The sequence below is a fragment of the Saccostrea echinata genome, unplaced genomic scaffold (genome assembly GCF_033153115.1).
Source record: "Saccostrea echinata isolate AGI-Se365-2 ecotype Australia unplaced genomic scaffold, CSIRO_AGI_Sech_v1 ptg000003l, whole genome shotgun sequence".
In the NCBI taxonomy this organism is placed as follows: Eukaryota; Metazoa; Mollusca; class Bivalvia; order Ostreida; family Ostreidae; genus Saccostrea; species Saccostrea echinata.
The window spans coordinates 5501446-5573534 of record NW_026889752.1 but is presented as its reverse complement, the minus strand read 5'-3'; the positions used below and the strand labels follow the sequence as shown (position 1 = coordinate 5573534).

The 72089-nt window shown below is 31.1% G+C and overlaps 2 protein-coding genes across 2 annotated transcripts; both read left to right on the top strand.

Moving 5' to 3' along the window:
• Positions 1-12547: 12547 nt before the first annotated feature.
• Positions 12548-52333, top strand: LOC133178725 (uncharacterized). Its single transcript, XM_061313435.1, has 19 exons — positions 12548-12587; positions 13362-13457; positions 20682-20762; positions 22053-22148; positions 23209-23304; positions 36579-36674; positions 37754-37849; positions 39180-39275; positions 40355-40450; positions 41773-41868; positions 42948-43043; positions 44374-44469; positions 45549-45644; positions 46968-47063; positions 48141-48236; positions 49560-49655; positions 50729-50824; positions 52148-52243; positions 52329-52333. The coding sequence occupies exons 1-19, from the start codon at positions 12548-12550 to the stop codon at positions 52331-52333; spliced, it is 1662 nt and encodes a 553-aa protein (XP_061169419.1).
• A 6620-nt stretch (positions 52334-58953) lies between these two features.
• On the top strand, positions 58954-71235 carry LOC133178790 (uncharacterized). The gene is made up of 7 exons (XM_061313486.1): positions 58954-59955; positions 61408-61558; positions 65226-65257; positions 68571-68626; positions 68726-68812; positions 69251-69299; positions 69789-71235. Exons 1-7 carry the CDS (start codon positions 59877-59879, stop codon positions 70073-70075), a joined length of 741 nt encoding a protein of 246 aa, XP_061169470.1. The 5' UTR covers positions 58954-59876; the 3' UTR covers positions 70076-71235.
• Positions 71236-72089: the final 854 nt, after the last annotated feature.

The window sequence follows — 72089 nt, the reverse complement described above, 5'->3', positions numbered from 1 at the left end:
ATTAGTGATTTTGATTTGATTGCTAATCATTGGTTTATCACCCCATAAATGGAAGAGAATTCTCCTCAAATAACTTTTCTAATCATAAAACATAAATTCACGGTGTACATGTATAGGCATAATAGACCCTTTTCGTTGAATCGAACCATTTCAATTCAAAGCAACGAACAATTTCCAATCAAACTACTCTTTAACGAACACATGCTCGGTATTTCATAACCGCTGATACTTAAATCTTTGGCAAACATGTAAATTATAAATTTGTGGCTGACGTTAATCTTGATGTTGAAAGCCCGTTTTGTTTCCATTTTATTATAAGGATCTCAATATTACTTTTTTTTTAATCAAGCAAGTGGCATATTGGCACTAACAAATCTTTTAAAGTCAATGCAAATAATTTATTCTAAGTTTAAAAAAAAGTTTATGGGTGAATTAAAAGAAAAAATGACAAAACACATATTTATCAACCTGCAGTAAAACATACAATGTTAATAAATTTCTATCTCTCAGCATGTATCTTTACATAATGTCTAACTAACTGCCAAATATCTCACTGATATCTCAATTCATTAAAAAGTTATACCCAAAAATGATGCTAAAAATGTTAGAAGTGCAACATCTTTTTGTGACATTTTGAAAATTCAATATTTTTGGAAGATCTGTGGAAAATATATTTATAATGGTTTATGTTGGAAATAAAGACTTTCCTGATAATATTCAAAGTATCGAGCTTTAATTGTAGACTGTAGCAACTTTTGTTTGGCCAAGTTGTGGTCATTGATGATGTTGAAAAAAAATGTTATACCATGTCAGGAGTGCAACAGAAAAAAAAATGCAGTTACCCAAAAAAAAACCCATCGATTTGAAAAATCTGAAAAACAATTAAGTCCAAAAAAAAAAGTTAAAGTGTAAAGCAATAACTGATATACAATTTAAAACTTAAAATTGTTATATAAATCAAAAGCAGCATTAATGAGAGTCAATTATCTGTGTACACCCAGAGGTCAGGAGTGCAACATTTGATGTTTTGAACCCCAGCATGAAAAAAAAAACTTTTTATCAGTATATGATTCTCAGGTATTTATTTAAGAAAATAGGGATACAAAGAACAATTTTACCAAATAGATTTATTGATTAAAGGGTCTGTCTGTGTTTCAGATCTATATTTCTATGGTCAGGAGTGCAGCATATTTTTTTTAACACTTACTGACTTTTATTCATGCATATAAATACTCTTTAATTAATAATAATCTATTTGAATACTTTAGTACTAAATTATTGACAGTTTTATTATCAAAATCCTTTCTTTTTCAAATTTATCAATTCAGATGTGTTTTTATCTTTTCTTTGATTTTTTTATGAATGTAAAAAATAAACATACTGAAAATTGTTATATAATTCAAGTAATTCCACCTCAACTTCACTAAAACAACAGAACAAGTTCTGATGTAATTTTCGCTTCACAATTTTATTTGAAAGACTCCCATGGTCTTGGTCAGGAGTGCAACAAATATGTTTGAATTATTGCTGGTCAAATATGAATAAATATAAAGAAAAAATTAATGAGTAGAATGCTTCTGGTTGACCTCAGTTGCTTATAATGTTTGTCCTGTGAAGGAAAATATACTGTATATTTTATCTTCTAAATATACATTTTAGCTAGTTGTTTGACATAAATAGTGGATAATTCAAGATATAAAGCCAAGTTTAATTACTTTCATGTGTTTTAATTATGAAGTATTGGACTATAAATATTGCACAATTTCGATACCACTTGATGTTGTCAACGCTTTATGATTTTTTATGTTTTATGGTTTTAATTTCTAATTTTACTGCATTCAGGAGTGCAACAAAACTATTTTATAATTATCAATGATCTTCATCTATCATTACTAAGAATTAAATCGAAAAAAAATGTTTGATACTATTTGATGTTCAAAACATATTTCTTTTAACTAATTAAGGACATTTTACAGTCAATTCAGAGCAAAGTTTTCATCACTTAACACATATTTTGAAATACAATGAATATATATCACACATTGCAAATAATCATATTTTGATGTCTTGTAAGTATGAAAAACTTGCCGTAAATAATAAAAAAAAAATATCAAAACGACGAAGTGATTTACAAACTAAGAATGGGTTATTGTGTGTTATAATTTTTAAAACAATGTTAAATAAGATACATATCACATGTACGGAAGCGTAAAGGTCTCTACTCTTGTTGTGTTATATTTTTGTACATTGTCTTCCTTTTTATTGTCTTCTCAACATATAATCTGTTATGTCTTCTTATTTTCATTCATATGTTGTTTTGTATCTGGGTATTTGCACATACTTTTAAGCATCTTTTCTGTATAATGGAAGATATCTATGTAGTTAATTCGACACACACAATTAAAATATATGCATAAGATTTAAATTGATATAAATTGATTAGTATTTCTGATTGAAAATATCTATGTAGTCTTTAAAGAGCAGGTTTTCCAACAATCTTGGAAAATCTTCATACGTTCAACATGTGTCCCATAATTGTGTAATTGTTTATTGTTATTCTTAGGAAGCTGAACTTATTAAAAGAAAACTTTTACATGAAGAGAGGTCTTTTGCGGTGGCTTTCAATTCGACGTTTCGATATATCACCAATTAAATATATATTTTTTTCTTTAAATGTCCACTTCTCAAGATCCGTTCACCTACAAAGAGGCTTACGTTAACGATTAAATAAATTTTGATTTATTAAGATTCCTCTTGGACTAGATTGAAGGATTGATCGTATGTTGTTTAACATCCCGTTCAAGAATTTTTCACTTATATAGATACGTCATCATATTTCGGTGAAGTGCTTCAAATCTAGACCTTCACTCCGCAATCAGGCCATTGAGCTGTGAGGGTTCTTTATCGTGCCAACGCCTACCTTGACACAGGGCTCGATATTTAAGGTTTCATCCGAGAGAACTTTCACTTCAAAGTGTCAAACGCTTGACGAAGGAACAGTTGCTACATATTTTTGTCGACTTAGGTCAGTCGCGACCGTGATTCGAACACACTATCTTTCGATCACGGAGCGAGCCCTCTATCGACTGAGCTAGTGTGATGGTAATTCATGGACTAGAATGGGACTGTTAAAGGAGGGTCTGTGTTTGTTTGCTTGTTGTTTAACGTCCATCTCGATATTTATTCACTCAAATATATCATTTGCCGATGTAGAACTGCAAAATTATACCTATACTCGGCATTTATGGTCATTGAGCAGTGAGGGATCTTTTCCGTGCTAAAACCTACTGTGACACGGAACCTAAATTTGTACGGTCCCCTCCGGAGACACAGTCTCAACGTCCCGCAGTGGATTTGAACCTGCGGCGTAAGGATCAGCTTCTTACTCCGCAACTCTTGAGCGGACACTCTTACAACCCCACGCAGCCCACAGTAGGGGGAGAAAGATATTTAAAAAAGTATAGAAAATATCTCTAACTTTTCTTAAAATAAAAACAGAGGAGCAAAATCAATCGTACTAATATGCAGACACTATGCAGAAACTACAAGAAGTTTCTTGTAGAATCTATACCCGTGAATTTATATCATCCTTATGAAGTGCATATTCCAAGTAAATTCGTGCACCATCAACGAACGCAAAATGCAATGACAATGTGTTTGAAAAATTTGAAAAAAAAGCTTATTTATCGTATAAGAAAATGTGAAGTAATGAGATTATCGCTTTGAACCTTCACATTTTCTTCCATATACCCCGTCAAATTAAAACTGCTAATATCCTTATCATACATACACTACAACATTTAAGAAATGTTTATTATAGTATCATTTAAACAATATTTTTTTTTATCTACAGAATGTTTCTCTAGGAAAATGGATAATAATTCGACCTCTTAAATCTCTTAAGTTCGATTTCATTTTCTTTTATCCAGAATTCGATGTTCCCTATGTTGGGTACAAGAATCCAAAAGCGAGAAAATATGTAGCGATGAAAGATTCCACTTTCGAAAATAGTACTTTCAATGAAGGTAAGAATGTTTATCATCTATATATGAAACTTTGAATTTGACAGAGCGTAACATAAATATTTGATGTCATAGCTCACTTTCTCATAGGCGAAGGAGGGTTCCCTGATCAAAGTTTGTCCGGCATGAATCTTTCTGTTTCTCTTTCTATTGAATTTTGAAGGATATAGCTCACATTTTCAAAACAATTGTAACATTTGACATTGCATTTTGTAAAGTGGATTTCAGTTTCTTTAAATCTTTCCAAGTGGATTTATGCTCAATGAGCGAATGGAAACCAAAATGCATTGTAAAATTGGTTCATATGTGGAATATTTTCTAAGAACACGGCAGAGATTCAATATATATGTAAAGTTATGAAGAACACCTCTCTACGGACATGAAATGTAGAATAAGCCTTGTTTAAGAACGTGGCATTTAACAAGGATTAGGCAAAAGTAAGGTGTCATTATTTTCTTGCAAAAAAAAAATAAATAATAAAATTGATTAAAAGAGTTGGGTCATAGAAAAAAAAGAAGGGCTTTACCCCGTCGGATGAAGAAATATTTTCTTAAATTATGACTGTTAGGGCAAGGGTCTTTGCTTTAGATGAAAAGGACTACTACTGAAAAATTTAATGACAAAAGCAAAATGTCCTTAATTTGTTTCGTCGGGATTATTCATCATTCAAAGTATATTGTTAGAGTTGAAATAATAAGAACTTATAATATGAAAAAATCTAATTGATACTAGGAAAGTCATAATATGATCGTTTGGAACCTTTATATTTTTTGACCACGTAAAATGAAAATTGTTTACAACCTTGTCATACATTTACTGCAACCTTTAAGAATAGATTATTAAAAATCATTTAAGGTTGATAGAGTGTGAACATTATTTTTACACAGAGTGAAATGAAAGTTGTATTCAATGTAACGTCAGTTGAAGTGTATAAAACATTAAATGATTAATTATGCTGTACATTTAATTTTACTGTATAAAAATTTTCGATAAAAAATAAGAATTAAAATATCTGCATTGTCATCGAGACGTTTTGTTTTTATTACGACTACTGACCGTTTCCGATCTACAAAGTAACTGCAGCGCGCGATTTCCTGAACTGACAGACGAGAGAAATTGGGACGTGCCAAGGGCGACTTTGCCACCCGCAAACGGAAATTTTTGTACAAAAAGCAATCAGAAGCCCGGAGTCAGAGGTGGATGCGGTGTCATAGTGACGATATATATTCAAAAATCGGTAAGAAAGGCCATTTGACAATATCGGCAAGTCATTATATAGTCCGTCAAACGACGGTCACGTAGACATCCCAAAATCAATATCAGACCATGTGTAAATGTATCTAGCCATAATAAAAATGTTGTTGGAATTCATATTATTAACAAGGAATCAGCTGTATCAAGATATGTTAAGCGATTTAGTGATTCATGTTATTTTGTTTAATGAAAATCCTTTAAGAAGTCCTTTCTTTCGATTAGAGTTGTTCCCCGTTGTGAAATAGAAAAGTACATAACCCGGCATTTATGTCAACAAACTGCTCAGAGATTGCATGGAAACTAATCTGTAATGTCTGTTGAAGCAATTTTTGAGAGATTTTTATTGAATTAATCAATATTTATGCAAGTTGATCAACACCAGATGATAAAATCAGCAACCAAGGTGAATAATGATAGACTTTTGTCTTCGTTGAACTTTCTGCCCCCCCCCCCCCTTAAATGTGGGTGAAACTAGCGGTCAACCCATACACTTGTAAGTTCAGACCCAGGTATGTTTAGGAGAGATTTTCTGTTGGAAAATATGTCTTTAAAATTAAATAAACTTATTCCTAATTAATACTAATTCTTAAAAATGTTAAAATACTAAAACTTCAAACAAAAACTATCAAAACGGCATGGGTCACCACCATGGGCATGCAGTGCAGTGCAAAACTAGTAGACAAGTCAAATGTTCAACTTTAATTGACCATCAAAGTTAAACTTTTTTATTAGTAGATTTTTATTAGTAATTTTATTTCAGATGAATTCCCTTATCTTTATCTATACACACTGTGAGAATTGATAAGGGATACAAATGTTTCTATTAAAAAAAGTAATGTTAGGGTTGTGGTGTGAAAAAAATTGTTGGTCTGCATAAAGTTAACACTTTTTTTTTAAATAAGGGGTCTTATTTCATGATCATTTGACAACACAATTTCTTGTCATTTATTAATGACTTCTATGAAAATTCAAGAAAATTCAAAGTCAATTCATAGTGAGAGTCAGGATAACACTTGAGGTCATATCAGTTTACTTGGAGTTAAACAGCAAGAAACCAAGTTTTTTTTTTTTTTTTTTTTTATATTTTTATAAAATTTTTATATGTTGAATTAATTACTGATAATTGTACATACAGGTATGAAAAAAGATAACCAGTTATGAACTCATATCAGTTAAGTATAAAATCTTACTGCATGTTCTAACACTTGATATATGTTGGCCTTGAGTTTTGATTCAATTGGATTTTATGGTATGCAGTAAGGGGGTATAAGATTTTTTAAAAATGCCTAAAATAAATTAAAACTATATCCATCTTTCCATTTATGAATTTAAAAATCAGCCATTTTTTTTACGCGGGTATCTTAAGGCTACACCCAGAGATATCCTACTTGCCTTTACAATATAATGACGTCATAGTAAGTTGTATGACGTGATCTTTACAGGTAATGATTTCTTAATATCTATATTTAAAGTTTAATTTCATGTCCAAGAAATGAATGGAATCATTCAAAAACATAATATAAACTAAATCTTGACGTTTTTGGACGGTATAAATAGCTAAGTATTTATCACGGGGGTTAAATACAAAACCCATGACGTCATAACTATTGATCAAATATTTGCTGAGTGAAATTGAAACGTGACGAGAATTCATTTAACAAATATATGAATTGGGAGTTTTAAAGCATATACCGTGGATGTTATGTGTGATTCATAAGGAACTAAAGATTATGAATCAGGTAGGCTTATATATTCTTATCATATTTCTTGTAATGAACATAGGCAGTGCTTTGAAATCCCGATCAACCTTTCCTCTGTCGCTCTATGACAACAAAGATTCAAAAGTTCAACACTACACTGCATACTGTGAAACATAATTTTTGATTGTATCGAAAGCTTGTATTCTATAGTACATGGAAAGTGCTGCTAGAATCGTGTGGTTAACATAAATTGATGACAATTTCTTGATCGTATGTATAAAATGTAAAAATTTTGGTAAGATTTCAAGCGAAACTTTGGAATATTTTTTTTCTGTGTTTGGAGAGATGGATTCTAGCAGCACTTTTCATGGTCCAGTGATGTTTTTACATAATCATTTTAACAAAGAGAAATGAATTATCCCTGTGTTGACTTTTCACTTTTTTATTAAGGTGCAATTTTTCTATTTATAGACGTCACGTGATGACGTCGTAGTGGAGTGCTTCTTTTAGCCTAAGACTCAATGACGTCTATACAATGGATAATAATAGTAAATGTTTTATCTATGGCTTTTCCGATTTATCAATGTTAAATTTTACGAAAAAAGTCTAAATTCGCCGAAATATGATCTGTGTACTGCCTTAACGTACCCGCGTACATTCATTCATTTGCAGGAATTATATAAAAAAAAAAAAAATAGTAAGTATTAGGGATAAAAAGTAACCCCGACAAACATGTCTTGTGCATTTGCCCACTAAATACATTAAGTATTGGGAATGATTATTTTTTTTGTATAAAAATACATTGCTGATGTATTCATATAAAAATATCATGACCACAATTAGCAGTTAACATCATTTATATCAGAGAAAAAATCTTTAAACATCTTAAATATGCTTTATCTTTGAAAGTTACGCTATTTTAAGAGAATACAATACTGTGCAACTTACTACATTGCTTATTTACTACCGATAATTAGTTCGTTCAATTATGTAAATCGCGCTTCATATTTTCCTTTTATTTCAGTTTAAAAAACAAAAACAAAAAACCTTAATCAAGTTTTACATTATTTTTATTTTAAAGATAAATCAAAATAATGCCAGAGTAGTTTACGATTGGACATACATGTACATTTATGCTGAATATGTTTTTTTTTTTTTTTTTTTTTTTTTTTTTTTTTTTGATTTTTAATTAAGAAGATCAATAATTTTGATGTTGATCTGGATTTAAACAAAAATTTAAATTCGAATTATAAAAATAAAATAATTGAATGAAAGCGCATACATATACATAACCTTGCACAGTATCTTGAGATGATGAAATGCTATAATCTGTCAAAAAGCATTTTCCTCCCTTTTTTTTAGTAACAATTGTAATACCCATTATTATCTTTTTTCTCTTTTATACATTAATACGTCTTGTCTGGTAAATTTACGCAATGTATATTAATTAATTTTAAAAATATTTAATAAAGAAAATTAATGTATAAATATAAAATGCTACCTGGATAATTAAAATATATATATATATATATATATATATATATATATATATATATATATATATATATATATATATATATATATATATATATATTAAATCATGCTTATTATAGTTTCATACTGTACATTAACACACTTTGCTTGTGCAACGTTTTATTTACATCGAATGACAAACTGGCATGCTGGTTGGTCGACGCGCTGATTGGATAACACGTCTTATTGCTAATACTGATTGACAGCTCTGTTACGCAACACCGAACGCGCGTTCGCTTTCTGTGTTCGCTATTGAATTTGGGGTTATCTTTCGGCTTTCGCTCTGGGTCCGCTGCGGGTTTGCTCGTGGTACGCTCCGGGTTCGCTCCGGGTCAGCTATAGCGAACTTCAAGTGAACCCGAAACGAACCCAGAAAGCGAACCTGGGGTGCGCTTTGGGTTTGTTTTCAGTTAGCTTTTGTCTGGTCGGTAATATATATATATATATATATATATATATATATATATATATATATATATATATATATATATATATATATATATATATATATATATATATATATATATATATATATATATATATATATAGATAGATAGATAGATAGATAGATAGATAGGTAGATAGATAGATAGATAGATAGATAGTATTTCCATCATTTATTGAACTCTTGTAGTGTAATATTGAGTGTAATTTTGTTCAATTGCAGATACCTTGCAGTAATACAACCTGCAAGCTAGTAAACAAGCTAGTTAACAAAGTACCAACCGGGAAGAGGCATGACAGAATTTGGTATGCAAAACTTGGCTTCTGGTGTGTAATAATTAATTCAGTGACATCTCCATAAAAGCGAAATATTCTCTGAATTCTTCTTTGAGCCAGGCAATGCTGTGACACATGACTTATTCTTATAATCTAGATGTTTGAGAATAATGGTCTCATCTAAACAACCCCACAACTTTCTTTTCAAATGCCGAAGGTCTGCAGAAGAAACAGTCGCTTCCTAATACATGCCTTATGTATGTCACGGTCCAGGAATCGAACCCAGGTCTCTCGCTTACCGAGCGGACATTCTACCAACTACCAACTGTTTCACTTTTCATTAGAATGTGATCTTTGAAATATGTTAGATAATTGGCCCATTTGCTAAATTGTTATGCTCTTTAACCCAATTTTGACTGTTGCTTGGGGTATGTATCATATGTGATATTGCTTTTATTAGTTATTTTTAACGTTTCCACTACTCTGTTGTCAAACTTGGTTTAGACTCTTATTTGTTTCATTACGTATCATATGTGATATTGCTTTTATTAGTTATTTTTAACGTTTCCACTACTCTGTTGTCAAACTTGGTTTAGACTCTTATTTGTTTTATTACGTATCATATGTGATATTGCTTTTATTGGTTATTTTTAATGTTTCCACTACTCTGTTGTCAAACTTGGTTTAGACTCTTATTTGTTTTATTACGTATCATATGTGATATTGCTTTTATTAGTTATTTTTAATGTTTCCACTACTCTGTTGTCAAACTTGGTTTAGACTCTTATTTGTTTTATTACGTATTATATGTGATATTGCTTTTATTAGTTATTTTTAACGTTTCCACTACTCTGTTGTCAAACTTGGTTGTGACTCACATTTGTTATATTTTGCTGTGAAATATTGGAAAAAAAATAATGCTCCCTAAGTTCATCATTTATCATGAAATAATTGTTACCCAGGTAGATTGCTTGAAATGAAAGTTTAGGTATAATATATTTCATACGATTTGTACCATGTTCATTTTCAATAGATATATGTATAATTTGGAAATGTAATTGTAATTGGAATCATTTTTCTGTAAATCCTAAACATGAAAATTTTAAAGAGTAAAGTTGTTTAGAAGAATTTTTAGCTGAATATTTTCAAAATGGCTTCACTCTTTTTTTTGAAATTTGGCAACATTGATTGATTGTTGTCATATTTTATGGAAATTATATGCTTTTTTTTTTTCAATTACTCTTTATATTGTAAAATATGAAATAAGGTTTCAGATTTCTCATATTTCATTGTGAGTCAATGGCCGATATAGGTGGCGTTGTGAGGACATAATGAAACGTTAAGAAACTTTTTTTAATGTTACAAATGAAAGTTGTTCAGGTAATATATAGCTTATGAAATATTGTACCATGTTTATTTTCCATTTAATTTTTTTTTTATTGAATTGTAATTGAAGACAAATTTAGAGCAGTCGTAAACCTGAAAATCTTGCAGGGAAAAGCTGTTCAGAAGAAATTCAGGCTGAATATTTTCAAAATGGCCCAAACCTTCTGATGAAATTTGGACAAATTGATTGATTGTTATTATCATTTATGAAAAAAATGCTTTTTCTGTTTCCATTATTCTGTTTGTGCTTTACAATTTGATTAAGATCCACATTTTATGTATTTTACTGTGAAAAATTTCAACATCATTTTCTTTATTGTTTTAAATTTTAGAACAGATGTTACTTGTTTAAAGATATATATATTTTAAAATTTTACGCTATCTTTCACTTATTTATTTAGATTGATGTAAGGACAATATTTTTAAGGAAAAAATTACACACAGTTACCACCCTTACTTCGATAGCCACCAGAGGGCAAACGGCTATACTCTATTTATTATATAATCAAGCATCCTTTATACATATGTGTATCCATTGAAACCAACATAATTTGTTTTCCATTACTTTGATCTCACACTCGTAATACCTTAAAGACTAATTTTTATCTACGGAACATTTCTCTAGGAAAAGGGGTGATAATTCGACCTCTAATATCTCTTTAAATTCCACTTCATTTTCTTTTATCCAGAGTTAGATGTTCCCTTCGATGGGTACAAGAATGCAAAAGCGAGAAAATGTGAAGCGATGAAAGATTCCACTTTAAGAAATACAACATTTAACGAAGGTAAGAATGTTTATCATCTATATAAAACTTTTAATTTGACAAAGTATAACATAAATATTTGATGTTTTCGCAAACCTTCTCATACGCTAAAGAGGTTTCTCTGATCAAAGTCTGTCCGGCATGAATCTTTCTGTTTGTCTTTTGGTTGACTTTTGTTGGAAAATAGCTCTTATTTCCAAACCATAATAACGTTTGACATTCCATTATGTAGATAGAGAAAAATATGTTCTTGAGATAAACAGACAAACAATAATAATCATTTCCGTGCAAAAAGAGTTTTGCAAAAAAGATTTCAGTTACTTTTATTCTTTTGCAAAAAGTGCAGATTCCAAGTGGGATTCTTGCCCAATCAGGGAATGGAAATCAAAATATAATGCAATTGAAAATCAGTTCATGTGTAGGACATTTTTATTCCTAAAAAGACAATGGTTCAATTATTTACAATTATGATGAACACCTATCTACGTACATAAAAAGTAGAATAAGACTTGCTGGAAAATATGCCATTGAACTAGATCGGGCAAAAGAAGATGTCAATATTTTCTTCCTTAATATACACACGATACAAAAACAAAACTATTTAAAGTTGATTAAAACATTTGAGTCCTAGAAAAAGATGTGAGCATTTACTGTCGGATGAAAAAAAAAAATCTCAAATTATGACTTTAGGGGCAAGGTTCTTGTCATTAGATGAAAAAATTTTATACACAAATAGTAAATGACAAAAACGAAGTGTCAGTAATTTTTTTCGTTGGTATAAAACATCATTACACAGCATATTGTCAGAAATAGGTAATTTTAAGTTAAATTTTTTGAGAAGAAAAAGTGTTTGAAATATGAAAAAGAGTCTTATTGATCGAATGAAAATCATGATATGATAGTTTTGACCCTTTCTTTATATTTTTTTGACCCCGTCAAATTAAACTTGTTAACAACCCTTATCATACATTTACTACAACATTTAATTATAGTTTATTAAAATATCATTTATATAAAGACTAATTTTTATCCACGGAACTTTTCTCTACTAAAAGGGATGATAATTCAACCGCTAATATCTCTCAAATACTACTTCATTTTCTTTTATCCAGAATTAGATGCTCCCTTTCAAGGGTACAAGATTCCAAAAGCGAGAAATTATAAAACGATGAAAGATTCCACTTTAAGAAATGCTACTTTTAATGAAGGTAAGAATGTTTATCATCTATATGAAACTTTGAAATTGAAAAAAAAAATTGAATATTTGAATTTTAGATCTCCTTCTCATAGGCTAGTGAGGTTTTTCGGATGAAAGACTGTCTGGCATGAACTTTCCTTTTTGTCTTATTGTTTGGGCAAGGTTCTTGTCATTAGACAAAAAAGTCTTCTACAGGAAAATTTAATGACACTAAGGTAGGATTGGGCGAAAGTAAGTTGTCAGTATTTTTTGGGAAAAAAAAAACCCAATCAAAAATTAAAAAATTAGTAAAGTTGATTAATAAAAAAATGATTTGGGTCATAGAAAAAAAAAGAGGAGCATCCTACTATCCGATGAAGAAAATTTTTCTTTAATTATAACTGTTGGGGCAAGGTTCTTGGCGTTAGATGATAAAGACTAGTACAGAAAAATTCAATGACAGAAGCAAAATATCCATAATTTTTTCATCGGGTTGAACATCTTTACACAACTTATTGTCAGAATTGAGGAAAGATCAAAATTTTTGGAGAAGAAAAAGTGTTTGAGATATGAAAAAAAAGTTTTATTGGTCGATGGAAAATCATGATATGATCGTTTTAACCTTTACATTTTTCACCCGTCAAATTACAATTGCTAACAACTTTATCATACATAAACTATGACGTATTTATTATAGTATAATTGAAAGACTAATTCTTTTTAGCTATGTATCGTTTCCCTTGGAAAAGGGATGATATAGGACCTCTAACATCTCTTAAATTCCACTTCATTTTCTTTCATCCAGAATTTGATGTTCCATTTGATATGTACGAGAATCGAAAAGCGAGAAAACGTAAAGCGGTTAAAGATTCCACTTTAAAACATACAACTTTTAATGAAGGTAAGAATGTTCCCTATATGAAACTTGGAATTTGACAAAGCGTAACATAAATATTTGATGTTTTAGTTCACCTTCTCCTAGGCTAAGGAGGTTTCTCTGATCAAAGACTGTCCGACATAAATCTTTCTGTTTCTCTTTCTGTTGAGTTTTGTTGGAAAATAGCCCACATTTTCAAAATAATTGTAACGTTTAATATTGTATTAATTCGAAAACATAGTGAAAATATGTTCATGAGACAAACAATAGTAAACGATTCCAATCAAAAAGAGTTTTGTAAAGATTTCAGCTACTTTAAATTTTTCGCACAAAATGCAGATTTCAAGTGGATTCTTGCCCAATCAGCGAATGGAAACAACAATTCATTGTAAAATTGGTTCATATGTATGATTTTTTTTAATTCCTAAAAACCGACTGTGGTACAATTAACAGTTATGACGAACACTTTTCTACGGACATAATGTATAGAATAACCTTTGTTAAAAAAATTTGCTTAATTAGCAAATGGAAACCACAGCACAGTGTTAAAAAGTTTCATATTTTATTCCAAAAAACGACAGTGGTTCAATTATTATGTTCCCCAAACGGAGTTTGGGAACATATTGTTTTTACTCGGTTTCTTCTTCTTCTTCTTATTATTAAGGTCTTCCGTTTCAGTCGGAAGACCTTATAGTGATTGTACTGTTTATTAAGGTCTTCCGTCTTCACGGAAGACCTTATAGTGATTCTACTGTTTCTTATTATTATTCTTTTTTTGACCAAAATTTTGTGCACGCGATTTCTCGAAAACTATTTAGCAGTTTTCAATGAAACTTTCACAAAAAATGAGTCATTATATGAACTTTGTTCATCACAAAGAAAATTTGGAAAATTCGCTTCCGGTTCCAAATTATGGTCAAATTCCTGATTTTTAAATAGAATTTTGTCCGCGGCATATCTAGAGAACGACTAAAAGTATGAACTAAAGACTTATTAGAGATTATAGAACATGTCTTCTAGATTACCAGAATTGCCTTTTCGTGCGTCGTCACTACTTCCGGTCGCTACCGGAAGCGAATTTAAAAAGTCGAATTTTTCAACTTTTTTGTTTTTCAATATATTTCAATGATATTAGTAGGGTTAATAGATACTCTTTTCAGAATGCATAATATATAATTTGTTTGAAAATTGATAATAAATATTATAATTTTATTAATATTTTTTTAGACAAATATTATGCACGCGATATCTCGAGAACTATTCAGTCGTTTTTCGTCAAACTTTCAGGGATAATCCTCTTTAAAAAGCCATTATTACATTTGTAAGAAATTTTGAAAATTCCCTTCTGGTTCCAAGTTATGCGCAATTTCCTGATATTAAAATGAAATGTTGTCCGCAAATTTTCTCAAGAGTGGCTAAAGAGAGGAACTGGACACTTGTCAAAGATAAAAGAGCATGAGTTATAGATTTGTGAAACGATTTTTTTATGAGTCGTCAGTACTTCCGGTCGTCACCGGAAGTGATCAAAGAAATCGAAAATTTCAACTTTACTTTTTTAAATCAAATCTTGCATCACATTATTGAAACTCTTTCGCAGTTTCGAAATATGTTGGTCCCACCGGAAACAAAAACGACAACTTCCGGTTATAAGAGAAAAACTACATAATTTGGGTATTTTACTTTCCCTTAAATATTCTTTTATAGAGAAAGTACTTGAAATGATTTTTAGATATGTTATTCAGACTGCCAATGTCTAGAGCAACGTCAAATATCTTTGGAAAATTCACTTCCGGTTGCGTGTTTTTTTTTTGTCCTCAAAATGAGAAAATATCTGAGCGAGATCTTAGAAACGGTAAGAGATTAACACACCAAACTTATAGGAGTAATATAGCTTGAAGAGTAGGCAAAGCCATTTGGGTTAAACTGTCAGTCGTCACTTCCGGTTGTCACAGGAAGTGATAAAAGAAATCAAAAATTTTAACTTTTCTTTTATAAATTAAAACTTGCATAACCTTATTGCACCTCTTTTGCTGTTTTGAAATATGTTAGACTCCACTGGAAACAAAAATGTCAACTTCCGGTTTTGGGAGATAAAATACGTTATTTCGATATTTAACTTTCTCATAAATATCGCTTATAGAAAAAGTATTGAAATGTTTTAATACATGTTGTAGATACTGCAAATGTCTAGAGACACGTCAGAGTTTTTTTTTTTTTTTTTTTTTTTTTTTTTTTTTTTACAAAATTCACTTCCGGTCGCGTGTTTTCCTGTCCTCAAAATTAGAATTTGTTTTCAAAATTGCTCGGCAACAATAAACGATTGAAGTCTGAAACTTTCAGGACGGATAGTCCGTCATCAGTTTATTTGCATCGTTTGAAAATTGTGTGTCGCCGTTACCACCGGACGTGACAGGAAGTGATGCAAAAAAGGGAATGGTTAATGGTTAGCACGTTGGATTTTCACGCTGACGACCAGGGTTGAATCTACAGAGTGTCTGAATTTCTTTTATCACTTTTTTCAGCTTGAATTTTCGTTTTTATTTTCAGAATTGGACGGAAGACCTCTCATTGCTCGCAATGAGTTTCTAGTCATTATTATTATTTTTTTCCCGTTTTTTGTCCAAGCGATTTCTCAGAGATGGCTCAATGGATTTTCTTGAAACTTTCAGAGATTATGACAAATAAAATAAACTAAAAAAGTTTTTAAGGATTTTGCAAAATTCACTTCCGGTTGTCAGATATGTCCGATTTCCGTTTTTTCAAAAGAGTTCATGTCCGGACGTTTTCTCAGAAACGGTAAAAGATTAAGACACTAAACATTCAGGGATTATAGATCATGACAAGTAGGTTTGCAGAATGTGTTTAAATCTGTCAGCCGTCACTTCCGGTTGTCACAGGAAGTGATCAAAGAAATCGAACCCTTTCAACTTTTCTGTTTTTGATTAAATCTTGCATGACATTATTGCATCTGTTTTGCAGTTTCGAAATATGTTGGTCCCACCGGAAACAAAAACGTCAACTTCCGGTTATAAGCGAAAAACTACATAATTTGAGTATTTTACTTTCCCATAAATGTCGCTTATAGATTAAGTATTTGAAATGGTTTTTTAATATGTGATTTAGACTGCAAATGTCTAGAGTAACGTCAAATATCTTGGTAAAATTCACTTCCGGTCGCGGGTTTTACTGTCCGCAAAATAAGAATTTGTGCAAGTGAGATCTCAGAAACGGTAAGAGATTTAGACACCAAACTTATATGAGTAATAGAACTTAAAGAGTAGGCAAAACCATTTGGGTTAATAGCGTCAGCCGTCACTTCCGGTCGTCACAGGAAGTGATCAAAGTAATAAAAAAATTTCAACTTTTCTCTTTTGAAATAAAACTTGCATCAAATAATTGAATCTCTTTCACAGTTTCTATATGTGTTGGTATCACTGAACCCCCCCCCCCCCAAAAAAAAAAAAAAAAAAAAAAAAACCGATTACTTCCGGTTATAAGAAAAAACTATGTAATTGGGATTTTTAACTTTCCCAAAAATATCGCTTATAAATAAAGTTTTTGAAATGATTTTTATATATGTTATTGAGACTGCAATTGTCTAGTGTGACATTAACCATCTTAGGAAAATGCACTTCCAGTCGCGTGTTTTTCTGTCCTCAAATTGAGATTTTATTCACCAAATTGTTCAGAAACAGTACATTGCTGAAGTCTACTTTCAGAACTGATAGTCAGTCCTCAGTTTATCTGCATCAAGTAAAAATCATACGTTTCCGTCACTTCCGGTCGTGACAGGAAGCGATGAAAAAAAGTGAATTTTAAAAGTTTTTTTTTTCTTTTTACAGAAATGTTAGGCTAATGCGGATGTTAGATAGACTATAACCATGCAATTTATTTTCACCGGAAGTGCCAATCGAAAAACCGGAAGTTGTCTCAAACATGAGTAGTTTTTCATGGAAACTTTTAGGGAGGAGCAGTTGTGAAAAATTTAGGTGTAGAATGTACATCTTATTCGTTTGGAGTACTTTCGTTCATGATGAAGTATATAAAGAAAACAGAAAAGTAATTCTATTTGTTTTTATTTGTATTTACATATCTTTGGAAGCCTTGAGATAACTTTTGTTAATTATTTAGAGTAATCTTATTGACAATATCGTGTTTTTTTTTTCGAAGAAGTCAAGAAAACGGAAGACCTGTTATTGCCTAAGCAATAAGTATCTAGTTATTATGTTCCCCAAACGAAGTTGGGGAACATATTGTTTTTACTCTGTTTTTCTTCTTCTTATTATTATTTTTCTTCTTCTTCTTCTTCTTCTTCCTGGGTACTTTTTTGTCCGCGAGTGATCTCGTCAACTACTCATCCGACTGAAGTGAAACCTTTTTAGGGTTAATAGGCATGTTATGTAGATTTGCGGAATCAAGGTCATTTTGCGCGCACGTGCATGCACGTGCGTGCGCGTGCAATGCGTTAAATGACCAATATACTTGATATAGCTGTAACTTTTATATTTTTTGATGAAATGCTTTGATACTCAAAATATAAGGATATATTAAAAGTGTAAACAAGATGACATGGTCAACATGCACTTACATGCACGTGTGCGCACGCGCAAAGCGTAAAATGACAATATATACTTGATATATTCGTAACTTTTATACTTTTTGATGAAATGCTTTGATACTCAAATTATTTATATATATTAAAAGTGTAGATAAGATGACATGGTCATCATGCACATGCATGCATGCATGCATGCATATGCTTGCACGTGCGCGCGTGCAATGTGTTAAATGACCAATATACTTAATATAGCCGTAATTTTTATATTTTTTTATAAAAAGTTTTGATATTAAGAATATACAGATATTTTAAAAGTGTAGACAATATGATGTGGACATCATGCTCATGAATGCACATGCGCGCGCGTGCAATGTGTTAAATGACCAATATACTTCATATAGCCATAACTTTTATATTTTTTTTATGAAAAGCTTTGATACTAAGAATAAACAGACAAATTATAAGTGTAGACAAAATGGCATGGTCATTAGGAACATGCATGCAGGTGCGCATGCATGCAATGCTAAGATGACCAATATACTTGATATAGCCGGAACTTATTTATTTTTTGATGAAATGTTTTGATACTGAGAATATAAAGATGCATTAATAGTATAGATGAGATGACATGGTCATTCTGCACATGCATGCACGTGCGCGCGCGTGAAATGCAAAAAACGATCAATATACTTCATTGCCTTATTTAATGAAGCTTACAGGAAATAAGACACCAAAAGGGTGTTGGGGAGCGTTTGGGGAACATCTGTAACGGTTCCCGTTACAATTATAACTAGTTATTATTATTCTTTTTTATCCTTATTTCTTCTCCGGTACTTTTTTGTCCGCGAGTGTTCTAGGAAACTGCTCATCCAATTGAGTTAAAACCTTTTTAGGGTTAACAGGTATGTTGTGTAGATGTGTGGAACGAAGGGTATTTTGCGCGCACATTCATGCACGTGCGGGCGCATGCAGTGAGTGAAATGACTGATATTCTTCATATAGCCGTAACTTTTACATTTTTTGATGAAATGCTTTGAAACTCATAATATAAGGATATATTAGTAGTGTAGACAAGACGATATGGTCAGAATAGCATGAACTCACGCGCATGCACGTGCGCTTTGCTCTGATTGGCTGGAACAAAAGTCTCAATATCTTTCTTCTGTTTTGACAAAATACTTTGAAATTTTAAACATAGTCATATATTAGGAGGTTCTACAGCGTGATATATAAGAAATCTCATGAAAGCACGCGCATGCACGTTTTCTGCAATCTGATTGGCTCAAACTTTGAATGCCTATAACTTTCTTGGTTCTCAATAAAACAGGACGAAATTTAGAATATGAATAGGTATAATGGATTACTACATTATGCTACTCTCAAAATTAAATGCAAGGACATGCATGTTTGTGCGCACGCGCACAATGCGTTAAATGACCAATATACTTGATGTAGCCGAAACTTTTAAACTGTTTGATGAATTGCTTTGAAACTCAAAATATAAGGATATATTAGTAGTGTAGACAAGATGACATGGTCAAATTAGCATGAACTCACGCGCATCCACGTGCGCTTCGCTCTGATTGGCTGAAACAAAAGTCTCAATATCGTTCTTGTTTTTTGACAAAATTCTTTGAAATTTAAAACATAGTCATACATTAGGAGGTTGTACAATATGATATATAAGAATCATTATGAAAACACACGCATGCACGTGTTCTGCAATCTGATTGGCTTAAACTTGAAATACGTATAACTTTCTTAGTTCTCAACAAAACAGGATGAAATTTAGAATATGAATAGGTATAACGGATTTCCACATTATGCTACTATCAAAATTGAATGCAAGGACATGCATGTACGTGCGCACGCTCACAATGTGTAAAATGACAAATATACTTGATATAGCCATAACTTTAAAACTTTTTGATGAAATGCTTTGAAACTCAAAAATACAAATATATTAAAAGTGTAGACAAGATGATATGGTCATCATGCCTATGCATGCACGTGCATGCGCGTGTAATGCGTAAAACGACTAATATACTTGATTGCCTTATTTAATGAATCTTACAGGAAATAAGACACCAAAAGGAAGTTGGGGAGCGTTTGGGGAACATCTGTAACGGTTCCCGTTACAATTATAACTAGTTTAAAATTATCATGCACACCTAGCTACGGATATTAAATATAGAATAAACCTTGATGAAGATGTGAGCACCCCCCCCCCCTCCCCTGTCGGATGAGGAAATTTATTCTTAAATTATGATTTTATGGGGCAAAGTTCTTGTCATGAAATGAAAAGGATTTATACAAAAATATTAAATGACAAAAACCAAATTGACCATTATTTGTTTCGTCGGTATTAAACATCCCTGCACAGCATATTATCAGAATTCAGGTAATATAAAATTAAATTTATGGAGAAGAAAAAGTCTTTGAAATATGAAAAAAAGTCATATTGATCGTAGAAAAATCATGATATGACAGTTTTGACCCTTTCTATATATGTTTGATCCCGTCAAATTAAAATTATTAACAACCTTATACATGTACTACAACATTAAAGAATAGTTTATTAAAAACTCATTTAAAGACTAATTTTTATCTACGGAGTGTTTCTCTAGGAAAAGGGGTGATAATTCGACCTCTAATATCTCTTAAAATCCACTTTATTCTCTTTTATCCAGAATTAGATGTTCCGTTGATTGGGTACAAGATTCCAAAAGCGAGAAAATATCAAGCGATTAAAAATACTACTTTTGATGAAGGTAAGAATGTTAATCATCTACATGAAACTTTGGATTTGGCAAAGCATAACATAAATATTTGGAGTTTTAGGTTAGGTTCTCATAGGCTACGGAGGTTTCTCTGTTCAAAGACTCTCCGGCATGAAACTTTTTGTTTCTTTTCTGTTGAATTTTGTAGGAGAATAGCACACATTTCAAAACATTTGTAACGTTTGACATTGCATTATGTAGAAAACATAGTAAAAATTTCCATGCAAGACGAGTTTTGTAAAGAAGATTTCACTGATTTTACATCTTTCGCACTTAGTGCAGATTCCAAACGGAATAGAACCAAATCAGCAAATGGAAACCACAATGCATTTTAAAATCGGTTCATATGTAAGATTTTTCTTTTTCATAAAAAACGGCAGTGGTTCAATTTCACAGTTATGATGAATATCTATCTACAGACATAAAATGTAGAATGAGCCTTGTTGAAGAATCTGCCATTAAGCTAGATAGGGTAAAAGTAAGATGTCAGAATTTTCTTGCTAAATATACAAAATCGATAAGATGGTTTTGAACCTTTTTTAATTGTTGACCCCGTCAAATAAAATTGTTGACAGCCTTATTATACATATACTACAACATTTAAGAATAGATTTTATAGTATCTTTTAAGACTTTTTTATGCACAGAACGTTTTTTAAGGAAAAGGGATGATAACTCGACCTGTAGTATGTCTTAAATTCCACTTCAATTACGTTTATTTATAATTCAATGTTACCTTCGATGGGTACAACAATCCAAAAGTGAGAAAATATTATTTATAATTGATTAAAACGTTTGGGTCACAGGAAAAAAAATCTATCACCCTGTCAGATGATGATTTCTTTTCTTGAATAATTACTGTTGGAGCAAGGCTCTTGTCATTAGACTGAAAAGTCTACTAAAGGAAAATTTAATGAAGAATGCAAAATGTCTGTAATTTGTTTTGTCCAGATTAAACATCATTGCACAGTATATTGTCAGAAGTGAGGTAATATTAATTTTAATGTTTTGAGAAGAAAAACGTGTTTGAAATATGAAGAAAACGTCTTATTGATTGAAAGCCATGATATGATCGTTTTGAAAAATTAATTTTTTTTTTTTACCCCGTCAAATAAAACTTGCTAACAACCTTATCATACATATACTACAACATTTAAGGTTAGTTTATTATAGTATCATTTAAAAACTATATTGTTTTAATTCGTAACGTTTCTATAGGAAAAGGGATAATAATTGGACCTCTGATACCTCTTCAATTTCCTATTAATTTTCCTTTATCCAGAATTAGATGTTTCCTGTGATTGGTACGAGAATCCAAAAGCAAGAAAAGATAACGCAATTAAAGATTCCACTTTAAAATTTACTACTTTTGATCAAGGTAAGAATGTTTATAATCTATGTGAAACTTTAAATTGGACAAAGCATATCATAAATATTTGATGCTCTAGTTCACCTTCTCATAGGCTAAGGAGGTTTCTCTGTTCAAAGACTGTCCGACATGAATCTTTCTGTTTCTTTTTCTCTTGAGTTTTGTTGGAAAATAGCCCAAATTTTCAAAACATTTGTAACGTTTGATGTTGCATTATGTAGAAAACAAAGTAAAAATATGTTCATAAGATGAACAGACAAAGAATGATAAACATTTCCATGCAAAAAGGGCTTTGTTAAGTAGATTCCAAGTGGATTCTTGCCCAATCAGGGAATAGAAATCAAAATATAATGCAATGGAAAATCAGTTCATGTGTAAGACTTTTTTATTCCTAAAAACGACAGTGGTTCAATAATTTAAAGTTATGATGAACACCTTTCTACGGACATGAAAAGTAGAATAAGCCTTGTTGAAGAATTTTCCATTTAAGTAGATCGGGCAAAAGTAAGATGTCAGTACTTTCTTGCAAAATATACACATGATACAAAATTAAAACTATTTAAAGTTGATTAAAATCATTTGGACCCTAGAAAAGATGTGAGCATCCCCCTGTCAGATGAAGAAATTCATTCCTAAATTCTGACTTTAGGGCAAGGTTCTTCTCATTAAATGAAAAGGATTTATACAAAACTATTAAATGACAAAAACAAAATGATTATTATTTTTTTCGTCGGTATTAAACATCATTACACAGCATATTGTCAGAATTCAGGTAATATAAAATTAAAATTTTTGAGAAGAAAAAGTGTTTGAAATATGAAAAAAGTCATATTGATCGTAGAAAAATCATGATATGATAGTTTTGACCCTTTCTATATATTTTTGATCCTGTCAAATTAAAATTGTTTACAACCTTATACATGTACTACAACATTAAAGAATAGTTTGTTTTTTTTAAAAAAAACTCATTTAAAGATTAATTTTTATCGACGGATTGTTTCTCTAGGAAAAGGGATGATAATTCGACCTCTAATATATCTTAAAATCCACTTTATTCTCTTTTATCCAGAATTAGATGTTCCGTTCAATGGGTACAAGATTCCAAGAGCGAGAAAATATCAAGCGATTAAAAATTCCACTTTAAAAAATACTACTTTTAATGAAGGTAAGAATGTTAATCATCTACATGAAACTTTGGATTTGGCAAAGCATAACATAAATATTTGGAGTTTTAGGTTAGGTTCTCATAGGCTACAGAGGTCTCTCTGATCAAAGACTCTCCGGCATGAAACTTTTTGTTTCTTTTCTGTTGAATTTTGTAGGAGAATAGCCCACATTTCAAAACATTTGTAACGTTTGACTTTGCATTATGTAGAAAACATAATGAAAATATGTTCATAAAATAAACAGACAAAGAATAATAAACATTTCCATGCAAGAAGAGTTTTGTAAAGAAGATTTCAGGTTTTTTTTTTTCATCTTTCGCACTAAGTGCAGATTCCAAACGGAATAGAACCAAATCAGCAAATGGAAACAACAATGCATTGTAAAATCGGTTCATATGTAAGATTTTTCTTTTTCATAAAAAACGGCAGTGGTTCAATTTTACATTGATGATGAATATCTATCTACGGACATAAAATGTAGAATAAGCCTTGTTAAAGAATCTGCCATTAAGCTAGACAGGGTAAAAGTAAGATGTCAGAATTTTCTTGCTAAATATACAAAATCGATAAGATGGTTTTGAACCTTTTTTTTATTGTTGAACCCGTCATATAAAATTGCTGACAGCCTTATTATACATATACTACAACATTTAAGAATAGATTTTATAGTACCTTTTAAGACTTTTTTTATGCATAGAACGTTTATTTTAGGAAAAGGGATGATAACTCGACCTGTAGTATGTCTTAAATTCCACTTCGATTACGTTTATCCATAATTCAATGTTACCTTCGATGGGTACAAGAATCCAATAGTGAGAAAATATTATTTAAAATTGATTATAGTCTGTCCCACGGTACCAAGGACCTCACTTTTCGCCTCATATCTCAAAATGTATAAATACCTTCTCCTTCAAACTAGGTTCGATCGATAGATCATTTCTTTTTCCATACTTCCTGCATTTATTCGAACCCTCGAGTTCAACCGGTGTATTGACACGGCGGCAAATTCAAAGTCTACGGGGATTTAACATTGCCAAAATGGCCGCAACTTCGGAAGGGGATCCATCATTATTCGTGATTTTCCGTACATCGCCGTCAGTGAATTAATGACGTAACACACGTTCTTGAATTCTCTGTGCTTACCGATGTACGGAACACAATACAGCCCGAGACTTTCCAAGTGCCCAACACACACATAAATATCAAAAAAGCGTCTTCGACGTACCCGGGAACAAGTGCTTAACACTGCTAAGAAAAGAGGTAAGATTTAACTCATATCTACTTCAGAAGTCATAACTGCACTGACAATGTAATGGAAAGAACGATCGAGGCTATAGTACAACAAAATTCAGCCAAGTGACATCATTGCTTGACCAAAACATAACATGATAGATCTATCTGTAAGCGAGTATTAGTATGTTCTAATAATTTAGATTTGTAATTAATTACAACTTTATCTTTGCCTCGCAAATAAATCCAACACACTAGGCAGTATACTATAGTTTGTTGTAAACACGGTTAAACAGTTTGTGAAGCATCACTTCTATCATGAATATTCACAACGCTTCCTGGCTTTGTTACATTTATAACTCTTAAGCACATACAAATCCACGTTTATACATTTTGAATCACTGTGCAAAACATGAAAACAAGATATACATGTTGTCTGCATCAAACTACGTCATCAATGGATTTGACCTTGCCCTTTGAAAACTTCCTGTATCGGCATTAGGTAAATGCAGGCCCTGGGATTTCAAACAATACTATGTATTTTTAATAGTTTTACCATATGTGTAGCAGTTCTGATGCCAAAAATAAAATACAGAGGTACATGTAGTAATCACACAAACCCCTAAACATGAATGGAAAACATTTTTTTTTAAATTTATTATGTTTATTTGTATACTTTATTTTTCTTTTAATGTAAAAACTTTTGTGACAGAAATTTCAATGATTTACAAATTAATAAAACTTTTAAGACCAGGAGTTGCATTTTAAATTTCAATGTGAAAAAATTCTACATTTGCAAGAAATGCAAGTCAAAGCCCTTTCATTATTTCTTTTTTTTTAAATTATAATAACAATGAAAAGTAATATAAAAAAATAGATAAAACTTAAGTAGATAAAACTAAATTAAGCATTTTTATTTTGAAACAAGAATTTGATTATTAGGAAAGAGAACATGAAGACATATCAGACAGACAAGAGCATGCAAACATGCACATTAAATTAATTCAACCTTAAGTAGGTGCAGAAACGTGCATGTAGTTTTCATTTTCTTTCTTTTTTTTTTAACTTGTCTACAGTCATCTGTGAAATCATTTTTAATTCAGGGGGTCAGGCCCATGGGAAGCAATTTAAGTGTGTGTGCGGGGGGGGGGGGGGCAACCAAACATTTTCAGTTCAATCTTGACAAGCCAAGAAAATATTTAAAAAAAAAAAGATCATCATTAAGTTTTATGTCTATATTTATCATATTAATTATTCAAACTATGTTGTCAAACCTCGTTATCCTACAATGGGACAATGGGACTGATAAAAACTTCTGAGATATCTGAGTATTCAAGATATCAAGGGTAAAATACTTCAAGAATTTTAAAGTGGTTGGGACTTCCAAATCACTTTGACATATCAATGGATATCAAAATTTACAACTTCTGCTTTGCAAATTAAATTCATACTGTGAAAATTGTTATAAAACTTAAATTACAAGTTGTAAAAATATCAAATCTCAAATTACTTAATTCTTAAATTAGTGAAATTACAGGGTAAAACCACTCAACATACTATGTTATTTGTAATTTTGTTTGAACTGTTTTCAGCATTTGAAGTAAAATTGAAAAATATTCCAAGAGGTAAATGAATTGTCTACCCTATATTTATTCAGATTATCTTTTAGATATTCAGACTGAAGAAGAAATGAAAGTAAAATGCTCAGTGCTACTGGTGTCCATGGTTTGAATGTCAATTGGTACAAAAGAAAAGTCATGACTCATATTGGACATAATAAACATGAAGCCGAGGAGAGAAACATCTATGAACGGATTAGAAAGTGAGTATTTTTCTCTCCGTTATATCACTAACACTTCAATTTGTGTCAAGCTCATCAAGTGATCACTAGGCAAACTCCCTGGTAATCTTTGGTTTAGACTATTTTTTGGGCCTGAAAAAGATATGCAATAATACACATATTAACTGGTGCATGAAAAAAAGAACAAAAAACAAAAAAAACTAAACTTTTAAGTCTCTGTAAAGTGAAATTAAGGAATAATGAAAATTCAAATTAATGATTTCATTTGTACATGTATCATGAATGCTTTCTGTACAGATGAAAAATACATGATGATTTTTTTAATTTCAGATACCAGGCCAAGTATACACTTCAGAAAGAAAAAAAGACATTTTTTAAATATTCATATAAATGTTTAAATGTACAGTCCCTGAAACGTTCTACTTTCCCATTTTTCCGTTCGCTCACCGTTCGTTCAGCGTGCGTTCACCGTGCGTTCACCGTTCGCTCTCCGTTCACAGTTTTGCGTTCACCGTTCACCGTGCGCTCGCGTTCACCGTTCACAAAGCGTTCAGCGTTCGCTCTTCGTTCCGTTCACTTTGAGTTCACCTTGCGTTCAGCGTTCACCTATCGTTCAGTTTTCATTGTTATTCGGAACTCCGAAGTGAAAGGACTTATCTTTTTGTAGGGAAGGAGTTACAGGTTTTTTAATTTAATAACTAACATATCGTGTTTGAAGAATCATTATTTTATGTTGAAAAATATCTACGATATATATTTTTATTATTCCATTTTAGTTGTTAGATTATTTATTAAATTACTCTGGAAAATAAATGCTGTTATAAGCACATTCTGTACCTATGTAGAATGATGCTGAAATGTTAAATTTAACTAAGGGCAATGTGCAAATACTTCAAGCACTGCAACATTTTTTTGTTTTGTTAAAGACGACAAATCGTTAATGGTGATATAATTATCCAAGTCAAATAATCACGCAGCAAAATTACGAAAATATTTATTTCTAACACTTTTTTCCCCAATTACTACAGAAAATATGATAGAACTAGTTCTGAGAGTTATACATAGTACTGAGCATATCCTGTTAATTTATTATCTTTGGAGCGAATTAAATTGATAGTATGGTTAAAGGAAATATTTATTTGAAATGTACTGCACTGCAGAATTTTCTCTACTATAATATGTAAAGTCTATAGTTATAGATAAAAAATTCTTCCTTCACCGTGACTTTATAGGTTTGCCATTCGATATGATTAATACCCCCCCCCCCCCCCCATTTTCCCCTAGATTGTTTACTTAGTCAGTACTGTATTTCCAGAATATTTTAATTAACATTTAAAAAAAAATGTAAGGTCTTTTTAGAACAAAAATTTCAGTTTCAAAACAAACATGCATCTAAAAAAGTCACAAAACAGTAGTAGTTCAAAATGTACACGTGTCGGCGGTGGTATTTGAAATTGGCGGAGAGTATGTTTCAAATTCAAGTGTTAATGCCCAATGTATTTTATTCATTTATTATTCAAATGTTGGGATCAAATCTAGAAATGATAAAAATAAATGTTATAACTTGTTGGAAATACTCGCACTTCGTCTTCGATGTGACGAAACTTTCACACCTGCACAGTGTCGAATGATTTTGATTGACAGGACAAGCACGTGGACTTCGTGTGAACTTGAAGCAGGAAAATAAAAACGAGTATGACGCGCAGTACAGTTAAGGCTACCCATGAAACTTTTATGGTAATGAGATCATAATGAGGTTTGACGTCATGACAGTCGCTCCGCCCTGATATATCTATATAAGGAATTAGAGCTCAAAATAACTATTTAACGACAATTGCAAGAATTTGTAACAAATGTCCGTATTCTTGTCTTTAAATAAATTAGAAGTAGTGATTTTCTCTTGTTTAGAACATCATGTTGTCGAAATAATTCGCTTTTTATTGTGTCGTTTGGCTGCACTCGGCTTCAGCCAAGCGCTTGCACTCAGTGACACGGAATGTTGTTTACATAAAGGACGTGGAGACAGCAGCGAGATTTGCGGTGGAAAATACAGCAAACAGGTAAATCTTTTAAAGAGAACAGTAATAAAGTAACAGATTTATGGTTTGTTTATCAGATGATGCAGATATTTAGAGAAATCATGGACTACTGAGGCTATTGCACCCCACCTCTCTACCCTGGGCACCTGCAGGGGTTTTCATTTTTGTACGCATAGGTATCAAGATTATGTACGCATAGGTATCAAGATTTAGACATACTATTGTTAACATCAATATGAAATAATCGAGTGTGTATGTATAATATGTATACATGTAGCAAGATATATTGGCAGTGCCCAGGAGCTGTGTCTACCCCCCCCCCCCCTACACACACAAACATGATATGAAGTTGCACACCAACAGTTTAATTTGCACTGAATATGCAATTCCTTCTCGTTTAACTAATTTTTGAGAGAATGCATGTATCATGGAGATCTGCAGGCCTGCAAAAGTTTGCTGTTAAATTTATTAAAATTAATTATTGTTCAATTTCAATCATTGATAAAAGATTCACTAGACATATAATTATGTTGACATACAATCATCTTAATATGTAATTTGAAAAGGAAAGCAGGATATCAAATGATAATTTAGCACATCCATAAAGTGTATATTTCTGTAAAGTGAAACTGTATTGTGTATGTAATATACATGCATATATGCATTTTATACCCCAGTCCTGTAAATCAAAAATAGGATTTAAAGTTTAAATTTTCACCAGCTAGTGTTTCATACTTTAAAATAATTCTTAGCGTCTGTATTATGAAATTCTAAATCTGTAGAATGATATTTCTAAATTTAAAATTGAATATCATGTTATTTTATTTTTCTGGTCTGAATACATGATGTACAATCCTTTCATCATTGTAGCTGTCAGGTGCTGCATGCTTATAATCCAGAGTTATCTACAGAAAACATATGCAACAATTTCTAAACATGGTATGTTCACTATTAAAATATTTCACAATAATTTTATTGTATGCCAATATAATAGTTTTTCAATTTTGAACAGATGCAAGAATTTCATTTATGAATTTGTTCCTTTAATCACTTATTTTCCAAGCTTAAATTGCTAAATTGCAAATGGCAGAGTTTTAAAATTCCCAGAGAAGTTTTGTAACAAAAGATTTCATGAATTTTAGAAAATGTTATATTACATGGTTTGTTTTGCACATTGCAGTGCCATTTATTTTAACTAATATGTATTTGACTCATTACATTTTTGATATATTTTATGTTACAGTAGCTGTTCACAAAGAATTTGAACCATTCCAGTGTTGACACAGGCAGCAAGTGTATGGACCAAGTAAAAAGGTATGCTTAATGATATCAACAACACACATATTCATGGCACTATTATTTTAAAAATTATTTTAATAAATAAAAACAGCAGAGTTACAGATATTTGATACATTTTTATGTGATTTCATTAGATTTTACTCATTACATTGTTTCAAGTTTTACTGTTTTAATCACCAGCACACTTAATAATATTTCATTTAATTTTTAGAATGGAGTTTATCCCAGAGTACATGTCTTGATGGAAAAACTATGCACCTGCTCAGAATTACCCTCACAGCCTGGCTTTGTATGGGAGAAGCTGTAGTTTTTAAATAAATTTACTAGATGAATAATACTTTAACTGTTATTTTTCAATGGCAACAGTGATATGAATGAATGTCAGCTTTTAAGGCTGTAAAGGTGCGAAAATCCAGACTTGCATGAACATGGTGTTTAGATACATTCAACCAAATAAAGCCTAATATTGGCATAATTATATATTTATCATGATCACTTGTATCAAAGAAGTATCTATTTTCTGATTACATTTTTATATCATTTAGCTGGGGTGCTTTCATTTTTTTTAGAGAAAATATCAATCCCTAACCTTTTATACACAAACAAGTTTATCACAGATAAGACCCCCCCCCCCTTAAAAAACAAAATGAAAGCACCCGCTCTAAATGAGATGCAATGGTTATATCCTAATAAATAAAAACTAGATCATGATGTTTACAAGTTAACAATGCCCAAGTATGTATCATTGTCCTTTTATCAAGGGAGCTAAGAAGCAAAATATAAGGGGTTAGATATGCAGAAAGGAGGATAGAACTAATTATATTAACAGGTGTAAATAACCCTCACCTGGTTTTTATATCTGAATAATTTATAAGCCAACAGGAACCCTTAAACAAAAGAGGATTTTGGAGAGCCACTGAGGAAAACCCATATGTGAAACTTCATTCTGCTGTAGATATATATTTTTATTATGTCTTTGTGTGTGTGTGTGTGTGTGTTGTGGGGGGGGGGATGAATGGTTTCTGATCATATGAGGGAGGGGAGATCTACACGTTTTTCCAGAAATAATTGAAATTTAGTAATGGACATTTTTTTCAATCTTACTTATATGATGTACTTTGCGGCAGTGCCGATAAATTTGATTGTTATACATGTATATACGTACATGATAAAGGCCTAGATCATCGAGAAAATGCGGAAGGTATTCAACAAGGTCTTGTCTGGTGTATGAAAAGGACGAAGACATACAAAGGAAAGTAATTAAAGTCAAGATCTTTTATATGCATACCGTTTTGAATAAGTAAAATAAAGCCTAGCATAGTCTGTAGATGTTACATGTTCAAATTCGCGAGGTAAACAAACTCTACAAATACCAAAGAGTTACCTCCCGTGCCGGGTCACTAATGCGTTTGAAAACTATATTTAGAATGAATGTTTCAAGACTTCGATTTTAAACTAAAAAGTTCAAGGGCAAGGCGACATATGAAGAGGTAGGTTTTTGTATTAAATTGTTTATTTTACTGCATACTTTTTGAAAAGTGATGCTCATTTCTCTGTAATTCGCTAAGTAATTTATTATTTCACATGAAATGCGGAAAGTACCCTATTTTTTCAATACCGGTCTTTGTTTTTACTGAATAACTAAATAATACCAGAAATCTAACTGAATGAGCATTGTTTTTGAGATAGGATAGATATTTGGGGACACATTGAAACCTTGGGCAGTGTAATTTTTCTTTGCCTTGCCCTTGAACTTTTCGGTTAAATTTGATATTTTATATCTTGAGCTAAAATAGGAGCCCACGTGACTACTAAGGGTCACATGATGACAAAAAATATCAATATTAAAAGCGAAGTACACACTCTTCAAGAAGACACAAATATATTTTCAGTAGAGTCGTATGCTAGAAAATAAGAAGGTTAAACTTCAAGTGTCTTGTTTTCAGTGTCTTTTTATAGAAAATGTTGCCTTAACTGTACTGCGACGTACTGTCAAACAAATGGATATGATTTGTTGAAAAATAAAAAAGTTACTTTCACTGTCTGATATATTTAGAAAAAAAAATTAAGAGGTTTTGTTTGATATAGGTACAAACATTTAGTGAAGCCTGAAAGGAGGGGGGGGGCTAAAACGGAATCTCTCTCTCTCTCTCTCTCTCTCTCTCTCTCTCTCTCATTTGTCTGTTTAATAAAAACTATAACAGCATATTACTTAAATATCAAGTTCTGAAAATTGAACTTATAACAAATAATATGAATATGTATCTTTGTATTATCTTGTCCGAGTATAACCACGTCCATCTACATATACATGTAGAAGTCTGCTCAATAAATCATCATGAAAAATAGAAATGACACATAATATATTATTGTATTAAAAATTTAAAATACGAGCGTATAAATGCAAAACGTCCACTGACCTTTGTAATTATTTTTTTTTCCATTACTTTACACGAAATCGCCCTGACACGGAGATATATGAATGGATGTTACAACCGCTTTAATTCATTCTATAAGTCAGAAGTTTTCTCTGATTTGTTTATACTTCAGCGTTCGGCAACAATTGCAATGTTTTAATGCAATAAAAATCGTGTGATTAAAAACTTAATGTGCATGCATCGTCTTTCTTAGGAACAATTTTGGAGAATTTATTTTATTGACTTATTTATTCATTCAATTATTGGTTTACTTATTTATTTATTTATTTTGCACTGACATTATAAAACAATAAAATAGTTTCAATGCAAGGAAAAGATCAGAGGCATTCCGAATATATCGTTCATCTTGCGTTCACCGTTCGTTCACCTTTCACTTTGCGTTCGCGTTTGCGCTCCGTTCGCGTTCTGCGTTCGCTCACCGTTCAGCGTTCACACATCGTTCACCAAGTTGCGTTCAGCGTTCACACATTGTTCACTCACCGTTCGCTCTGCGTTCGTTCACCGTTCGTTCAGCGTTCGCTCACCTTTCAAGTGGGAAAGTAGAACGTTTCAGGGACTGTATATACTTACTGTCCAGACCATCCAGAAGAATGTCCTGAAACTTGTTCATGTATGTTTCATCTAGATGAACTCCAAACACTTTATTCTAAAAACAATTGAGTGGATTGTCCATTACATGCATGTGTGCCTTCAATTCTTGATGTCTGCTCATCATAACAATGAATTCCAATAAATTAATACTTTCAAAATATTTTTTTTTGTAATTAATAAAAACATAAAAAGGTAAATGCTGCTTCTTTATTACAATGCTTTAATCAATAATTAGTCCTTCAAATGCAGATGTTGAATAACATGAATAAACTGAAAAAGGGACACAAACCATATCAGTGATGTGCCCATTTACAATTTAAATGATCTCTGCTTTTTGACCTTTATTATGTGAGTGTTTTGACCTTGACCTTTTTAGCTCACCTGAGCCAAAGGCTCAAGTTAGCTTTTCTGATTGAAATTTGTCCATTGTCTGTCGTAGTAGTCGTTGTCATAGTCGTCGTTGTCGTAAACTTTTCACATTTTCATCTTCTTCTTAAGAACCACTGGGCCAATTTCAACCAAACTTGCCACAAAGTATCCTTGGGTAAAGGGGATTCAAGTTTGTTCAAATGAAGGGCCACGCCTTCTTCCAAGGAGAGATAATTATGAATTCATGAAAAATTAATGGCATCATTTAAAAATCTTCTTCTCAAAAACCACTGTGCTTGAAAATATGAAACTTATATGGAAGCATCCTCGGGTAGTGTAGATTCAAGTTTGTTCAAATCATGACCCCCAGGGGTAGGGTGGGGCACAATGGTTGATCAAAGTTTTACATAGGAATATACAGGGAACATCTTTAAAAATCTTCTTCTCAAGAACAGCAAAGCCATGATTAGTCATATTTAAATGGAAGCATCATTAGTTAATGTAGATTCAAATTTGTACAAATCATGATCCCCCCCCCCCCCGAACCAGTTTTATATTTAAACTTTTCAAGACTGAACTGATTTCTGCGTTTTCCTAGCCAGTGTGCTCAGGTGAGCGATGTGGCCCCTGGGCCTCTTGTATTTATTGTGCTAAAATACTGTTCATAGTTACTTACATGAGGCCAACTTTAAAATAATGTATGCTTGCCCTCTCCCGACTCAGGATGAGAAAATTGAGTCGGTAGGTAGGTGAGAAATTTTTTTTTCAAAGAAAATTTCAAAATCAATGCTGAATTTTCAAAATCTATTTTCCGGAATTCATAAAAAAAATAATTGCTTCCTGGAGGTTAAAAAAAAGTTTTGAGTCAGGCCATTTTTAGCCAGTCAGTTTGGAGAGGGTAAGCAAACAATTTGTTAAAGATGGCCTGATGTATTAATTTTGCACTTGTATGAATTTTTGCTTTATTTTCTTTTAGCACATAAATTTAGGAGTTTGAACAAAATGGGTCTCCTATGAGGGATGTACATGTAAATAATAAAACTGTCTAATAACTTTAAAGAAACATCTACATGTAAAAGAAATTATGAAAGATGATTCTTTTCTTGTTTAAGTAAACAGAAGTCTCAAGGGTTGTATGTCGGGTAAACTTACAGCATATTTTGACAATAAAAAAAAATCTTGAAATAAAAAAAGTCATTTTTTGAAAAGTTTTAAAAATGTTCTAGAAAAATTATTATACAGTAAATTGAATATAAACACAGAATTGAAAGTGAATTATATATAAAATTGTAAATACAGAAAGACAACCAAAAAAAATCACACATAAGAGAATTTGTATAATGTGAAACATGAATTGTGTTAAAGATTCATTCATTGATTGATTGTCCTTTATTTAAAAGTTACAGGATATTTTGAGGATATTGGACATTAATGATAATAACAAAGTTTATCAAATAGTTTATCAAAAGTTTATCAAATAGTGGGAAAAGAATCTGTGGATTATGTCAAAAAAAGATAAATAAATGCTTTGTTCATTTACTTTTACTCGACATTTTCAAAATGAGAAATAGGGCCTACTGCATTCAGTTCATTTAATGTAAAACCTTAAGCACCCCCCCCCCCCAAAAAAAAAATAGAAAATAAAAAAAATGTAGAACAGTAGGTGTAAAACATATAATGTGAATCTCCGATATATGTAATTAATGTTTCAAATTTATATTTTTAGCATGTCTTAAATGCAATATAATACAAATAATCTATATAATAAATTATATGGTATTTACCATATGCACTTGTGCCTGGGTGAAATATTACATCTTTTCATTTTCATGCAGTTTTATAATGCAAGTATTTTAGTGGATAATTATGTTGATTTTCTTCCATTATATTTTCTTGGGCAATATTTATACACCTAGCAATATCTGATAGCTCTGTATGTTAAAAAACAGAAGACCCTTAGAACTCAGTCCTGTAAAATGAACTATGAAGATAACAAACAGTATTAAATAGTATTATTTAGTAGAACTAAATAGTTCAGAAAAAATCTGGAGTGTCCAAAATATCTGTTATATATAGTCAAGGTGCTGACACTTCACATAAATGTAAAATTTTGCTTTTTATAGATCATGTAGGTAGTGACTGCCAAATGCATGAAGTGAAAGTTGATCGACCTACATCATATATGTACATAATCATGCAATAAAATGAATAAATAAATTAAGATCTACCAGCTTCTAATAAAAAAGATAGTCATTGTCATAATAATTAAAAGGTGTATTTGTATGTTTTCTTTTTTTCCTATTAGTTTTATGATTTGAAGTAAGTTGATAAAATGTCAGTTTTCGGTTGTTGTTTTCTCTCTCTCTCTCTCTTTCTCAGACATGTAACATATTATGGGGCACTTATGCGTACATTTTGACTTATTCTTAGCATTTAAAACAGTTCTTTCTTAGGTGTATGTATGGTATAAAATAAAGAAAAGGACAACAACTTACCATCTTACTACTTTTTCAACAAATGAAGCTGTAGATAACACATTCTTGCACCAGACCATGTCAACATCCGTTTCTAGAGGAAATGCGTGACCTCCATATCCACAACTTGTACTGCATTGAATTCGGATTATTTTCTCTCATTTTATGAGAAAACTCGTCAAAATATATTTGAATGCAAAACAATACTTACATTGTTTACCAAATCACATTGAATTCCTTTCGTTGAATTTTCAGGATTTTTTGTAATTTTAATTTAGAAAGAACGACTACTCCCTCGATAAACTGGTTTCCTGCCCCGTGATCTTGACGCTAATGGACGAGTTTACCATGTTAAATCCCCGTAGACTTTGAATTTGCCGCCGTGTCAATACACCGGTTGAACTCGAGGGTTCGGATGAATGCAGGAAGTTTGGGAAAAAAAATGATCTATCGATCGAACCTAGTTTGAAGGCCAAGGTATTTATACATTTTGAGATATGAGGCGAAAAGTGAGGTCCTTGGTACCGTGGGACAGACTATAAAACGTTTGGGTCACAGGAAAGAAAAATCCATCACCCTGTCAGATGAGGATTTCTTTTCTTAAATTATTACTGTTGGGGCAAGGTTCTTGTCATTAGACGGAAAAGTCATCTAAAAGAAAATTTAATGAAGAATGCAAAATGTCTGTAATTTGTTTTGTGCAGATTAAACATCATTGCACAGTATATTGTCAGAAGTGAGGTAATATTAATTTAAATGTTTTGAGAAGAAAACGTGTTTGAAATATGAGGAAAACGTCTTATTGATCGAAAACCATGATATGATCGTTTTGAACACTTAAAATTTTTTTACCCCGTCAAATAAAACTTGCTAACAACCGTATCATACATATACTACAACATTTAAGGTTAGTTTATTATAGTATCATTTAAAAACTATATTTTTTTTTAATTCGTAACGTTTCTCTAGGAAAGGGATGATAATTCGACCTCTGATACCTCTTTAATTTCCTATTCATTTTCTATTATCCAGAATTAGATGTTCCCTGTGATGGGTACGAGAATCCAAAAGCGAGAAAAGATAAAACAATTAAAGATTCCACTTTAAAAATTACTACTTTTGATCAAGGTAAGAATGTTTATAATCTATATGAAACTTCAAATTGGACAAAGCATAACATAAATATTTGATGCTCTAGTTCTCCTTCTCATAGGCTAAGGAAGTTTCTCTGATCAAAGACTGTCCGACATGAATCTTTCTGTTTCTTTTTCTCTTGAATTTTGTTGGAAAATAGGCTAAATTTTCAAAACAATTGTAACGTTTAATATTGCATCATGTAGAAGACAAAGTAAAAATATGTTCATAAGATGAACAGACAAAGAATGATAAACATTTCCATGCAAAGAGAGCTTTGTTATGTAGATTTCAGTTATGCACGAAGTGCAGATTCCAAGTGGATTCTTGCCCAATCAGGGAATAGAAATCAAAATATAATGCAATGGAAAATCAGTTCATGTGTAGGACTTTTTTTATTCCTAAAAACGATAGTGGTTCAATAATTTAAAGTTATGATAAACACCTTTCTACAGACATGAAAAATAGAATAAGTCTTGTTGAAGAATTTTCCATTGAACTACATCGGGCAAAAGTAAGATGTCAGTACTTTCTTGCTAAATATACACATGATACAAAATTAAAACTATTTAAAGTTGATTAAAATCATTTGGACCCTAGAAAAGATGTGAGCATCCCCCTGTCAGATGAAGAAATTTATTCCTTAATTATGACTTTTTCCAGCAAGGTTCTTCTCATTAAATGAGAAGGATTTATACAAAACTATTCAATGACAAAAACAAAATGACCATTATTTGTTTCATCGGTATTAAACATCATTACACAGCATATTGTCAGAATTCAGGTAATATAAAATTAATTTTTTTGAGAAGAAAAAGTGTTTGAAATGTGTAAAAAGTCATATTGATCGTAGAAAAATCATGATATGATTGTTTTGACCCTTTCTATTTATTTTTGATCCTGTCAAATTAAAATTGTTAACAACCTTATACATGTACTACAACATTAAAGAATAGTTTTTTAAAAAACTCATTTAAAGACTAATTTTTATGTACGGAATGTTTCTCTAGGAAAAGGGGTGATAATTCGACCTCTAATATCTCTTAAAATCCACTTTATTTTCCTTTATCCAGAATTAGATGTTCCGTTCAATGGGTACAAGATTCCAAGAGCGAGAAAATATCAAGCGATTAAAAATTCCACTTTAAAAAATACTACTTTTAATGGAGGTAAGAATGTTAATCATCTACGTGAAATTTTGGATTTGACAAAGCATAACATAAATATTTGGAGTTTTAGCTTAGGTTCTCATAGGCTACGGAGGTCACTCTGATCAAAGACTCTCCGGCATGAAACTTGTTGTTTCTTTTCTGTTGAATTTTGTAGGAGAATAGCCCACATTTCAAAACATTTGTAACGTTTGACTTTGCATTATGTAGAAAACATAGTGAAAATATGTTCATAAAATAAACAGACAAAGAATAATAAACATTTCCATGCAAGAAGAGTTTTGTAAAGAAGATTTCAGTTTTTTTTTTTACATCTTTCACACTAAGTGCAGATTCCAAGCGGAATAGAACCAAATAAGCAAATGGAAACCATAATGCATTGTAAAATCGGTTCATATGTAAGATTTTTCTTTTTCATAAAAAACGGCAGTGGTTCAATTTTACATTGATGATGAATATCTATCTACGGACATAAAATGTAGAATAAGCCTTGTTAAAGAATCTGCCATTAAACTAGGCAGGGTAAAAGTAAGATGTCAGAATTTTCTTGCTAAATATACAAAATCGATAAGATGGTTTTGAACCTTTTTTTATTGTTGAACCCGTCATATAAAATTGCTGACAGCCTTATTATACATATACTACAACATTTAAGAATAGATTTTATAGTACCTTTTAAGACTTTTTTTATGCATAGAACGTTTTTTTTAGGAAAAGGGATGATAACTCGACCTGTAGTATGTCTTAAATTCCACTTCAATTACGTTTATCCATAATTCAATGTTACCTTCGATGGGTAGAAGAATCCAATAGTGAGAAAATATTATTTAAAATTGATTAAAACCTTTGGGTCACAGGAAAGAAAAATCCATCACTCTGTCAGATGAGGATTTCTTTTCTTAAATTATTACTGTTGGGGCATGGTTCTTGTCATTAGACTGAAAAGTCTTCTAAAGGAGAATTTAATGAAGAATGCAAAATGTCTGTAATTTGTTTTGTCCAGATTAAACATCATTACACAGAATATTGTCAGAAGTGAGGTAATATTAATTTAAATGTTTTGAGAAGAAAACGTGTTTGAAATATGAGGAAAACGTCTTATTGATCGAAAACCATGATATGATCGTTTTGAACACTTAAAATCTTTTTACCCCGTCAAATAAAACTTGCTAACAACCGTATCATACATATACTACAACATTTAAGGTTAGTTTATTATAGTATCATTTAAAAACTACATTTTTTTAATTCGTAACGTTTCTATAGGAAAAGGGATGATAATTCGACCTCTGATACCTCTTTAATTTCCTATTCATTTTCTATTATCCAGAATTAGATGTTCCCTGTGATGGGTACGAGAATCCAAAAGCGAGAAAAGATAACGCAATTAAAGATTCCACTTTAAAAATTACTACTTTTGATCAAGGTAAGAATGTTTATAATCTATATGAAACTTCAAATTGGACAAAGCATAACATAAATATTTGATGCTCTAGTTCTCCTTCTCATAGGCTAAGGAAGTTTCTCTGATCAAAGACTGTCCGACATGAATCTTTCTGTTTCTTTTTCTCTTGAATTTTGTTGGAAAATAGGCCAAATTTTCAAAACAATTGTAACGTTTAATATTGCATCATGTAGAAGACAAAGTAAAAATATGTTCATAAGATGAACAGACAAAGAATGATAAACATTTCCATGCAAAGAGAGCTTTGTTATGTAGATTTCAGTTATGCACGAAGTGCAGATTCCAAGTGGATTCTTGCCCAATCAGGGAATAGAAATCAAAATATAATGCAATGGAAAATCAGTTCATGTGTAGGACTTTTTTTATTCCTAAAAACGATAGTGGTTCAATAATTTAAAGTTATGATAAACACCTTTCTACAGACATGAAAAATAGAATAAGTCTTGTTGAAGAATTTTCCATTGAACTACATCGGGCAAAAGTAAGATGTCAGTACTTTCTTGCTAAATATACACATGATACAAAATTAAAACTATTTAAAGTTGATTAAAATCATTTGGACCCTAGAAAAGATGTGAGCATCCTCCTGTCAGATGAAGAAATTTATTCCTAAATTATGACTTTTTCCAACAAGGTTCTTCTCATTAAATGAGAAGGATTTATACAAAACTATTCAATGACAAAAACAAAATGACCATTATTTGTTTCATCGGTATTAAACATCATTACACAGCATATTGTCAGAATTCAGGTAATATAAAATTAATTTTTTTGAGAAGAAAAAGTGTTTGAAATGTGTAAAAAGTCATATTGATCGTAGAAAAATCATGATATGATTGTTTTGACCCTTTCTATTTATTTTTGATCCCGTCAAATTAAAATTGTTAACAACCTTATACATGTACTACAACATTAAAGAATAGTTTTTTAAAAAACTCATTTAAAGACTAATTTTTATGTACGGAATGTTTCTCTAGAAAAAGGGGTGATAATTCGACCTCTAATATCTCTTAAAATCCACGTTATTTTCTTTTATCCAGAATTAGATGTTCCGTTCATTGGGTACAAGATTCCAAGAGCGAGTAAATATCAAGCGATTAAAAATTCCACTTTAAAAAATACTACTTTTAATGAAGGTAAGAATGTTAATCATCTACATGAAACTTTGCATTTGACAAAGCATAACATAAATATTTGGAGTTTTAGCTTAGGTTCCCATAGGCTACGGAGGTCTCTCTGATCAAAGACTCTCCGGAATGAAACTTGTTGTTTCTTTTCTGTTGAATTTTGTAGGAGAATAGCCCACATTTCAAAACATTTGTAAAGTTAGACATTGCATTATGTAGAAAACATAATGAAAATATGTTCATAAAATAAACAGACAAAGAATAATAAACATTTCCATGCAAGAAGAGTTTTGTAAAGAAGATTTCAGTTATTTAACATCTTTCGCACTGAGTTCAGATTCCAAACGGAATAGAACCGAATCAGCAAATGGAAACCACAATACATTGTAAAATCGGTTCTTATGTAAGATTTTTCTTTTTCATAAAAGACGTCAGTGGTTCAATTTTACATTTATGATGAATATCTATTTACGGACATAAAATGTACAATGAGCTTTGTTGAAGAATCTGCCATTAAACTAGATAGGGTAAAAGTAAGATGTCAAAATTTTCTAGCTAAATTTACAAAATCGATAAGATAGTTTGAACCTTTTTTTTAATTGTTGACCCCGTCAAAATTACTCACAGCCTTATTATACATATACTACAACATTTAAGAATAGAATTTATAGTATCTTTTAAGACTTTTTTTTATGCACAGAACGTTTTTTCAGGAAAAGGGATGATAACTCGACCTGTAGTATGCCTCAAATTCCACTTCAATTACGTTTATCCATAATTCAATATTACCTTCGATTTGTACAAGAATCCAAAAGTGAGAAAATATTATTTAAAATTGATTAAAACGTTTGGGTCACAGGAAAAAAAACCCATCACCCTGTCAGATGAGGATTTCTTTTCTTTAATAATTACTGTTGGGGCAAGGTTCTTGTCATTAGACTGAAAAGTCTTCTAAAGGAAAATTTAATGAAGAATGCAAAATGTCTGTAATTTGTTTTGTGCAGATTAAACATCATTGCACCGTATATTGTCAGAAGTGAGGTAATATTAATTTAAATGTTTTGAGAAGAAAACGTGTTTGAAATATGAGGAAAACGTCTTATTGATCGAAAACCATGATATGATCGTTTTGAACACTTAAAATTTTTTTACCCCGTCAAATAAAACTTGCTAACAACCTTGTCATACATATACTACAACATTTAAGGTTAGTTTATTATAGTATCATTTAAAAACTATATTGTTTTAATTCGTAACGTTTCTATAGGAAAAGGGATGATAATTCGACCTCTGATACCTCTTTAATATCCTATTCATTTTTCTTTATCCAGAATTAGATGTTCCCTGTGATGGGTACGAAAATCCAAAAGCAAGAAAAGATAACGCAATTAAAGATTCCACTTTAAAAATTACTACTTTTGATCAAGGTAAGAATGTTTATAATCTATATGAAACTTTAAATTGGACAAAGCATAACATAAATATTTGATGCTCTAGTTCACCTTCTCATAGGCTAAGGAAGTTTCTCTGATCAAAGACTGTCCGACATGAATCTTTCTGTTTCTTTTTCTCTTGAATTTTGTTGGAAAATAGGCTAAATTTTCAAAACAATTGTAACGTTTAATATTGCATCATGTAGAAGACAAAGTAAAAATATGTTCATAAGATGAACAGACAAAGAATGATAAACATTTCCATGCAAAGAGAGCTTTGTTAAGTAGATTTCAGTTATGCACGAAGTGCAGATTCCAAGTAAATTCTTGCCCAATCAGGGAATAGAAATCAAAATATAATGCAATGGAAAATCAGTTCATGTGTAGGACTTTTTTTATTCCTAAAAACGATAGTGGTTCAATAATTTAAAGTTATGATAAACACCTTTCTACAGACATGAAAAGTAGAATAAGCCTTGTTGAAGAATTTTCCATTGAACTAGATCGGGCAAAAGTAAGATGTCAGTACTTTCTTGTTTAATATTCACATGATACAAAATTAAAACTATTTAAAGTTGATTAAAATCATTTGGACCCTAGAAAAGATGTGAGCATCCCCCTGTCAGATGAAGAAATTTATTCCTTAATTATGACTTTTTCCAGCAAGGTTCTTCTCATTAAATGAGAAGGATTTATACAAAACTATTCAATGACAAAAACAAAATGACCATTATTTGTTTCATCGGTATTAAACATCATTACACAGCATATTGTCAGAATTCAGGTAATATAAAATTAATTTTTTTGAGAAGAAAAAGTGTTTGAAATGTGTAAAAAGTCATATTGATCGTAGAAAAATCATGATATGATTGTTTTGACCCTTTCTATTTATTTTTGATCCTGTCAAATTAAAATTGTTAACAACCTTATACATGTACTACAACATTAAAGAATAGTTTTTTAAAAAACTCATTTAAAGACTAATTTTTATGTACGGAATGTTTCTCTAGGAAAAGGGGTGATAATTCGACCTCTAATATCTCTTAAAATCCACTTTATTTTCCTTTATCCAGAATTAGATGTTCCGTTCAATGGGTACAAGATTCCAAGAGCGAGAAAATATCAAGCGATTAAAAATTCCACTTTAAAAAATACTACTTTTAATGGAGGTAAGAATGTTAATCATCTACGTGAAATTTTGGATTTGACAAAGCATAACATAAATATTTGGAGTTTTAGCTTAGGTTCTCATAGGCTACGGAGGTCACTCTGATCAAAGACTCTCCGGCATGAAACTTGTTGTTTCTTTTCTGTTGAATTTTGTAGGAGAATAGCCCACATTTCAAAACATTTGTAACGTTTGACTTTGCATTATGTAGAAAACATAGTGAAAATATGTTCATAAAATAAACAGACAAAGAATAATAAACATTTCCATGCAAGAAGAGTTTTGTAAAGAAGATTTCAGTTTTTTTTTTTACATCTTTCACACTAAGTGCAGATTCCAAGCGGAATAGAACCAAATAAGCAAATGGAAACCATAATGCATTGTAAAATCGGTTCATATGTAAGATTTTTCTTTTTCATAAAAAACGGCAGTGGTTCAATTTTACATTGATGATGAATATCTATCTACGGACATAAAATGTAGAATAAGCCTTGTTAAAGAATCTGCCATTAAACTAGGCAGGGTAAAAGTAAGATGTCAGAATTTTCTTGCTAAATATACAAAATCGATAAGATGGTTTTGAACCTTTTTTTATTGTTGAACCCGTCATATAAAATTGCTGACAGCCTTATTATACATATACTACAACATTTAAGAATAGATTTTATAGTACCTTTTAAGACTTTTTTTATGCATAGAACGTTTTTTTTAGGAAAAGGGATGATAACTCGACCTGTAGTATGTCTTAAATTCCACTTCAATTACGTTTATCCATAATTCAATGTTACCTTCGATGGGTAGAAGAATCCAATAGTGAGAAAATATTATTTAAAATTGATTAAAACCTTTGGGTCACAGGAAAGAAAAATCCATCACTCTGTCAGATGAGGATTTCTTTTCTTAAATTATTACTGTTGGGGCATGGTTCTTGTCATTAGACTGAAAAGTCTTCTAAAGGAGAATTTAATGAAGAATGCAAAATGTCTGTAATTTGTTTTGTCCAGATTAAACATCATTACACAGAATATTGTCAGAAGTGAGGTAATATTAATTTAAATGTTTTGAGAAGAAAACGTGTTTGAAATATGAGGAAAACGTCTTATTGATCGAAAACCATGATATGATCGTTTTGAACACTTAAAATCTTTTTACCCCGTCAAATAAAACTTGCTAACAACCGTATCATACATATACTACAACATTTAAGGTTAGTTTATTATAGTATCATTTAAAAACTACATTTTTTTAATTCGTAACGTTTCTATAGGAAAAGGGATGATAATTCGACCTCTGATACCTCTTTAATTTCCTATTCATTTTCTATTATCCAGAATTAGATGTTCCCTGTGATGGGTACGAGAATCCAAAAGCGAGAAAAGATAACGCAATTAAAGATTCCACTTTAAAAATTACTACTTTTGATCAAGGTAAGAATGTTTATAATCTATATGAAACTTCAAATTGGACAAAGCATAACATAAATATTTGATGCTCTAGTTCTCCTTCTCATAGGCTAAGGAAGTTTCTCTGATCAAAGACTGTCCGACATGAATCTTTCTGTTTCTTTTTCTCTTGAATTTTGTTGGAAAATAGGCTAAATTTTCAAAACAATTGTAACGTTTAATATTGCATCAGGTAGAAGACAAAGTAAAAATATGTTCATAAGATGAACAGACAAAGAATGATAAACATTTCCATGCAAAGAGAGCTTTGTTATGTAGATTTCAGTTATGCACGAAGTGCAGATTCCAAGTGGATTCTTGCCCAATCAGGGAATAGAAATCAAAATATAATGCAATGGAAAATCAGTTCATGTGTAGGACTTTTTTTATTCCTAAAAACGATAGTGGTTCAATAATTTAAAGTTATGATAAACACCTTTCTACAGACATGAAAAATAGAATAAGTCTTGTTGAAGAATTTTCCATTGAACTACATCGGGCAAAAGTAAGATGTCAGTACTTTCTTGCTAAATATACACATGATACAAAATTAAAACTATTTAAAGTTGATTAAAATCATTTGGACCCTAGAAAAGATGTGAGCATCCTCCTGTCAGATGAAGAAATTTATTCCTAAATTATGACTTTTTCCAACAAGGTTCTTCTCATTAAATGAGAAGGATTTATACAAAACTATTCAATGACAAAAACAAAATGACCATTATTTGTTTCATCGGTATTAAACATCATTACACAGCATATTGTCAGAATTCAGGTAATATAAAATTAATTTTTTTGAGAAGAAAAAGTGTTTGAAATGTGTAAAAAGTCATATTGATCGTAGAAAAATCATGATATGATTGTTTTGACCCTTTCTATTTATTTTTGATCCCGTCAAATTAAAATTGTTAACAACCTTATACATGTACTACAACATTAAAGAATAGTTTTTTAAAAAACTCATTTAAAGACTAATTTTTATGTACGGAATGTTTCTCTAGAAAAAGGGGTGATAATTCGACCTCTAATATCTCTTAAAATCCACGTTATTTTCTTTTATCCAGAATTAGATGTTCCGTTCATTGGGTACAAGATTCCAAGAGCGAGTAAATATCAAGCGATTAAAAATTCCACTTTAAAAAATACTACTTTTAATGAAGGTAAGAATGTTAATCATCTACATGAAACTTTGCATTTGACAAAGCATAACATAAATATTTGGAGTTTTAGCTTAGGTTCCCATAGGCTACGGAGGTCTCTCTGATCAAAGACTCTCCGGAATGAAACTTGTTGTTTCTTTTCTGTTGAATTTTGTAGGAGAATAGCCCACATTTCAAAACATTTGTAAAGTTAGACATTGCATTATGTAGAAAACATAATGAAAATATGTTCATAAAATAAACAGACAAAGAATAATAAACATTTCCATGCAAGAAGAGTTTTGTAAAGAAGATTTCAGTTATTTAACATCTTTCGCACTGAGTTCAGATTCCAAACGGAATAGAACCGAATCAGCAAATGGAAACCACAATACATTGTAAAATCGGTTCTTATGTAAGATTTTTCTTTTTCATAAAAGACGTCAGTGGTTCAATTTTACATTTATGATGAATATCTATTTACGGACATAAAATGTACAATGAGCTTTGTTGAAGAATCTGCCATTAAACTAGATAGGGTAAAAGTAAGATGTCAAAATTTTCTAGCTAAATTTACAAAATCGATAAGATAGTTTGAACCTTTTTTTTAATTGTTGACCCCGTCAAAATTACTCACAGCCTTATTATACATATACTACAACATTTAAGAATAGAATTTATAGTATCTTTTAAGACTTTTTTTTTATGCACAGAACGTTTTTTCAGGAAAAGGGATGATAACTCGACCTGTAGTATGCCTCAAATTCCACTTCAATTACGTTTATCCATAATTCAATATTACCTTCGATTTGTACAAGAATCCAAAAGTGAGAAAATATTATTTAAAATTGATTAAAACGTTTGGGTCACAGGAAAAAAAACCCATCACCCTGTCAGATGAGGATTTCTTTTCTTTAATAATTACTGTTGGGGCAAGGTTCTTGTCATTAGACTGAAAAGTCTTCTAAAGGAAAATTTAATGAAGAATGCAAAATGTCTGTAATTTGTTTTGTGCAGATTAAACATCATTGCACCGTATATTGTCAGAAGTGAGGTAATATTAATTTAAATGTTTTGAGAAGAAAACGTGTTTGAAATATGAGGAAAACGTCTTATTGATCGAAAACCATGATATGATCGTTTTGAACACTTAAAATTTTTTTACCCCGTCAAATAAAACTTGCTAACAACCTTGTCATACATATACTACAACATTTAAGGTTAGTTTATTATAGTATCATTTAAAAACTATATTGTTTTAATTCGTAACGTTTCTATAGGAAAAGGGATGATAATTCGACCTCTGATACCTCTTTAATATCCTATTCATTTTTCTTTATCCAGAATTAGATGTTCCCTGTGATGGGTACGAAAATCCAAAAGCAAGAAAAGATAACGCAATTAAAGATTCCACTTTAAAAATTACTACTTTTGATCAAGGTAAGAATGTTTATAATCTATATGAAACTTTAAATTGGACAAAGCATAACATAAATATTTGATGCTCTAGTTCACCTTCTCATAGGCTAAGGAGGTTTCTCTGATCAAAGACTGTCCGACATGAATCTTTCTGTTTCTTTTTCTCTTGAGTTTTGTTGGAAAATAGCCTAAATTTTCAAAACATTTGTAACGTTTGATATTGCATTATGTAGAAAACAAAGTAAAAATATGTTCATAAGATGAACAAAGAATGATAAACATTTCCATGCAAAGAGAGCTTTGTTAAGTAGATTTCAGTTATGCACGAAGTGCAGATTCCAAGTGGATTCTTGCCCAATCAGGGAATAGAAATCAAAATGTAATGCAATGGAAAATCAGTTCATGTGTAGGACTTTTTTTATTCCTAAAAACGATAGTGGTTCAATAATTTAAAGTTATGATAAACACCTTTCTACAGACATGAAAAATAGAATAAGTCTTGTTGAAGAATTTTCCATTGAACTAGATCGGGCAAAAGTAAGATGTCAGTACTTTCTTGCTAAATATACACATGATACAAAATTAAAACTATTTAAAGTTGATTAAAATCATTTGGACCCTAGAAAAGATGTGAGCATCCTCCTGTCAGATGAAGAAATTTATTCCTAAATTATGACTTTTTCCAACAAGGTTCTTCTCATTAAATGAGAAGGATTTATACAAAACTATTCAATGACAAAAACAAAATGACCATTATTTGTTTCATCGGTATTAAACATCATTACACAGCATATTGTCAGAATTCAGGTAATATAAAATTAATTTTTTTGAGAAGAAAAAGTGTTTGAAATGTGTAAAAAGTCATATTGATCGTAGAAAAATCATGATATGATTGTTTTGACCCTTTCTATTTATTTTTGATCCCGTCAAATTAAAATTGTTAACAACCTTATACATGTACTACAACATTAAAGAATAGTTTTTTTTAAAAAACTCATTTAAAGACTAATTTTTATGTACGGAATGTTTCTCTAGAAAAAGGGGTGATAATTCGACCTCTAATATCTCTAAAAATCCACGTTATTTTCTTTTATCCAGAATTAGATGTTCCGTTCATTGGGTACAAGATTCCAAGAGCGAGTAAATATCAAGCGATTAAAAATTCCACTTTAAAAAATACTACTTTTAATGAAGGTAAGAATGTTAATCATCTACATGAAACTTTGCATTTGACAAAGCATAACATAAATATTTGGAGTTTTAGCTTAGGTTCCCATAGGCTACGGAGGTCTCTCTGATCAAAGACTCTCCGGAATGAAACTTGTTGTTTCTTTTCTGTTGAATTTTGTAGGAGAATAGCCCACATTTCAAAACATTTGTAAAGTTAGACATTGCATTATGTAGAAAACATAATGAAAATATGTTCATAAAATAAACAGACAAAGAATAATAAACATTTCCATGCAAGAAGAGTTTTGTAAAGAAGATTTCAGTTATTTAACATCTTTCGCACTGAGTTCAGATTCCAAACGGAATAGAACCGAATCAGCAAATGGAAACCACAATACATTGTAAAATCGGTTCTTATGTAAGATTTTTCTTTTTCATAAAAGACGTCAGTGGTTCAATTTTACATTTATGATGAATATCTATTTACGGACATAAAATGTAGAATGAGCTTTGTTGAAGAATCTGCCATTAAACTAGATAGGGTAAAAGTAAGATGTCAAAATTTTCTAGCTAAATTTACAAAATCGATAAGATAGTTTGAACCTTTTTTTTAATTGTTGACCCCGTCAAAATTACTCACAGCCTTATTATACATATACTACAACATTTAAGAATAGAATTTATAGTATCTTTTAAGACTTTTTTTTATGCACAGAACGTTTTTTCAGGAAAAGGGATGATAACTCGACCTGTAGTATGCCTCAAATTCCACTTCAATTACGTTTATCCATAATTCAATATTACCTTCGATTTGTACAAGAATCCAAAAGTGAGAAAATATTATTTAAAATTGATTAAAACGTTTGGGTCACAGGAAAAAAAACCCATCACCCTGTCAGATGAGGATTTCTTTTCTTTAATAATTACTGTTGGGGCAAGGTTCTTGTCATTAGACTGAAAAGTCTTCTAAAGGAAAATTTAATGAAGAATGCAAAATGTCTGTAATTTGTTTTGTGCAGATTAAACATCATTGCACCGTATATTGTCAGAAGTGAGGTAATATTAATTTAAATGTTTTGAGAAGAAAACGTGTTTGAAATATGAGGAAAACGTCTTATTGATCGAAAACCATGATATGATCGTTTTGAACACTTAAAATTTTTTTACCCCGTCAAATAAAACTTGCTAACAACCTTATCATACATATACTACAACATTTAAGGTTAGTTTATTATAGTATCATTTAAAAACTATATTGTTTTAATTCGTAACGTTTCTATAGGAAAAGGGATGATAATTCGACCTCTGATACCCTCTTTAATATCCTATTCATTTTTCTTTATCCAGAATTAGATGTTCCCTGTGATGGGTACGAAAATCCAAAAGCAAGAAAAGATAACGCAATTAAAGATTCCACTTTAAAAATTACTACTTTTGATCAAGGTAAGAATGTTTATAATCTATATGAAACTTTAAATTGGACAAAGCATAACATAAATATTTGATGCTCTAGTTCACCTTCTCATAGGCTAAGGAGGTTTCTCTGATCAAAGACTGTCCGACATGAATCTTTCTGTTTCTTTTTCTCTTGAGTTTTGTTGGAAAATAGCCCAAATTTTCAAAACATTTGTAACGTTTGATATTGCATTATGTAGAAAACAAAGTAAAAATATGTTCATAAGATGAACAAAGAATGATAAACATTTCCATGCAAAGAGAGCTTTGTTAAGTAGATTTCAGTTATGCACGAAGTGCAGATTCCAAGTGGATTCTTGCCCAATCAGGGATAGAAATCAAAATATAATGCAATGGAAAATCAGTTCATGTGTAGGACTTTTTTATTCCTAAAAAGGACAGTGGTTCAATAATTTAATGTTATGATGAACATCTTTCTACGGACATGAAAAGTGGAATAAGCCTTGTTGAAGAATTTTCCATTGAACTAGATCGGGCAAAAGTAAGATGTCAGTACTTTCTTACTAAATATACACATGATACAAAATTAAAACTATTTAAAGTTGATTAAAATCAATTGGACCGTAGAAAAGATGTGAGCATCCCCCTGTCAGATGAAGAAATTTATTCCTAAATTATGACTTTTGGGGCAAGGTACTTCTCATTAAATGAAAAGGATTTATACAAAACTATTCAATGACAAAAACAAAATGACCATTATTTGTTTCATCGGTATTAAACATCATTACACAGCATATTGTCAGAATTCAGGTAATATAAAATTAATTTTTTTGAGAAGAAAAAGTGTTTGAAATGTGTAAAAAGTCATATTGATCGTAGAAAAATCATGATATGATTGTTTTGACCCTTTCTATTTATTTTTGATCCCGTCAAATTAAAATTGTTAACAACCTTATACATGTACTACAACATTAAAGAATAGTTTTTTTAAAAAACTCATTTAAAGACTAATTTTTATGTACGGAATGTTTCTCTAGAAAAAGGGGTGATAATTCGACCTCTAATATCTCTAAAAATCCACGTTATTTTCTTTTATCCAGAATTAGATGTTCCGTTCATTGGGTACAAGATTCCAAGAGCGAGTAAATATCAAGCGATTAAAAATTCCACTTTAAAAAATACTACTTTTAATGAAGGTAAGAATGTTAATCATCTACATGAAACTTTGCATTTGACAAAGCATAACATAAATATTTGGAGTTTTAGCTTAGGTTCCCATAGGCTACGGAGGTCTCTCTGATCAAAGACTCTCCGGAATGAAACTTGTTGTTTCTTTTCTGTTGAATTTTGTAGGAGAATAGCCCACATTTCAAAACATTTGTAAAGTTAGACATTGCATTATGTAGAAAACATAATGAAAATATGTTCATAAAATAAACAGACAAAGAATAATAAACATTTCCATGCAAGAAGAGTTTTGTAAAGAAGATTTCAGTTATTTAACATCTTTCGCACTGAGTTCAGATTCCAAACGGAATAGAACCGAATCAGCAAATGGAAACCACAATACATTGTAAAATCGGTTCTTATGTAAGATTTTTCTTTTTCATAAAAGACGTCAGTGGTTCAATTTTACATTTATGATGAATATCTATTTACGGACATAAAATGTAGAATGAGCTTTGTTGAAGAATCTGCCATTAAACTAGATAGGGTAAAAGTAAGATGTCAAAATTTTCTAGCTAAATTTACAAAATCGATAAGATAGTTTGAACCTTTTTTTTAATTGTTGACCCCGTCAAAATTACTCACAGCCTTATTATACATATACTACAACATTTAAGAATAGAATTTATAGTATCTTTTAAGACTTTTTTTTATGCACAGAACGTTTTTTCAGGAAAAGGGATGATAACTCGACCTGTAGTATGCCTCAAATTCCACTTCAATTACGTTTATCCATAATTCAATATTACCTTCGATTTGTACAAGAATCCAAAAGTGAGAAAATATTATTTAAAATTGATTAAAACGTTTGGGTCACAGGAAAAAAAACCCATCACCCTGTCAGATGAGGATTTCTTTTCTTTAATAATTACTGTTGGGGCAAGGTTCTTGTCATTAGACTGAAAAGTCTTCTAAAGGAAAATTTAATGAAGAATGCAAAATGTCTGTAATTTGTTTTGTGCAGATTAAACATCATTGCACCGTATATTGTCAGAAGTGAGGTAATATTAATTTAAATGTTTTGAGAAGAAAACGTGTTTGAAATATGAGGAAAACGTCTTATTGATCGAAAACCATGATATGATCGTTTTGAACACTTAAAATTTTTTTACCCCGTCAAATAAAACTTGCTAACAACCTTATCATACATATACTACAACATTTAAGGTTAGTTTATTATAGTATCATTTAAAAACTATATTGTTTTAATTCGTAACGTTTCTATAGGAAAAGGGATGATAATTCGACCTCTGATACCCTCTTTAATATCCTATTCATTTTTCTTTATCCAGAATTAGATGTTCCCTGTGATGGGTACGAAAATCCAAAAGCAAGAAAAGATAACGCAATTAAAGATTCCACTTTAAAAATTACTACTTTTGATCAAGGTAAGAATGTTTATAATCTATATGAAACTTTAAATTGGACAAAGCATAACATAAATATTTGATGCTCTAGTTCACCTTCTCATAGGCTAAGGAGGTTTCTCTGATCAAAGACTGTCCGACATGAATCTTTCTGTTTCTTTTTCTCTTGAGTTTTGTTGGAAAATAGCCCAAATTTTCAAAACATTTGTAACGTTTGATATTGCATTATGTAGAAAACAAAGTAAAAATATGTTCATAAGATGAACAAAGAATGATAAACATTTCCATGCAAAGAGAGCTTTGTTAAGTAGATTTCAGTTATGCACGAAGTGCAGATTCCAAGTGGATTCTTGCCCAATCAGGGATAGAAATCAAAATATAATGCAATGGAAAATCAGTTCATGTGTAGGACTTTTTTATTCCTAAAAAGGACAGTGGTTCAATAATTTAATGTTATGATGAACATCTTTCTACGGACATGAAAAGTGGAATAAGCCTTGTTGAAGAATTTTCCATTGAACTAGATCGGGCAAAAGTAAGATGTCAGTACTTTCTTACTAAATATACACATGATACAAAATTAAAACTATTTAAAGTTGATTAAAATCAATTGGACCGTAGAAAAGATGTGAGCATCCCCCTGTCAGATGAAGAAATTTATTCCTAAATTATGACTTTTGGGGCAAGGTACTTCTCATTAAATGAAAAGGATTTATACAAAACTATTCAATGACAAAAACAAAATGACCATTATTTGTTTCATCGGTATTAAACATCATTACACAGCATATTGTCAGAATTCAGGTAATATAAAATTAATTTTTTTGAGAAGAAAAAGTGTTTGAAAGATGAAAAAAGTCATATTGATCGTAGAAAAATCATGATATGATTGTTTTGACCCTTTCTATATATTTTTGATCCCGTCAAATTAAAATTGTTAACAACCTTATACATGTACTACAACAATAAAGAATAGTTTATTAAAAACTCATTTAAAGACTAATTTTTACCTACGGAATTTTTCTCTAGGAAAAGGGGTGATAATTCGACCTCTAATATCTCTTAAAATCCACTTTATTTTCTCTTATCCAGAATTGGATGTTCCGTTCATTGGGTACAAGATTCCAAGAGCGAGAAAATATCAAGCAATTAAAAATTCCATTTTAAAAAATACTACATTTAATGAAGGTAAGAATGTTAATCATCTACATGAAACTTTGCATTTGACAAAGCATAACATAAATATTTGGAGTTTTAGGTTAGGTTCTCATAGACTACGGAGGTCTGTCTGATCAAAGACTCTCCGGAATGAAACTTTTTGTTTTTTTTCTGTTGAATTTTGTAGGAGAATAGCCCACATTTCAAAACATTTGTAAAGTTTGACATTGCATTATGTAGATAACATAGTGAAAATATGTTCATAAAATAAACAGACAAAGAATGATAAACATTTCCATGCAAGACGAGTTTTGTAAAGAAGATTTCAATTATTTAACATCTTTCGCACTAAGTGCAGATTCCAAACGAATAGAACCAAATCAGCAAATGGAAACCACAATGCATTGTAAAATCGATTCATATGTAAGATGTTTCTTTTTCATGAAAAACATCAGTGGTTTAATTTTACATTGATGATGAATATCTATCCACGGACATAAAATGTAGAATGAGCTTTGTTGAAGAATCTGCCATTAAACTAGATAGGGTAAAAGTAAGATGTCAGAATTTTCTAGCTAAATATACAAAATCGATAAGACTCTTTTGAACCTTTTTTTTTTTTTTATTATTGTTGACCCCTTCAAAAAAAATTGTTGACAGCCTTATTATACACATACTACAACATTTAAGAATTGATTATTATAGTATACTTTAAGTAGAAATATATGGAGATAACGAACAGTATTCAAGCTCAGAAGTCCATTAAACAATACAAAATAGGAGCAGAGCAAACACGGACCTCCAAATCATCAGAGGTGGGATCATGTGCCATGGAGGAGTGAGCATCCCCTGCCGACCGGTTTCACCCGCCGTGTGCTCCTTTTCATGATCGGGAAATAACGGAAAAATCCGTCGACAATTCAGTGTGTAAATAATGGCCTAACAATTAGTATGAAAAATGTCAGTCAGCATTTGACTCAATGATAAATTGTATTTGCTGACATGGTCATTGTATCGACCATAGAACTTACGAAATGATGACTTTAAACGAGATTGCTGATATTCTTGTTTCATCAACTTGTTTGACAATAATTTACCTCGTTTTGGAAATTGTCCATACGTAGAGCATGCTCTTGCATATCGAATCAACTGAGAGATATATATCCCGTATGCAGGAGATGAGGGTATATTGCTGCATAAGTAAGGGAAGATGACGATTGAAAAGTTAAAGTCATCACGTAAATCATAAAGTATTTATCATTACAGTATCTTTTAAAACTTTTTTTCATGCACAGAACGTATTTTTAGGAAAAGGGATGATAACTCGACCTCTAATATGTCGTAAATTCCACTTCAATTACGTTTATCCATAATTTAATGTTACCTTCGATGGGTGCAAGAATCCAAAAGTGAGAAAATATTATTTAAAATTGATCAAAACATTTAGGTCACAGGAAAAAAAAAAGAGCATCCCCACTGTCAGAGGAAGATTTCTTTTCTTAAATTATTACTGTTGTGGCAAGGTTCTTATCAATAGATTGAAAAGTCTTCTAAAGGAAAATTTAATGAAGAAAACAAAATGTCTGTAATTTGTTTTCTCCGGATTAAACATTATTACACAGTATATTGTCAGAAGTGAGGTAATATTAACTTAAATGCTTTGAGTAGAAAACGTGTTTGAAATATGAAGAAAACGTCTTATTTATCGAAAACCATGAAATGATCGTTTTGAACACTTAAAATTTTTTACCCCATCAAATAAAACTTGCTAACAACCTTATCATACATATACAACAACATTTAAGAATAGTTTATTATAGTATCATTTAAAAACTTTTTTTTTTATAATTCGTAACGTTTCTCTAGGAAAAGGGATGATAATTCGACCTCTGATACCTCTTTATAATTAATTTCCTATTCATTTTCTTTTATCCAGAATTAGATGTTCCCTGTGATGGGTACGAGAATCCAAAATCAAGAAAAGATAACGCAATTAAAGATTCTACTTTAAAAGTTACTACTTTTGATCAAGGTAAGAATGTTTATAATCTATATGAAACTTTAAATTGGACAAAGCATAACATAAATATTTGATGCTCTAGTTCACCTTCTCATAGTCTAAGGATGTTTCTCTGTTCAAAGGCTGTCCGACATGAATCTTTCTGTTTCTTTTTCTCTTGAGTTTTGTTGGAAAATAGCCCAAATTTTCAAAACAATTGTAACGTTTGATATTGCATTATGTAGAAAACAAAGTAAAAATATGTTCATAAGATGAACAGACAAAGAATGATAAACATTTCCATGCAAAAAGAGCTTTGTTAAATAGATTTCAGTTACTTTAAATCTTTGCACGAAGTTCAGATTCCAAGTGGATTCTTGCCCAGTCAGGGAATTGAAATCAAAATATAATGCAATGAAAAATCAGTTCATGTGTAGGAATTTTGAATTTCTAAAACACTACAGTTGTTCAATGTTTTAAAGTTATGATTAACAAGTATCTACGGACATGGAAAGTAGAATAAGCCTTGTTGAAGAATTTGCCAATGAACTAGAACAGGCAAAAGTAAGATGTCAGTATTTTGTTGCTAAATATACACTTGATGCAAATTAAAACTATTTAAAATTGATTAAATACATTTGGGCCCTAGAAAAGGATGAGAGCATCCCCCTTTCGGATGAAGAAATTTACACAGTTGTACTAAAATTATGACTTTTGGGGAAAGGTTCTTGTCATTAAATGAAAACCATTTATACTAAAATATTAAATCACAAAAGCAAAATGGCCATTATTTGTTTCGTCTGTATTAAACATCATTACACAGCATATTGTCAGAATTCAAGTAATATAAAATTAAATTTTTTGAGACGAAGAAGTGTCTGAAATATGAAAAAAGTCATATTGATCGTAGAAAAATCATGATATGATAGTTCTGATTCTTTCTATATATTTTTGACCCGTCAAATTAAAATTGTTAACATCCTTATTATACATTATTTTTATCTTTGGAATGTACCTCTAGGAAAAGGGGTGATAATTCGACCTCTAATATCTCTTAAAATTCACTTTTTTCTTTTATCCAGAATTAGATGTTCCGTTAAATGGGTACAAGATTCCAAGAGCGAGAAAATATCAAGCGATTAAAAATTCCACTTTAAAAAATACGACTTTTAATGAAGGTAAGAATGTTAATCATCTATGATTGATTGATTGATTGTATGTTGTTTTACGTCCCATTCGAGAATTTTTCACTCATATAGAGACGTCACCATATACCGGTGAAGGGCTTCAAATTTTGACCTTTACTCGGCACTCAGGGCCATTGAGCAGTGAGGGATCTTTATCGTGCCAACGCCTGCCGTGACACGGGGCCTCGGTTTTTAAGGTCTCATCCGAAAGACCCGCAACTTTCACTTCAAAGTGCCGAGCGCATGGCGAAGGAACAGTTGCTACCTATTTTTTATCGACTTAGGTCTGTCGCGGCCGAGATTCGAACTCACGGCCTCCCGATCACGAAGCGAGCGCTCTACCGACTGAGCTACCGTGAACGGTAAATCATCTATGAAACTTTATATGAAACTTTGAATTTGACAAAGCATAACATAAATATTTTAAAGTTCTAGCTCACCTTCTCATTGTTTGAGGAGGTTTTTCTGATGAAAGACTGTCCGGCATGAATCTTTCTGTTTCGCTTTCTCTTGAGTTTTGTAGGAAAATAGCCCACATTTTCAAAAGAATTGACACCTTTGACGTTTCATAATTTAGAAAACATAGTGAAAATGTGTTCATGAGATAAGCAGACAAACAATAATAAACATTTCCATTCCAGAAGAATTTTGTAAAGTAGATTCCAGTTACTTTTGATCTTTCGCACGAAGTGCAGATTTCATGTGGATTCGTGTCGAATCAGGGAATGGAAACCACAATGCATTGAATAATCTGTTCATATGTAGGATTTTTTATTCCTTAAAACGGCAATGGTTCAATTTACATTTATAATGAACACATATATGTGGATATTAAATGCATAATAAGCCATTAAACTAGATTGGGCAAAAGTAAGGTGTCCGTATTTTCTTGGCAAAATACCAAATCAAAAATATTTAAAGTTAATTACAAACGTTTGGGTCATAGAAAAAGATTTGAGCACCCCCAGCTGGATGAAATATTTTTTTCTTAAATTATGACTGCTTGTGCAAAGTTCTTGTCATAAGATGAAACTGTTTTATACAAAAATTTTAAATAAAAAAAAGGAAATGTTCGTAATTTGCTTCGTTGGGATTAAACATCATTACACAGTATATTGTCAGAATTGAAGTAATATTAACTGAAATGTTTTGAGAAGAAAAGGTGTTTAAAGTATGAAAATTCTTATTATTCGCCTTCATACTTTTATAACCCTGTCAAATTAAAATTGTTTACAACCTTACCATATGCATGTATATACACGACATTTAAGAATAGTTTATTATAGTATCATTTAAGGATGCTTTAAACACTGCACACTAAAGAGTTCTACTTGAAGGGTATTTTTATGCAGTTAGAGTGATCTGCCTTTAGAAGAAAGATAGAAAAAAAAAAGATAGAAAAAAATGGTTGTTTACTGTTAATTATACAATTTGTAATAAATTAAAATATTCTTAGCATTATATTAAACCAATGGAATTCATCATTTCCATTAATATTCCCGATCTAAGTAAACAACAGTGATATCTGTTCACGAATAGTCCATTGTCTTTGAACATCTTTCCTGCGGAAATAAGGCAGGTACCCTATGCTGACAATGAACTAAATAGTCCCAATATTTTCACCTTTATTTGATATATTTTTCTCCAAGTCCAAAATGTACTTTTTGTTAGTGTTTAGAGTTTCCTTTAAGGCTAATTTTTTATCTACGGAATTTTTCTCTAGAAGAAGGTATGATAATTCGAACTCTAATATCTCTTAAATTCTATCTCTTTTTTTATTATCCAAAAATCCGTTGTTTCCTTTGATGGGTACGAGAATCCAAAATGTAAAGCAATTAAATATTCAACTTCAGAAAATACCACTTTTTATGGTTAGAATGTCTATTATCTGTATAAAACTTTGATTTTGACAAATGATAACCATTTGGAAATTGGAAAAAATATTATACAGAAAAATATCTGGACTCAAAAAACAAATTTTCGCAATTTGTAACGCTGGAATTACACATCATTACATTGTATATTGTCAGATTTGAAGAAAAGGTCTTACATTCGATGAGAAAAATAAAGTTTTTTGCTTTGTGGATAATTAGAAAAAAAAGTTTTAATTATTGTAAGAAAATGTGAAGTTATTGGATGTTTTCAAATCCTGGTTGTCTTATTTGACATAAAAAGTTTGTCCATGTATTTCAAAATTGCTACCAACAGTGACAAAAATACTACTATTAATAATTGTTGTTAACTATAGCAAAAATGTAAAAAAAAAAAAAAAAAAAAAAAAAAAAAAAAAAAAAAAAAAAATCAGATATGTTTTTGCTGATCTTAGGCTGATTTTAAGCTTAGGTATTCTTTTCTGATCGAAAAGTTTCAGAGATGTAATATTTGTCGTAACACTGGCATATGGTTTTCCGTCTTTCTTTCTGTTGTTCTTCATTGGAAAACCGAATTGATCTCTCAAACCACTGAACCGAATTCGAGCAAACAGACCACAAAGCATCTTTAGTGATATGTGATTGTTGTCTGATGGAAGAAAGGGCCACGCCTTCTGCCAATAGGGATATTTGAGGAATATTGTGAAGCTTATGGTATTGTTTATAAATCGTCCTCTCAAGAACCTATGCACCACCAAAAAAAAAATGCGAGGGGTTACATAAAATATTAAATTAAAACAACTGTTTCATTTTTTCAAATCATTTCGTTGTAAACCAGGATGGAGCATTAATGAGGGGTCGAATATTTATGAAACTATGGGCAGAAATGTCTTTAAATGTTTTTTTCTCAATAGGGCAAAATTTAATACTTTTATGATTGTATGATGCAGAAATCCACTTGTGGTATATATTAAGATTTGTAGAAAAATATGAACCAATACTCCGTTATTTTAATTTCTATTAAGAGTATATGAAGAGTCAGTTTTGTTAAAATTGTGAATGTTGAGTTCGAAGGGTGATTTACGTTTGACATGTGAATATGTAGAGGACGTCGTGAAAATATATTCAACTGAAGAAAACGCTGACAAATATTCACATGAAGATGCAAGAAACTCCATGTCTTGTAGATCCCACTTAGTTTAAATAATCCTTTCTGAGGGTAAATTCCAGGTGGATTCGTGCCCCTTCGTTGAATGTGATATCGCGATGCAGTTTTAAAGCTGTTCATATTGCAGGGGCTCTTTTAATAATTACGATGTGTATGTATCTACGGACATGCAGTGGAGAATTAAAATTCGTGAACATTTTATTAACATTTTTTTTTTCAAAATGAATAATTGTAACCTGTAATTTCTCTTTATCTAGAATATGGTGTGAAAATGGATGAGTATGAGAATCCAGAAGCATGTAAATTTAAACAAATTATGATTCCAGCTGTAGAATATACACCTCTTAACGGTAAGAATGTTTATAATATAAATGAGACTTAGATTTTGAAAAATCAAAAACAAAACTCTTCAAGTTTTAGATCACCTAGTCTTAGGCTAAGGGGAGCTTCTTTAATCGAAGACTTTCTGACATGGTTTTGTCCGAAAATTGATAATGTATTTTCAACTTGCTTTTTCCTGAAAATCTTGTTCTGGTGTGAAACTGCCTTCATGGGGAAGGTTTACTCTATAGTTATAAGCCATACCCCATCCCCGGGTCTGGTTCTGGAGGGATCCCCTTCAGGTGAACTCTACTCTTAGCCCATTGGATAAGAAATTTAAAGGGTGGAGATAACGAACAGTGGTCGGCCTAAAAAATCTATAAACAATACAAATATGTGAAGAGGGCAAAAAACTCGGACCCCTGAAAATTCCAGAGGTGGAATCAGGTGATGGAGAAAAAAAATTCCTTCTCTCTCTTTTTTTTAAAGCTTTTATTTGTACTAAACAAGTTAAGACAAACGGTCAATATATGTAACAGCGATTAAGCGATCACATAAGACGGTTATCTAATTAGTAGAAAATAAATACCTTCATCTAAAACAAAGATATAAATATGATTAATTCCTTTGATAGTTGGGTCTAGGACGCAATGTACAAATTTTCTGTGCAACAATGATAGGTTGATTATGCAGAAGTGATATCCCTGCTTATAAAAATAAAGAAGTTATAAATAGAGGCAAATAAGAAAATGGCGTATTTTTTTTTAATTCCTAGTGACGGATTATTAATTTAACCAAAATCAATTAATACACCACTGTATTAAGTATTGGTATGTCTTCACACTCGGTAAAGAGATTGTACTACTTGCAACAGCAAGAGTGAATTAAAGGGGACGTCCGACTTTACAACTAGTGGTTAAGTAAGTCTCTCCCAGGAAATTGTGGCTCTAGAGTGAAAGTTCATTGGGGTTATCTTGCTTTAGATTTGTTCTATCACCAAGGAAAAGTTTCACTCTAGAGCAAAACATACAGGGTTAGTCTCACTCTTAAACATGTGCTGCGATGGAATGCCTCACAATGGGGGAAGTTTCAATCAACAACAGCTGGAATTTGTAAAATTTAAATTTAATCTCGATACATGGTAAATTAATAGAATTGATTTCATATACTTAAACAAAATATTTGGTTTACGGTCAGCACGATTAGTGGGTTCGAATATCTTTTTGGGAAGGTTAAAGAATCCCAAATTACACATTCTAATGGGTTATCATAGCCATCTAGATCAACACAGGTGCATCATGTATTTCCAGCAATGCACTTTGTTTAAACAAGTAAGCATATATATTTCCCTGTGTTTAACTTGAAAAAATGGCGTGTTTAATAGCACTAAAATATAACAATGTAGAAATAGTATATACATGTAATTTCATTTAATCGCTGTTTTCTGAATAGACTCTAAATTGATTTTATAATTATTTCAGAATCGCAAAGTCCAATGTATGAAATTTTTATTATCTACTCGAAGAAGATTAAGGATGTTGTTCGAGAAAGCCCTAATCTTCCTCTTTTATCTAAGAAAATTAATAACGAAAATTGTATGACAACGGATATTAGAAACGAAAAAAAATCAAGGTAATGAGTGCATGCATACATTGCATACATTTTCTGCTTTTTTATTATGTTCTTTTTAAGCTTTTTTATCAATAATATCATCAACATGATCATCATCTTCATTATGTTTCATAAATCTGTATTTTAGCTTTTTTCATGAATGAACAACTGCATTCTCTATCCAGAGTTGTCGTTCCCGCTACGCTCCCACATACACCTCTGTCTACTCTTATTATACAAGTTTCTCGGAAAAATTGTACATGAATAAACGTTGTATTACTAATTGTTTTTAATAATATTTCTTATCGGAAAATATCATTTATTTTAATTTCTTACAATTTATAATGATTTTTTATTAAGATTTTAATTTTTACTCCGCAAAATGATATATATGGAGATAACGAACAGTATTCAAGTTCGAAAGCCCACCAAACACCGCAAAACAGGAGCAGAGCAAACGCGGACCTCCAAAACATCAGAGGTGAAATCAGGTGCCATGGAGGAGTGAACATCCCCCGCCGACCGGTCTCACCCGCCATGTGTTCCTTGTCATGATCGCGAAATAACTGGAAAATCCGTCGACAATTCAGTGTGTAAATAATGGCCTAACAATTAGTATGAAAAATGTCAGTCAGCATTTGATTCAGTGATAAATTGTATTTGCTGACAAGGTCATTTTATCGACCTTGGAACTTGAAATGATGACTTTAAACGAGACTGCTGAAATTCTTGTTTCATCAACTTGTTTGTCAATAATTTACCTTGTTTTAGAAATTGTACTTAGAGCATGCTCTTGCGTATCGAATCAACTGAGAGATATAAACCCCGTATGCAGGTGATGAAGGTATATTGCTGCATAAGTAAGGGAAGTTGACGATTGAAAAGTTAAAGTCATCACGTTTATCATAAAGCTTGATTGTTAGATTACAATTAACGTCTTTCTGAAGTAAAATATCCAAATACGAGACAGTTGTGTCAGACTCTGTGTTATCTTTTATCTCAAGCTCACCGGGATATATCGTATCGACATAAGAATGGAATATAACCATATCATTGTTAATTGACAATACGTCATTGATATATCTAAATGTCGAGATAAAGGCCACAGCAAGTGTTTTTCTCTTTTCACGTATAAGACTTTGGACAAATTCTGCTTCATATGAATACAAAAAAGGTCTGCTAATAACGGGGCGCAATTGGTACCCATGGGAATTCCAATAGATTGTTGGAAGACCTGGTCTCCAAAAACCACATAGACATTGTCAATCGGAAACTCAAACATCTTTTTAATGTCAACTTCAGAGTACTTGTGTGTACAATCAGATTGTTTTTTAACAAAATAATTTTGCAAATGACCAATGACAAGGCAAGTAAATTTACGAGTTCTATCTTTATTGAAAAAGCAGCTGTCAATGATATCAAAAAGCCTGGACTTTAATTCATCGTGGGGAATGGTTGCGTATAAAGTTGAAAAGTCGTAAGTTTTTAAGCTGTTGATTTTGTTAAAATCTTGTGATTTCAAAATTTCCAAAAGTTCTTTGGAATTTGTAAGTATCCACATCTGATTTACACCACTTCTCGAATATATTGTTGCGCAGTACTCTTGAATTTTCTTTTTCACTACTGTAAATATCTTAGAGAGGAGTAAAGAAAGAGGCTTGGTTGAACATTTACTAGAATTCGTTATGTATCTTTGTTTATAAGGATTTTTATGAAGTTTCGGAATCAAATATAGATATGGTAATTCAAATTCATTTTGGTTGTTTGGAATGTTAAAAATATTCAAAACTGACATATGATTTTGAAGAATTTTTTCCTTAGAAAGGGAACTATGAGTATAAGTTGGATTACTACTTGTAGAATTAAATCCAAGTTCCTCTAAAATATATTTAATATAATGAACCTTACAAACAAAGACAATGTTGTTACCTGCTTTGTCAGCAGGAACCAGTAAGTACTGATCATGTAATCTTGTTTTCACGTCTGGATTATTGAATACAGAAGGATAGATGGTTCTCATAACGCCCCTCAATTTTTTATTGCGCGATTTTAGCATACATCTGATATATTCAATCTATTCTGACAAAGTGTCAAGGTCTTCTTCTTCATGTCTTGCCCATCGCCTGGCGTAATCCTCTACCGAATCCGTAATATTTATTAAATTCCGACACCAGTTGAAGGATTAGGGTTCGGTATGTTTAGGACCTTTTAAAATTAGTGTTCTTAAGTCCTCATTATTTACTATATTTACGTCACCAGTAATAACGTGTCCAGCAGGACTATCGTTATAGGGTGAAGAAGAACATGAACACGATAAAGGATTATGTTTCAATATTCGATTTCCAGGCCCTGTAAAGTTTTCTTGTAATTATAAAGTTTGGAAGCAATAGTCGGTGTAAATACAAGGTGTAGAAGTCTTTAACTTGAAATATGGTGGAATACAAAACTGGACCCTTTTGTGATTAAGAACATTACTTATATTAACCGCGTCAAAACGGATTGTTTTAGCTGTATTTTCTTCATTAAAACGTGGGGGTTTAAAAAGTCTATGATTTGCAATATCCATAATCACAGATCCGAGCCTATATATTCTGGTGTCGAGGAATAAAAAAAAATGGACTTTCCTTGACCGAATGAACTCCTTGAGTCTGTGTCTCTTATAGACTCAAAAAAGTGATTTCTTTTTATACTGGGGGAAGCGTCTGCCAGTATCATTTCGTTATTCTGTGTACTCATGAATGAAGAGGTACCGAACGACAAGTGTCCTCGGGGACAGACTGTCCCTAAAGCTAAAACCAGACTAGTTCCATAAAAACTTCGAAAATATGTTGTTTTGAGGGATTATAGATTTTTGAAAAATGATGAATTATCAACTTTTTCCGATTACTACAATAATTACTTACTATTTTAATTTCGAATTTTCACCGTAAAAATTTGTACAAGAATCTTCTAAAACGAGGTGTTGTGAGCGTAGCGGAAGACAACTCTGGATAGAGAATGGTACTACTGTTGGTATTTTGGATACTCATTGATTTACAGCCTAAACGTAATATAACATAGCATCATATAGCCGCTGAAGCACTGTAGATTCATATTATAGTCAACAATATTTTAATATAACTTACGTCAATTAAGTAACGTTTTTTTTTCGGAGTACTGATAAAGTATACCAAATTATCAGTATTTTTACTATAGTCAATCAGTGTATCAATGTTCCACTGATGAAACAGACTTCTTTCTACACTTATATTTAACCATATATATATATATATATATATATATATATATATATATATATATATATATATATATATATATATATATATATATATATATATATATATATATATATGAAATTCAAATAGTTATTTTTTTCCCATTCCCATTCTGAATTAAAACTCTTTTTATATGTGTATTCCATATTGTTTAGAAAGACACAGTCATCGACGTATTTAGGAATTAAATAGCAAATGAGTTAAGATCTAGCGTATACATTCCTAATAAATCAAAATGCTATAATAAACAATTTTAATGTCATTATACAACAAAATATTTAGTAAAGTAACAAAGTTTCATAGAAAATATTTAAACATAAGCTATAGTCTGCAAAAGTTTAAAAGTAAACTATAGGTAACTATGTTACTTTTGATAGTGTTAACTTGGCTACACAAATTTAATTTTTTTTCAGGAATCGTAAAAGGAGAATAGAAAATTTTCGAGGTATGGGAAAAGCTATCAATCTAATGCACATTTAAATCAAGTCCTTATATGTTCATGTTTAAATTTTGGATTTTCTCAATTTTGGATTCATTTTAAATTTCTTCACTATATAAGGACAAATATCTGGCTTTCATACCACGTAATGATCATAATGATAATAAGGATGATGATGATAATAATAATAAGAATACTGCAATACATTTAATACCTGTAAACAAAATTAGTCTTTCCAAATATTCTGATATATAAAAAAAAATGAGTATTTCATTACGCGGGTATGTTAAGGAAGCATACAAATCATTTCTCGGGAAATTTAGACTTTTTTTTAAGAAAATTAAGATTAATAATCCATCAAAGTCTTCGATAAAACATAAACTATTATTAACTATTACATAAAGACACGGAGTGTCCGAGGCCAAGTAGTGCACCACCTCGACGTCATCACGTGACCGCTATTAATAGCAAAATATTCCTTAATGAAAAACTTCACAGAACAACACTACCCCGGGGTTAAATAATTTTTTTGAGTAAACAACATAGTTGAAAAACATCTTTTATGCCTAAAAAGTGCTGCTAGAATCCCACTGTCCGATCGGGAAAATAATTATTCCATATATATGTACGAAACCTTACCCGATGTTTTGCATTTTATGCATAAAACCCGAGATATTTCTACAAACCATGTTTATCTCACGATTCTAGCAGCACTTTCTAAGTATTTTAGAACACAAGCTTTCGATATGTACAAATCTTATGTTTTTAAGTATCCAGCTTAGTGTTGTTCTTTTGCATTATTGTTGTCACGAATGACAGCGGAAAGGCCAACCGGGATACGTAAATAGATGACTGTCTTCAATAGAAGATATAATCGATGAAAATAAATCAACATACCTGTTTAACATACTTTAACTTCACATGAATAACACACAATATTCACGGTATTTGCTTCTAAACCTCCTTTTACGTATCTTTTTACATGCCGTTTTGGCCAAATTCTGGTTACGGCTCTAAATTCGCTCTTGAGTACATCTTGACCTATGATTTTAACAAGAGGAATATACAATAAATTATTTAAAAAATTGAAATAAGAAATGTTTTATATTGAAAAGTATATTGCAAATATATAAAAAAGATAAAATAAGCAGATTTTTTCATCAACTTACTTTTTTTTCTTGAAATGAATTTGATAATTCCACTAGAATTACGCATGTGTAGGGGGACATTTTCAACCATGTCAAAATAAAAGTCAAATATACGGCGATAATACCTTGTACACAGAATATCTTCATTCACTACTGTTTAGGAAGGATAAAATTAACATACAAAAGTATTTTTATGCAAATTTTGTCTAAAATAAAAGAAAAATTGGAATTTATTTCTTCTCATATTTTGAACGTAACGTCTGTCAGACTCAATACACCGGGTACATTGTTATAAAATGGGCCATTGTTTATGCAAACTATTTTATCTTTCTTGTCTACTGATAGAAAATTTACCTGTTTATCAATTAAGTGATCGCAGATTCAACAGAAAAGCACATGTGCTTAGAAATTAACAAATCTGTGGGATGCTTCCGATGTCTGTCATGGCAAGTGGGCGTTACGTTCTATTTTAAGAATGGAGCTTGGCGATGCTTCTTCTTATACATTTGACTTAAAGGTTATGAATATTAAAATTTTCTCCAGTGTTCTATGCAAATGTGTTTACATTTCGATAAGAAGAGCTACAGAGAGAGCCCGAGAAGCCACGAACGTTTGTCTGTCAAGTGTTACGTTACACAAAGTATGTTACGTTCATGAAAATATAAGTTGTCTTTATCCTAGATTTTAAACACATATCATCAAAATATTGTCAGCTAGTAGGTGTATTTTGGATTTTTTTTTAAATATGAACTTGCACGCTCTTCATCACTACATAAACACTTAAAATTTGACATTTCTTACATAACGTACCGATTGACAGACATTGCCTGAATACTATCGTAACGGTGACGGACAAAACGAATGTCTGTTCATGTTACGTGAATCAAACGGGTGCATTCAGATTTATACGTTCAGTGGATTAAACCAAAAAGTATTTTTATTTAAGAATATTAGTGTATCATAAGGCAAAATTTGTCTTTATAACTTAAACAATACAATTTTGTAGTTGTTTTCTTGCAGTTTTTAAAACGAGTCTGTCAGGGTTACGTGCATCCGTACATGTTACGATATAGGTTTGATCTATATGAAATAATTTATTTTTTTAAATTTCATTAGTATTTTCATAAAAAAAAATGATGTCTTGTGTATTATAAATTCCAAGAATAAAAGATAAGCTTTGAATGATAAATTTTATTGGCTCGTTTCAAACAGGTATTGCTCAAGAAATATCGTAACATGACAGACATGGTGGAAATTTTGTATGTTACAAAGCGTATAGCAGAGATTTATTTTTTAAAAATTCAAATTTAAAATCTATAAGGAATCAAAATTTGAATAATGTCCATTTCTTACGGCAACATTATCTTTTTGATAAAATAATGAAAGTTTATGGTTTATTTGGCTGGCTAAGTAAAGGAGTCTGTCAGTGTTACGATCATCAGTTTGTGCATCAAAAGTAGCTTAAAAATATTTTTTCTTATATGTAAGAGTGAAAAAAAAATTTGAATTGTTTAAGAAATTATTTAGTTTTATTTTTTACGGATTATTTGTATTGCTAAGCATCAGAAATGTAATTTAATCATGTCACGTTTTATCATACGTCTGTCATGCTACGTTATATGTCTGTCATGTGTTACGTGACACATATTTTAAACATTAATAAAATATTTATTTTTGACTTGATTATCTATTCAAACATTTTTTTGTCCTATTTAGAGTCAAAACTTCAAATACACATAAAGAAATCTAAGAAAAAAACGTGTCTACAGAATTCTTTATTTGTCCTCCCAGATGTACTCAAGAGCGAATTTAGAGCCTTACACAACATGATCGATTCTCAAGTTACTTGTTGAACAGTTATGACGTCATTGGTCGGAGATTATAATTCAAGTGACAGATACAGCATAACAAAATAAAAACATTTTATTTTTGTTAATATTTGCAAATTTCTATTCATTTTCAGGAGTCAAATTATATCTCTAAATAGCATTATTAGGAAAACTTGTGTTCTAAACTTGACGTCATCTCGCCTACTATGACGTCATATTGTATCACTGATTTAGTCAAGTCAGATTATCTTAGTGCTTCCTTAACACACCTGCGTATGGAGATACGTACTAATGAAAGTTGTAAAATGAAGCTTTTAATAAAAAAAAAGAATCTTATTTCAGGTTCAGCTTTCCAAAAAGCATTAAATCTTCAAAAGAAAGATGAATCAGAGCCCAAGGTTGGTTTTCATTTTCAAAGATATGTGGAAAAAAAATGAAAAATTCTAATAATTTATTTCCAAGATACAAATACACTGTTGTTTCTTTTTTTTATTCAGAAAAAAATTATAAAGAAACAAAAATACGCCGGTAAAATAAGAAAGAAAAGATATACGAAGATAAAAGGGAATACTTATTTTCATCCGGTAAGTTTATTTTCTTTAAGAAGGATGATCAATACGTTAAGTTGAATTACATATCAGCGTTTAAAATGAATAATGTATTCAGTGTCATAGTGAGTAATTAAAAAAAAAAATTAAAACGCAAAATGTGTTTGAAGCATATCCAGGGCCCAGCGTAAATATCAATAGGTTAAAGCAATTTCCTTAATGTTTTCATACGTATGCGTTCATATGCTTTTGCAAATAAAAAAAACTAATGACTTTAAAAAAATATGAAAATGCAGAAGGAAAACTATTCTTTAGAAATGTGTTTATCTTCTATGAGATGCGAAAATTTCAGTGTGCGTTTTTTTCTGGCAATATTGATAGAATCATACTGTACATGTAATATAGTACATATGTGTTCTTCAAATACAAGCTGTCTTTGTGTCAAATGTTAACTGATATTTTTTATACAAACAGGACCAGCAAGAGAAGAATGTAAACAAAGATGGAAAACGTCCAAGTCCAAGTATGTAGCTTCATTGTTATTTCTACATGTATATGTATGTATAGAAATACTGCAAGCTAAGCTGTTCAACATTCTTGCCATGGACACTCAAAATCTAAATGAAAGTTTCTGCTTTTTTTAATGCCTTCGCTCCTAGTCTTAGAATAAAACTGGGTACACCAATATAAGTCTATATATTAGTTTAATTTCTTTGAATGTTTTTTTCCTTGGTCCAAAAATAACCCCAAACATTGTGAAGATTTCTTCCAAGACAATATCTTAGTAAAGCCTTGTTAGGACTGTGATACTTTGTATTTTGCTAACCATTACATCACAGAATATGCCTTGACTAAATCAAGAATTCAAAAATTTGAGTTATCTATGTCATATTCTAGAGTGATTAAGGGGACGAAGCTAAAAAGATTTTTTTTTAAATTTTTACATGTAATATTTTTTCTAATTCATTTAAAACCTCAAGCTTATACTAAATGTATAAAAAATATATTTTAGCTGATACTCTTGGAAGACCACCGACAGATGAAGAGCTTGTCTTGATCAGCGGATATATTGGAAATAATTTCCTTTTATTGGGAGTTTTGCTGGGGTTAGAAAACATCAAAATCCAACAAATAATAATGAGTTTCCACGCAAGTGGTGTGCAGACCCAAATTTTTCAAATGCTCGCCACTTGGAAAATGGCAAAGGGGAGACAAGCCAGTGTAAAGAAGCTCCTAGATGCCATTGAAGTCTTCAAAGATGTCGATTTTGAGGAAATAAAAAGAGTTTTCAAGCTCTGACTCAAATCAATTGTGGACATTTGAACTTGTGTACTTATCGGGTTCAGAATGGACATTTTATTTGATTTATTTTAATTTATTTTAAATTTGGACTATATTCATAACATAATTATTTTAGTTATAAAGGAGGCTGGGGGGGGGGGGGGGGGGGTCAACAAATTAACCACAAATTAACCACTAGATTTAACTTAATTTTTTAGATATGATATCTTAAGCTGTCAACTATCATTTGGCAAAGAAAAATTTCAAAAGTTTTAGTTTTAAAATTTGATCATTTTCTATATCTTCATATGGAGCTCTTCTTCTAAAGGAGATCAATATAGTCTAAAAATGGCCACAACCCCCAGCCTCTTTAATATTGACAGTAAAATAAAATAAAAGTTTGTTAAATGTACATGTATATACATTGTTTGTGTACCACATGCAGTGATTTTATAACTGGAAAAGAGACTTTAACAGCATGAACTATAATTATATTGTAAGATCAAATTGGATATTGTTACTGAACTATAATTTTGTTAACACATGTAAACACAAAAAACAATGGAATTGATCAGAATAGACCAATTAAGCCCATCGATACTAAGCAATAGAATTTGAATGGAAATGTAAAGTTACTAAATTAAGATTCTTGATTATGAGTAATAAGATTGGGAATTTTGAAGCAGATAAGTAAAAGAGCCTAGGGCTAGAACTCCTGTGGTGCAGAGATGGAGACTGAGTCCATAAATATTATTAATGAAGGTATATCTGGATTGGAGGGTGGTGCCATGTTGGGGTTCATAGGTCAACGGACAGACCTACGAACTAAGCGTAGGTGTTATATATGGCAATGTTAAGTCAGTCAATGAAAAGTATTTTATATCCGGGACCATGAATACCCTCTGAGCACAAAATACCCTGTTTTGCCAGAAAACGACACTCTATCCTTCTTTCTTTCGACCATTCAATAGGCATCCATTGACTTTTTGGATTACAATTTGGACTCTAATTTTTAGTACCTCACCTTAATTACTGCTTTTGGAGTTTTAGTTCTACGCTCTTCTGAAATATTTGGGGCAGATCTTAACAACTGTGCTATAACCAGTGTATTAGTCTATTCTGATGAAATTTCAGAAACTAGCATTTTAAAATCTATACGATCACGGTAGTTTAATAAACTTTTCATCCTAAAAACTTACAATCTTCGTCATTGGTTTACCTCTGATAAGTCAATTTGGCGCTCGTTGACCAGGATTTGTGAAGTACAAAGGATTACTACTATTGGATAATACAGAAAGATCGGAGACACTTAAGGTGAGACAATTTCTCTTTTCCTCTTAACTTTTTAGATGACCACGTAAATCAAAACTCAATTGAATTTACTTGTTATCTCAGATAAGTGCATGTAAAAACACAAAGCATATATATTTAAATAAATTTTATTGTGGCGAAAATTGAGCACGGCTGTATATCCAGAGACACAAATTATCAAAAGCTATTGGTGTCTCTGGCAAAACAACAAAGCAAAGATTACTTAATTAAATATTCAAACTATGTCCAAAGTTCATAGTTCAGAGGTCAAAGTTCACAAAACACTATCTCACAATGTAAAAGCCTTGACCCTGGGAGGTGCAGAGGTCAAGCACTTTTTTATATGTATCTAAATCCAAAGTTTGCTTTAAAACTTTCATGAGTTACATCACTGCATATAAGGATATTTACTTAGGGCCGCTCGTTTACGCCACAAGTTCCCCACCACAATATTGTGGTTGGGAACTCCGCCACCATATTGGTGGGGGGTAAGAGCGGCAGAAATAGCCATGCCCAAGCCAATACCTATCATGATCGTTATAATGATCCCGTGTAAACGTATTAAAACCTAACCCCCAATTATGCCTCAAGTTGACTTGATGACCCTTAATGATAATAAAGAAATGTCTCTCGTTGGATGTAAAGATGTAAACATTTTTTTTCTTGAAATGCTGAATAGTAATGGTATACATGATGTATTAACAATCTTATTATATGTAAA

Bases quoted from the DNA above. Each gene is read 5' to 3' on its own strand.
- LOC133178725 (XM_061313435.1), top strand. From the start codon at position 12,548: ATGAAAGATTCCACTTTAAGAAATGCTACTTTTAATGAAG. The intron at 22,149-23,208 runs GTAAGAATGTTT...TCTTTTATCCAG, and splicing joins ATTTACTACTTTTGATCAAG to AATTAGATGTTCCGTTCAAT. The intron at 48,237-49,559 runs GTAAGAATGTTA...TTCTTTATCCAG, and splicing joins AAATACTACTTTTAATGAAG to AATTAGATGTTCCCTGTGAT.
- LOC133178790 (XM_061313486.1), top strand. From the start codon at position 59,877: ATGGATGAGTATGAGAATCCAGAAGCATGTAAATTTAAACAAATTATG. The intron at 61,559-65,225 runs GTAATGAGTGCA...ATTTTTTTTCAG, and splicing joins AGAAACGAAAAAAAATCAAG to GAATCGTAAAAGGAGAATAG. The intron at 69,300-69,788 runs GTATGTAGCTTC...AATATATTTTAG, and splicing joins TGGAAAACGTCCAAGTCCAA to CTGATACTCTTGGAAGACCA.